We start from the raw sequence: 72089 nt of genomic DNA, 5'->3' as shown, positions 1-72089 counted from the left end.
ACAAAAAGAGCTGCATAATGAAAAAGAGAGCGTTAATGACACCCATTAACGCATCCTTTTTCAGACAAACTGACTCATTAATATCGACATTAATAAGAGGTCAACGATAAAAATTTTAATAAATGAGAAAGTTTCTTTTTTAACCTTACACCTAACGCGCATAAACGTGATAAAAAACATGAATATATTTAAAGATGAGCAATGGGTTAATAACTCTAGAGTTCTAGAAAAGTGCAATGACTTTTCAACACAAAACCTATGCCGGTTTCACTCCACAAGGGCGTGGAGTGAAACCGGCACTACCCTACTACCGAATTGCAAGAAAACAGCAGAATTCTGCACGAAATCATCAAAATTCTTAGAGAAAAAAGCATATTTCGATGCAAAACGACGATTTCTCGCCGATTTTCGTTGTTTTCTGGCTTGAATTCGCAAAGAAGAGCACGAAATCTACAAAATCATCACTTTTTACCAAGATTCAACGGCTGAATTGCAAGAAAACAGCAGAATTCTGCACGAAATCATCAAAATTCTCACAGAAAACCGCATATTTCGATGCAAAACGACGATTTCTCGCCGATTTCCGTTGTTTTCTGGCTTGAATTCGCAAAGAAGAGCACGAAATCAACAAAATCATCACTTTTTACTAAGATTCAACGGCTGAATTGCAAGAAAACAGCAGAATTCTGTACGAAATCATCAAAATTCTCACAGAAAACCGCATATTTCGATGCAAAACGACGATTTCTCGCCGATTTCCGTTGTTTTCTGGCTTGAATTCGCAAAGAAGAGCACGAAATCAACAAAATCATCACTTTTTACTAAGATTCAACGGCTGAATTGCAAGAAAACAGCAGAATTCTGTACGAAATCATCAAAATTCTCACAGAAAACCGCATATTTCGATGCAAAACGACGATTTCTCGCCGATTTCCGTTGTTTTCTGGCTTGAATTCGCAGAGAAGAGCACGAAATCTACAAAATCATCACTTTTTACCAAAATTCAACGGTTGAATTGCAAGAAAACAGCAGAATTCTGCACGAAATCATCAAAATTCTTAGAGAAAACCGCATATTTCGATGCAAGACGACGATTTCTCGCCGATTTTCGTTGTTTTCTGGCTTGAATTCGCAAGGAAGAGCACGAAATCTACAAAATCATCACTTTTTACCAAGATTCAACGGCTGAATTGCAAGAAAACTGCAGAATTCTGCACGAAATCATCAAAATTCTTAAAGAAAACCGCATATTTCGATGCAAAACGACGATTTCTCGCCGATTTTTGTTGTTTTCTGGCTTGAATTCGCAAAGAAGAGCACAAAATCCACAAAATCATCACTTTTTACCAAGATTCAACGGATGAATTGCAAGAAAACAGCAGAATTCTGCACGAAATCATCAAAATTCTCACAGAAAACCGCATATTTCGATGCAAAACGACGATTTCTGGCCGATTTCCGTTGTTTTCTGGCTTGAATTCGCAGAGAAGAGCAGGAAATCTACAAAATCATCACTTTTTACCAAGATTCAACGGTTGAATTGCAAGAAAACAGCAGAATTCTGCACGAAATCATCAAAATTCTTAGAGAAAACCGCATATTTCGATGCAAAACGACGATTTCTCGCCGATTTTCGTTGTTTTCTGCCTTGAATTCGCAAAGAAGAGCCCGAAATCTACAAAATCATCACTTTTTACCAAGATTCAACGGCTGAATTGCAAGAAAACAGCAGAATTCTGCACGAAATCATCAAAATTCTTAGAGAAAACCGCATATTTCGATGCAAAACGACGATTTCTCGCCGATTTTCGTTGTTTTCTGGTTTGAATTCGCAAAGAAGAGCACGAAATCTACAAAATCATCACTTTTTACCAAGATTCAACGGCTGAATTGCAAGAAAACTGCAGAATTCGAAACGAAATCATCAAAATTCTTAGAGAAAACCGCATATTTCGATGCAAAACAACGATTTCTCGCCGATTTCCGTTGTTTTCTGGCTTGAATTCGCAAAGAGGAGCACGAAATCTACAAAGACATCACTTTTTTCCAAAATTCAACTGCTGAATTGCAAGAAAACAGCAGAATTCTGCACGAAATCATCAAAATTCTTAGAGAAAAAAGCATATTTCGATGCAAAACGACGATTTCTCGCCGATTTTCGTTGTTTTCTGGCTTGAATTCGCAAAGAAGAGCACGAAATCTACAAAACCATCACTTTTTACCAAGATTCAACGGCTGAATTGCAAGAAAACAGCAGAATTCTGCACGAAATCATCAAAATTCTCACAGAAAACCGCATATTTCGATGCAAAACGACGATTTCTCGCCGATTTCCGTTGTTTTCTGGCTTGAATTCGCAAAGAAGAGCACGAAATCTACAAAATCATCACTTTTTACCAAGATTCAACGGCTGAATTGCAAGAAAACAGCAGAATTCTGCACGAAATCATCAAAATTCTCACAGAAAACCGCATATTTCGATGCAAAACGACGATTTCTCGCCGATTTCCGTTGTTTTCTGGCTTGGATTCGCAAAGAAGAGCACGAAATCAACAAAATCATCAGTTTTTACCAAAATTCAACGGCTGAATTGCAAGAAAACAGCAGAATTCTGCACGAAGTCATCAAAATTCTTAAAGAAAACCGCATATTTCGATGCAAAACGACGATTTGTCGCCGATTTTCGTTGTTTTCTGGCTTGAATTCGCAAAGAAGAGCACGAAATCTACAAAATGATCACTTTTTACTAAGATTCAACGGCTGAATTGTAAGAAAACAGCAGAATTCTGCACGAAATCATCAAAATTCTTAGAGAAAGCCGCATATTTCGATGCAAATCGACGATTTCTCGCCAGTAGTGAGAGAATGGGGAGGCAAATGAGGTCATCCCAAGGCCATTCTAAGGCCACCTCCCACCCTAGTTTTTTCCCAAGGTCAATTGCGGCAGTGTCCACCCGACCACCGACCAGGGACAGTCTCCCTTAACTCTCCATCTAAGACAGTCATGCGCTATTTCCGTTTTACGTGTACTGGTGGTAGTTTGTTTAGTGAAACTTGTTATTTCAATCAATTGGGCCATTTGGACTTGGATGGTAGTTCCCTGCAAAGATTTTTTACTTTGTCAGATTATTGCAAGTGTTGCTACGATAAAAGAAAAGAAGAAGCAAGTCGTGTGACGCCCCCATGTGAAACGTTTGATAGTACCGAATTTACCATCGACCTCATTTGTGATGAGAAGAAATTGAGGGAATGCATTCAAGAATATGGAAAACCGTGTAAGGATTGTAAGGAGATATTTTTCAAAGTGACTTCAGTGGAACCTTACAATACAACACCATTAGTGACAACATGGCAGTGATAACTTGTTACCAAAATAAAATTATTATCGACATTTACTCATATTTTTTATTTGAACCCGTATAACAGTTGACGCGCCACAGAATGGATTATTTGGCCTTGAATCCATTGCTCACCAGTCTCCCTTAGCTCTCCGTCTAGTCATTAAGTGATGAGTATTCGGCAGACCATGACCGAAGATATTATCGAATACCCGTTGAAACAAATGAAGTGTTTTGAAGATCGGTTGTTGACATTTCACGATTGGCCGCTAAAAGATGTTGATCCATTAAAATTAACCAACAACGGGTTTTACTACCTCAAGAAGTTCGATATTGTGCGCTGTTTTCATTGCAACATCGAGCTGGGATCATTTCGTTCAACGGATGTAATTTCCGAAGAACATCTCAAGTATTCAAAGGATTGTGGTTTTGCGAAACTCTGTGTTAGTAATAAAAAGTTTTATAGGATTGAATATATTGTGATCATCCTACTTATTATAAAAATTGTATGTATAATGTTGGCTTATAATAAATACTAAATGTTGTTGACCTTGCGGAGACGTTGACCGATGCGTGAATAATGCACACCTATGACTCGTCATTGCAGCCTGCAGCTCTACGGTTTTTTTTTAAGATCGATTCTCGATCTTCAGAAAAACCTTTCAGTTTTCCGTCAGTTTTAAGCAGTTGCTGCTTAAAAATGACGGAAAAGTTAAGCAAAGCTGACTGACCTTGAAAAAAGTGGCCTTGAAAGAAAATGTAACCTTGAAACTAAAAAAATGCTGTCGTGTATAAATTGAATGGTGTAATGGAATAGAGGGTTAGTTCAAGATGTGTTCCGAAGAAAATACCGTTGACTATGTGTGTCCTCCATATGCAAACCCCATGTTGGTGGGTGAGCGTATGTTCTTTTTAAACAAGAGCAAATCAAAGTATGTGAGTGTCGGTTTAGATGTGAACGTTCGTTTTACCCCAATTATCCATTTGGGTAAAATACTTGGTGTACCAACGGGTGTGGAGCTGACGAAGGAAGAATTTCTCACTTTTTTGCAACACAATGAGTGGATCTTCAGCGCTTTGGATGGAAAACAACCAATGAATATCATGAAGTCAACACCCACATTCACCCTCCGAGTAATCAAACAGCAATACAAGATGTTGTTGATCCAAAAGAACAATGGTATTGTGGTGAGCGCCTCAAATAAATAAACGATTTTAGGTACGATGTAGGAAAAAGAAGAAGTTACCGCGCTCGCGTTCAAATAAAAAATTGTACGAAACGAATTAAAATCTATGTACCCGGTATCGGAATGTAGGGTGAACACGGTTCCCACCGCCGACGCCACACGTGTTGGGGGAGGTGCGGGTCGAACACCATAAATTTGCCATCCACTTATTAACCGTGTTAAAGATTCCCGAGAACTGAGCCCTTGAAAGCGTTGCTACAGTGGCCCTTTTTAGTTGTGATAAATCGAGAAACAGCCCGCGTCTATTCAAACAAAGAAATTTAAATCGTTTTTGCCTGCGTCCCAGGAAATAAAGACAATCCGAGTAAAATTTGGTTACAGGAACGTTAGATGACGTAACCACAATTAGCTGACATCGAAATTAGGATCATTTAAAAGGGAAATTAAATTAATAAAACTAAATGTTTGGAACACGTAGTACTGGCAGCGCCGGGGGCCGCACAATCAAAATTAACCCGCGAAAATTCGTCCGGTACCGTTGGAAAAGTAACGTGATCAAAGTGCACCAATTAATTGGCCAACTTTAAAGAAGAAAAAGTCACACGCTTTGGCAAGCATAATCTAGGGGATAATGAGATAACCAGATAAGTGGTTAAGAGACCGCGCGGACAGAGCGAAACCACATGTGTTCGGGAGGTATCTGATTTCGGGGGCTACGTGACCAAAACCGTAATTTGTAAAATTCGCCAATTAAGATCACAATCAACCATTCATCGGGACAACGCGATTCCAACAAATCTCGCGAAGAGTTTCTCTACATTTTGATACCACCCTCGATATAGTTACTAACCCTTTTAGCAGCGGAAGTCAACCATAATTCAGCATAAATTGATTTAATTAGGAGATTTTAATTTTGTGCTAATTCTTTACAAGATTATTAGTTAGGGCCTTTGTTGCAAATGATTGTTTAGAATGATTAGTGAAGTTTAGATTTAAATCAAACAGGTAATAACTGTTCTATTCAAAATCTGGTTAAGCCTTTAGGAACCATTGTCCGAACTACCTTAGTCGACACCGCTAAATTTTACTAACATAGAACTAGAGCATGCCAATTTCAGGAAAATAGATCTGATAAAGGAAATTTAGAAAAAGGGATTTCCGATTTCACAAATCATCCCGAGAGTGCCATCTAGGTCGAAAGGGCCGAAACACTTATCTCAATTTCTTAATCAGAGTTAAATTAGGTTTACGCATAATTGTAATAATTGTAATAAACAAAACAGGGCCGAAGACCACGTTTGTTGTTGATTTGGTCAGGTATAAAATAATTAAATAATTTTCAACAAATTAACAAAAACATTTAACAGCAAACGGGTCAACTTCATCGTAGAACTTTCATTCTTTTTTTATATCGGTGATGCCTAGTTGAATACAACATAAAGGTGCCTTGCGATGGTTTCAATTACCGATATGAACGTAATAATTAAATAATGGGTAATTAATTTGCATATGTGCTAAGAGAGTGGGGGATGAGCGCGAACCGAAACCACCCTCAAGCGTCCAATAGGGAAACACAAGTCAAAATTAAAATGCGCGAGCAAATCCGGCTGAGCCGTTTCTTAAAAACCGAAGATTAGGGAAGAAGAGTCAGTCATTAGACGATCTTTGATTCCTGCAGTCGTACTTTCGGGTGACGATCTGTTTTATCGAAGTAATTCCGTGCTAGGGAATTTTCTTGTGCCGGGCACTTAAATTTAAATTGTTTCATTTAGATTTCTGTGTGTTTGTGCTGTATTAATCGTTTCTAGTTTTTTTGTAATTTTTTTTCTTTGTGCGTAACAAACTTTAAACGCGTTAACCTTACCGAGTGGTAAAGAGTGCAGTGGGTGTCCCCATCCCTTAGTCGGAGTTACCGGGTGCCCAGCGCCAAGGTAAGATTTTGATTACAAATTGCGCGGTCTTGAGGTGTGGGTTCGCGGTTAGGAAATAACGAAACTACTACATCGGTCGAGAGAAGTCGGGGAACCACGCTAAAATTCGAATATATACAGGATCGTGGATTTGACGAAATCCCCAACGTAATTAACGATTTAACGAATTTTACACTAAACAAAAAATATCGAAAAACAGAAAATTTGAAAAACCATAAAACCACCAGCAAAAGAATTTCGTTATTGTTCTTGAACGGGTTTAGCTAACGCAAACGTTGTTTGGAATAGGGGATACGGGGGGGGACCTGAAAGTGCAGTTCTGAGATGAAAAAACTTATTTATATGGGGGCTCGTGTCGTGAATCGTACGGGTCCTCGCTCTTACGAGAGCCACCTTTACTTTAACATCGTGGGAGGAAACAAGAACATTCAAGCAAAGAAACGGATCCCTCAGTTAGCTGTAATCCACTGGTCATTTGTTCGCAAATTCAGTTTGCATATTCCGAGCTTCGTTTGTCGTACATTCGGTGTATTTTGCTACGAGTCGAATTCTAGACTTTGCTCGCGTGTGGCGTTCTTGCCAATCTTAGACCGGACTTGGAACGTCTAGCTAGAGCGTAATCTAAAAACCCGCGATGTAAACCAACCGTTAACTAAACACTTATTGCCTAAAATCCGCGGCGCCCATGTCTAAGTACGGTGTAAGTTCGAAGTGTCATAATTTGTCTGGAAATCGAAGCGCATCAAGAGACCTGAAGTTAGGGGTAGTTGAAAAAGGTATTATTTTGGGAAATCTCTTCAAGGTGACCAGAACTCTGTTTAGTTAGCGGAAATCTCTTCTAGACTTCCGAAGAGGAAGTCCGCCAACGAATTTACTTGCGCCACCCCGCGTCGTGCAGGAGTTAACTTGGAAGCGTTGCTTGAGTTAGGCGACATAACCCCCTCTGCTTTGGCCCATATTATTATCATTTGTATTGTTTATGGTGCATGTTATTGTCTTCCGGATCTAGAATTTCGGACTTAAGATTTGGCCCTGTAAATTTAATTGATGTGTGTCAATAAACGCTTTGATATGTATTGCTGCGTTTAAATGGGTGAACCCCCTCCTTTGGTGTGTGGTGCTACTTTGCGGGAACGCTGAGGATCCTGAATTTCGACCCCGAGCATCTTTCGGAGTCGGGAATAAAAAGAGAAGGGGTAATTAGCTACCCCTAATCAAAATACACAACGTAGGGTAAGTGAAGGTTTGATTTACCTTCGGTGACGATCACGCGAGCGCATCCGCCAACACGGCGGGGACTAAAACGTACCCTTTTAGGGAACAACAACGGGAGAAAGGGGTTGTCTCACTACAGTATCGATCATTATTTATATTTTGGAAAAGAGTCACTACAAAAATTATTTCAACTGAAACCAGTACTCAATGATTATTTGGGGAAACTAGGACAACACCAATTTGAGGAATTCTTTGAAAACACCAAACGAAGGGTAATTTCTAAGCAGGGTGGCGACCCTCTTAAACATATAGAAGAGTTGACATTTGACAACACCCCTAACAACAACATATTGATGGAGTTGCGATACAGATATCCCGAGTTTATTATATCACAACTAAATGAGTTTTATAGATGTAAAATGCCATTTTGATGTATCAATAAACAAATGATTATATATATATTTATTTTATTAAAAAAAAACATTTAAGTAAGGATGTTTGATAGATTAATCCAAGAGTTGTGCTTATCATCCATTTGCCACCATTTCACATAAGCCTTTTTACCTTTCCTGCGAAGTATTTTTTCAACCAAGTGTACACCGTGTAATGAAGGTGGTACTAATTGTAATTCTTGCTCGTAAAAACTCCCGGCTATGTTTTCATTAAACATGTCGCGTAATGAATATGTACGTGGGTAGGTGTTGTTTACCTTATAAACGGTAAAGACCTCATTTGAATATTTTGGTAAGTAACCCTTTTGAAAAATCGACCTATATTTACTAATTCTAACGACATCATTCAGGTGAAAGCGAGGTGTTTTAGGGTCGACAGTTTTTAATTTATCGTATACATTATGTAAGATGTTTTTAGCATTTCTTTTATTAACTTTTCGGGGCTCCATTTGAATCGTTCTGTGTTTGGTAGCATTGTATTTTTCCACTATTGAATCTAAAATATCTATCCATTTATAGTTGCCTCTATAGCTGAATTCTTTCCATAATTTATTTTTTAATGTGCGGTTAACTCTTTCTACAATACTGGCTTTTAAATTTGAGAATGTACGATAGTGTTGTATTCCATGCTTTTCCATTAAAGTTTGAAAATGTGTATTTAAAAATTCTTTTCCATCATCAGATTGAATTTTTGAAACGGGATATTTTATTTTATGGTCAATTATCAATGGTACTCATCGCTTTTGTTACTTCAAGACCAGTTTTAGTTTTTAGGGGGATACAATCAACAGATTTTGAAAACACATTTATGTATACAAAAATGTAATTATATCCTTTATTGGTTTTTGAATAATCACGCATATCAATGAGATCAACTTGACCCAAATCTGTTAAGCCTTTAATTATTACATGTCTACGAGGATAATGGACCCTGGCTGGTTTGTGTAATAAATTAACCAGTTGTCTTTTGAGACTTGTTTTGTTGACCTCCTTTTTGCGCTGTTTTGGAGTGGGTTTCTTCATTTAAAAGTTCCAGTCGTATGAGTAGTTCGAAAAATAACGTAGTGTCCTGCGTGGCCGAAACTTGTCTGAACCAAATCAAATCTCCTTTTTTTTAAATTGATCCTTTCTTCAAATTTGCTTTTGTGTTGTGCACGACTTCAACTCCAGATGGTTTGCAAGTATAATTTATCACTGGCTTTATCGTAAGGAAAAATGTAATGTTGTGATTTATGCGGAAACAATTTATAAATAATTTCTGAGCCTTCACGGGTTGCATATAAATGTATGTGGGTTGTTGAATAAAGTTTTTCTGATGGTTGGAAAACTTTTGTAGAGTTTTTCTCAAACAATCGTTCAAACTGATGTTCCGAAATGTGATTGTAGAATTTATCTATCGTCATGGTAGCTGGTATACTAAACAATTTTCCATTACTGATCCATTAATATATTATTTTTGCTTCGCGTAACTCATCGATAATTTCATTAATCTCATTCGTGTGACTGGTATTTCCAGCTTTTTACGATGCCATCAAGAGTCGTAAGCGATTTACCAATTTGTTAGGGTTTTTCCACGGTACAAATTCGACATTTTTTTTCAAATCATCCAGACGCATTCCTTTACCTCTGCGTACCGGTGTTTCATGATATATCGTTGACACGCTACCACTACGGGGACGTGATTGAATAATATTTTTATACTTGTATCCAACATTGCCACTAATCTGTGATGTGGGATCGTAATTCTTTCTATTAGCATTTGTGGCCTGAACAATAGAGATGTAATGATTATGATCTAATATTGTGTATCCATGTGGAATCTTTTTAAACAATAATTCCATTAATCCAACTGTTTGTGGAAATTTGAGTCCCTTGACGTAAATCATAGTATCATCAAAATCAATCTCAGAGTCACCAATATAACATTTAGCCAATTCATGATCAAAGCGTACTCCATATTTATGATCAAACGCATCTTCAGTGTCTGTAATCATTTGTTCAATATAGTCTCTAGCTAGACCACCCCACTGATCTAAAAACTCTTGGAATTCCTTGGAATTTTGCAATGTTAGTACTTGGCTTTTAAATTCATCGATACTTGGGGATTCAGGTGAGTCAGGTTTAAATTCGGTCACTGGAATACTTTCTAAAAATTCCGGAATTTTAGATTTCGTTTGTTGTTGTTGTTTAATCGGTACGGCGGGTGTGGATGTAGTGAAAGATGTCGGTAATTCGGTTTTAACCATTGGTTTTTCTCGTTTGAGTTCAGTTAATAAACTGTGAATGGGGTCAGTAATTGGTTGATATTGACGTTGTATTTTAGACTGAGACATAACTATATCAGTATTAAGGGATCGTAACTTTTGTTTAACATTGCGTCTTGCTTTGTCTAACGCGAAAGCGGTATGTTTATCCATATTGCAACGACTCCACTGAGTTAAAAATGCTTTTCAGGGATTAATAAATGTATCAAACTTTTGTCTATAACGACCTTTCATCACATCACTTTCTTTATCAATCACAAGAAAACTAAACGGTTCGATCCAACACTTTTGCGCCATTCTTTTAAACTGAATAAACGATAAACCTGTTTGATTCCCGTGATCATTATATATATGTTTTAAATTTGTTTCATCTTGGGGGAAAATCACTAGAAAATTCGCATTATCTCGAATAATCTGTTTTGGAATTGCCGAATATGTTTGAGCTAAATAGAATGGATCCAAGTTATAATGTCTACCATATGCAAAGTAGTCGCGAATAATATTTTGATTACTTGTAAGAACATCATCAAATATAACAACACTATAAGGTTCAGCTTCTTGTGGTGGTATGATGTCTTTATGATTCTCGTACTCGATGTATCCAATTTCAGGAATTGCTTCAAAGACCTTTTTTAAAAACTGATACTTGGGTTGATTAATAGTCTTACTATATAAATAAATATTACGATAGCGTAGACCATTATTTTCTGTTAAAAGACTAATTAAAGCATTAGTCTTTCCTGAACCGGATTTTCCAATAATTAATCCTCTTTTGGAATTGGCACCAATTAGCGCACTATGTCGTATAAAAGAAGGAATATTACACACATAATCATGGTTAACAACTTTTAATTTTTCCTTTTGTTTTACAAGCTCCATTCTTACGACTAACTATATACAAAGTAAACATATTAATTTATGCAGATTTTAATGCTAATTCTAGAAAGGTGTCAAACCTAATTTGACGATCTATATCGAAATGACCCCAAGCGAGTGTTTTTGGTGATTTTTTTATTAAAAATCTTTTATCGTCCAAACCAGAAAGAGCGACCTTGTTTCGTAATTCAGAAAACATTTCGTGTAAATAAGATTTAAAAACAGACATACAACAAATAATTGTAGCATTTGTTTCAACAACTTTTACATAATCCAAAAGTTGTAATTTAGTTTCGGTGATGTGTTTACTAATACCTTTAGCTCTTTTAATTAGTTTATTTTCTAATTCAACACAATAAGCTTTTGCACCCGTTCCATAAAACGCTTTCACCGCCTGTTCACAAAATTCCACTTTAAAATTTCCTAGTTTTGATTTATTTGGGGTAATACCATAAGGGTTATTGCGTGGGGAATTTGATAAATCAAAGCGTTCACTGTTTGCTTGAATATCTTGGTAAACATCATCACAGAAAATCTCTAAAATGAATGAATCGGTGTCGGTGTATAGTAAATTTAGATTATTTCTATATTGGGGTTGTAAAAAGTCATAATAAAAACCATACATGACATACTTGGCCAATTCTAAAATACAAAATCCAACATAAACAGGTTTATCATACACGATTTTCACTCTATTCACTTGAATTGCAACCAGTTCTTCACAAAAAATTGTACAATTCTTAAAACTTGCTTTAGATATCCAAGTTTCAGCTCCAAATTGTTTCCCTCTCTTACCCCAGTGTGAAGCCAATTTTATATCAACACGTTTATCAACATTTTCTATACATTTACCATACACGCTATTAACGAGTAATTTAAATAAATCTTTTTCAAATTTTGTTTGTGCTTTATTGCGTAAATTTGTTTTCAAAGCAACATACTTTGAAGCCAATTGGATTGTTTAAATTTTAATATTCTATGAATTTTTATCAACTGTAAGCCATGTTTAAGACACTGCTTTAAATTTTTATAATGAATAATATAGTTAGTTTTGTTATATAAATTTGGAATTAATTTTGGATATTTACTATTGGGTGGTAATATGCTTTCGAGGCAAAACGGCATATCATTATGCAAATCATGTAAATCTTCGGAATACTGCAAATCAACTTCCAAAACGTATCCGATATCCGACTCATCTTCAAGTGTAAAAATATCGAAAAGCTGAATTTCTTCATCAGTTAAAAATTCGAACGCACCAAAGGGTGGTTTTTGTATCATTGAAAAGCCATAGAGATTAGTAGCGTCAAAATAAGTTATATAACTTGTTGGAAGCGAGTCATCATAATTTTTTAAATATTTATTATTGGCGGTGGCATATCGTTTGATACAAGAACTAACACCACCTCGAATACCTTTTTTAAAAAAATGAAGCATATCTATATCGGTTAAAAGTTCCAATTTTACTTTAGTAGATTTTAGCATTGCATCCCAACTAAGCGATGGAGCGGTTACATAATGAGCAGGATCTAATTTATAATGTTCCAAATAAACTTTGGATTATTTTGTATTTGATAATTTAAGGCATGATTGTAAGAAAAGAATAGCTGATGCATATGATGAATATTTGGTTCGAACTGAAATTAACCTGTCTAATGATCCAAAATCTTTCTGGAAATTTATACGAAATAAATCAGTTGATAATAGTTTTCCGCTACCTATGAATTTTAACAATACTGCGCTTCATGATACTGAGGCTGTTTCTGATAGTTTTATTAAATATTTTTCTAGTGTATACGTTACTGATAATAATGTCAAATGTGATTTTGTATATGACAATGTTATTAATATTGAAACAATTAATATCACTGCATCAGATGTTGACAATGCCTTACGAAAACTTAATGCCAACAAAGGACCCGGTCCTGATGGGTTACCATCTAAATTTTTTAAGAATCTTAAAGTATCCTTGGCACTACCACTTTATGTAATGTTTAATAAATCCTTACTAAGCAGCACGTTTCCATCAGTCTGGAAACATGCACATGTTATTCCTGTTTATAAATCTGGCCTACGATCTACGATTAAAAACTATAGACCTATTTCAATTCTTTCAGTACCGGCTAAACTATTTGAGTCCATCATTTTTAATAAATTATTTCCCATCTTCAAAAAATTAATCTCTAACAAACAGCATGGTTTTTTCGTTAAAAGGTCTACTATTACCAACTTCTTTCCTTATGTCAATTTTATTTGTGAATCTATGAGTGACGGTATGGAGGTGCGTTCTCTATATACTGACTTTGCCAAAGCTTTTGACAAAGTCAACCATTCTGTTTTAATACAAAAATTAGCTGCACTTGGAGTCACTGGCAAAATGCTAAAATGGTTTTAGAGTTATTTATGTTCACGATCGCAGCAAGTCAAAATTGGAGCTCAGTTTTCGGTTGTAGAGCGTGTACCTTCAGGTGTTCCTCAAGGTTCTATCCTTAGGCCTTTCTTATTTCTTCTGTTTGTTAATGATATAGGTTTAAATTTCAAATGCAACTATTGCTTATTTGCTGATGACTTGAAATTTTTTACCGTTGTTAAAAATCCAAATGATGTCAAACTTTTGCAAAAAGATCTTGATGCTTTAAATAATTGGTGCAAAGTCAATCATATGTTTCTAAATATTGATAAATGTTGTGTGATTAATTTCAGTAGTAAGATGGTCTCTACTTTACCTATTTATACATTAAATAAATGTCAAATTCAAATTAAGACAGTTGTTAAAGATCTTGGAATCTTTGAATGATGCAGATATTGATTTGTTTCGGTATAACTCAATTGAAATTTTTAAGTCTAAGTTAAAAACAATGTTGTAATGTTATGTTATGTTGTGTTCTTTCTGGTTATTTGTTAAATGTTAAATGTATGATTATGTAATGGCTATTAGTGGCGTCAATAAATTATTATTATTATAAATCTTAATACTTCTAAAATTTTCAAAAATATCAGCCAATAGTAACACATCAGTTTTTAAATAAATATCAGAGTAATCAGCCAAATTTGTACATTTAAAAACATTCCATACTTTTTGAGCTCTCTCATAATCCGAATCAGATATTGGTTGTTCTCTAAGGTTATCGAAAAATTCATCTTTTGTTGGTAAATTTGGATAATTTAATTTTGAAAAATCATCAATGAAGGAATAGGGGAAAACACCCTTTTGTCTAATCAAACAAAATTCCTCATCAATACTAAAATATTTGTTTACAATATTACACTGGTGTGATTCCAATGTATTTGCCAATTTTTCCAATAATGTAGCTAAAAATTGAAATGAATCTACGAATCGCAATTTTAAATATTTTGGTTGAATTTTGCCTGTTGCATCTGGATAGTTACCGACATGAACATACTTTCCAAAAGTTATATATTTTTCGGTAGTTTTACCAATTACATCCAACTTTTCTTCATGACAAGCTAATCTTTTGATGAATAAATGACAATCATAATTTGATAAGTTGTGAAATACTACTGGTATAAAATTTGGAATCTGATACTGCAAGTTACATGATTGGTGGGCTGTACCGTTAAAACTACCTGTAAAATGATTGTGATTGCGAACTTTTACATCATTTTGTTTAAAGGGTTGTTCACATAAATAGCATTCCGTTGCCATGAAATGTTGATATTGTTGTTCTGGAGTTAGAGGAATCATTGGTTTTATAACACTAAAATAATTTTCGTATAAAAGACGAACTTCAGCATCCAAAGCTGCTACAAAGTGATCAATACACTTTTCACCACGAAACAGTACAAATTTGGATAGAGAATTATTAAACGAACAGTGCAAGTAATATGCACAAGAGTATGGAATGTGTTTAAACGTTTTCATAGAAAATGATTCAGTTGGATTAGGTGAAACTGTACTTAAAGGTGTCAACATGGCTTCACAATCGCAATAGAAAATAAATGGGATCGGTAATTGACGTTGGATAGCAGTAAATTCTAAAATATTTTCCCGAACTGTTTTACCAAATTTATTAATAACTGGATCTTTTGAGGGTAATTTCGTAACAATGTGGTTGCAATCATTTTCTAAATGTCTATCAAGTAATTTTTGAGTAGTGAACGATTGTAAACAACCATCGCAGAAAAATATTTTAACCTTATGTCTTGACATTTGACTTCTAACAAGTTTAGGTAAATTTATTATTGTGGCATAATGTTGATTACCACAACCATCTTCCAATAATAAGAGATTGATATGAGTAGCTCTTTTATTTGTTGTATAGTATAAAGGTCCGACTATAAAATGAGTTCTCTCACCCTGGTTTGAACACGCTTCTAATCCATAAACATTTATAGAAATATTGTTTTGAGATTCAAAAATTTTTATCTGATCTAATTTAACCGGAAATTCAATATTACTAAAATCACATACGCTATTAAAGTCTTCGTAAGATGTTGTTAAGGTCTTTTTCCCATTCGGTTTTCTTAACGCAGCCACTATGGCCCAGGCGAAGCAAAATACATCTCTGTTGACTACGTTTAAAACTGCCTGCTTTTTCGCAATGTACGGTGGAAGTCTGATGTAAGAGGAAGCTCGTAGTGGGTTGTAATAGTTGATTTTAATATCGAGGTGTAATAATTTAATTAAAGACCATCCTAAAATAATAGAAAATTAATTCTACAAACATGATGTAATGCTTCTTACCAGATTGTCTCTCTGCAAACTCCAACATTTTTTCATGCAGTTGCTCCCTTTGATCATTTATATAGTCTGTTAAATCTAAACCAAAAGTGATAATCTTGTTTGGAGTCGTAAACGATTTGACCTCAAACTCATCCTCAGCATCCGACTGCTTTACGTAAAACCCAAACAATTCTAGATTCACTTTTAACGTTTTCATTTTCTGTAAATGTAACTTTAGTAACTGTTTGAATTTTGAATCAATGCTCGCAAAAAACTGTTTCAAATCTATATAATCCATATCGGGGTAAAGTCGGTAGGTCGCAATTCTACTTTTAAACGCACTTTGAATTAACGCTGCACCATCTTCTACTTTAAACAAACTTTTTTGTAGATGTTGAGCACTTTTGTAATGGTTGCAAAGAGATGTCTGAGGAATGGTGATTTGACAGCTTTCACAAAATGCTAAAAGTAAAAAATAAATTAATAATTATTAACAACTTGTTAATTACCGATTGATCTTTTTGAATTGGGTACTGAATCATTATCAACCGCTCTCTTCCTTTTCCCTTGACTACGCTGTAAGCGTCTGTTGCAAGCAGCTTCACTATACTTCAAACGGGTTTCTTTGGTTTTGAATAGAAAACCACATTTTTCACATGGGAACTTGATCTTTAATTAAAACCAATTAGTACCCATTATTTGATAAATATTATCACATACCTCCTTTGTAAAGAGAGTATCCTTTATAAACAATGAAAAAACATGATAATTTTGATTTATACTCCTCCAACATTAAACATAAAAACAAGACATAAAAGTGTCGATTAAAAAATATCTTTTTTACGCAATTTAATCAAACACTTTCTTTTTGATATGGCAGCTTTACGTTTTCTTTCAATTCTTTTAATAATTTTGTCATCTAATTCTTCATGTACTGGGGAAGGAATATTTGCATATAGGTCATCTTCCTCATCAGGAAAGGGATTAGGAGAAGGAGGAGGAGGAGGAGGAGTATTTATAAACATTGTTGGAGGTGTTAATAATTTTTCCAAATTAGAAGTGTTACTATCGAATAAGTTTGGTGAAAAAATAATTTCAGTATTCGATTTTGGGGTAGATGTTATAGAGGGACTAAAATCGAACGACTCATCGGAGGATTTTATGCATGGGGCTGCCTTTGCCCACGACTCGTTAAAGTCAGATTCATTAAATGAAAATGATAAAACACTCTCACTTTTCGACTTTACTGATGGATCTGAATATGAGCGACGTGAGATTATATATGTTTTTGAAAGTGGGGAAGGACTATCAACAGTTTCAAACAACGAATCTGATAAAACGGGTAACGATTTGTCAGGGGTGAAAGGGTTTGGAAAAAACGATTCAATTAGTTCTTGAGTTTCAAGGTTTAGCATTTTCGAAATATAATTTTGAATATCAGACTCATGTTTTATATCTAATATTGTAGGAGTCGTCACACTTCGTTTAATGTCTAAAGTGGTGGGTGGTTGCACCAAAATATTTTCATGAATAACTATTTTTTTGTAAGGGTTACAACCAGGTTCACCCTCCAGACATCTTTGTAAAAGCGTGGTACTTACGGGTTCTGATGAAGAATGCTGTGTTTCAACATGTGGAGTAGAGGGTGGATTCTCTACGTTCTGTTGTAAACACTTATGACACTCACGCCCTCTCGACGTAGAGGGTTGACTATACGGTTGAAAAGATTCTATAAATTTTTTCATAGTTTATGTTATAATGTTTACAGTGCTAACGAGAAAGCAAACTGAAATAGGACTGTACTCCTTAATCTTTTATATGCAACTGCAACCATGCAATTCTACAACCAACTCCCCCCCCCCCCCCTCTTTCCAGAAAATCACAAGGTTAACCTTGTTTTAAACATTATTTTGAACAAAAGAATAGTATATTTTAATACAAGTTTATAAGCAAGCCTTTAAAACACGCACGACGAGTTTAAGAGCACGACGCGTCAGCGGAGTGCTTTTAACGTCGTAAGTGTTTTAAAGGCGCCTATAAACGAGTGTTATACGCTATTTTTTATTATACCTATCCATTTTCAATCCTTAAGGAGCATTGAAAAATTGTGAATTTACCCAATAAAATTATCGAAGGTTGTTTGCGAATCGTTTTCGTAGAGACGGTTAGCAAGCAATTGTTTGTTTACGTTGTTAAGCACATTTTTTCACGTTTGTAAAAATCCGTTCAGGAAATGAGTGAAGATATTAAAAGGCTAGCAGAACATGCAGAACTGCGATTAATTCTATCCGACGCTGAGAAGTATACTGGTCATCCTTTCCGACGAACTTCATACGATTATGGCAAACAGTGGTGGCATCGTCAGGTGAGATGGAAATCTTCGAGTGTGGCTAGAGTGTGGCTATATTGAAGAATCCACTTTAAACAAAATAGTTGTTTCCAACCGCATTGCTGCTGTTCTGAACACATCGGTTGCTAAATCAACTTCATCAAGAGCTATGGACGTCCAACAGAAGAATGAAAATGAAAAAGCTTCTACTAGTTATGAATTAGAAGCAACAAACAACAGTAACCAGCTTCAAGCGGCCGGCTTTGAAATTTCAAACAATAGTAATTGTAATTTTCATGTTTATATTACAAATAAAAATTGGTCCTGACATTTCACTATTTCTTGTTACCTAGGGAGCAATTCTTGAAACCATGGGAATAATTTCCAATGGGAATTTCCAAAAAATTCCCACAGAAAATTAGAAATCGTATTCTTGAAATTTGTATGGGAATGTTTTCCCACGAATTTTGTGGGAAAATCTTCACATGCTATCTGCCCATGTGAAATTAGATTCCAATGACATTTTGACATAAATGTGCAAAAATGGACGAGTTTATGCTCCTTCAAATGCTCAAAAATTATTAATGCGTGTTGTGTTCTCCACAACATGTGTGTGGTTAATAATCTACCAGTTCCTGATCCAGAAGATAGGGACGATGAATTATATTTTGGAATGCTCATAAATGAACATGAAGTTTACGAAGAGGAAAATGGTAGAATACAAAACGTGGAATTAAATGATGGAAGAAGACTGTAACGAAAAATCATTAGAAATTATTTTGCTCGTTAATAATTTTATTTTTAAAACACATTTTAACACAATTTCACAATATTTACAACATTTGTACACAACACAACATTGAAATGCCTCTGAAAAATTCATATCAACCCAAGAAGATCTAAATTAACTTACTTCTTATCTAATAAAAAACATTTTATTTCTTTTAAACTATTTAAGATCTCTTCTTGGGTTGATATAAATTTTCAAAAAGGACCAATTTTTTCGAATAGTAATGTTTTTTTAATTCTAATTTCTGTTTTGCAATATCCGTAAATGACTGCACAGTTTCTGTGTACACTGCCCCTGGTTATTAAATCCACTTTTTGATTACTTTTTTCTGAATTGTTCTATTCTTGATTACTTTCTTGATTTTGATCAAGCAGTATTTCATCGAAATTCTAAAAAAATCTAGATTAATTTAGAAATTTTTGTCTTCAAAACAATTGCTTACAAAGCTTATTCTCTGGTCTTTGATTTAGAGGTCTCCTGTTATAGAATGTTCTGAAAGTAACCCCAGAACAAGTTCTTCCTCTTTGTTGAAGACAATTGGACATAACGGACCGCCTCCAGTTCCAGTGGAATGTCTTTTACAGTCTCCCTGTTTTTTTTGACATTTTTTTAATGTCTTGCCAGGACTACAAATTTATAAAATTTATAAGAGCATTAGTTACAAACTAACATTGTACTTACACGTCTCCAATGTTTCAATTATCTCCTCCCGAACCGTACCATTCTCGCTCCTTTTGCTCCGCTAGAAAAATCGACGAGTTTCCAAACTAACAAAGTGGCCGGTTTTCGTCCTTTTCGGCCGTTTGGTTTTCGTGAAATAAATTTTTAAAAATCGTTTTCGTTCGTCCGGCTTTGCTGACGTGGTAGATGTTTCAAAATGCTTTAATGTTCGTGGGGACAAAACCATGACCATTAAGTCGAGAGACTCAGTCATAAACATCTCAAAAGGGTCTGATTTTTTGTACACACAACATGAACGGTAGCGGTTTTTTTTTGTCTCGGCACTTATTTAAATCGGTCCGAGCAACGAAGGAAACATTAGCGGAGATTGATTTATTTAATCGAGTTCGACATCAAGGTGTGTTTTCCGTATGTATGCGTAACTTATACTTAAAAATCAGGAAGCGCGAATTCATTGTTCAATCACAGATCATCATTTGATGGACAAACATTTGTTGATACTCTGTATAAAAAATTTGCATAAATACCAAGTAACTAACAGGCCCTTTTTAGGGGTACTTATGCACAAATAGAACAGTTAAATAAAATGGACGCGACGAGTATCGAATTTTATTACGACTCGGTCGATTTTTAATCGTTCGGCGGCAGTGGATATTAGAGAGACAAAAAATGCAAGTGTGAAAGACTTAATTGCGGGAACTCATTACACAAAAGATGTAAACGATAAGAAAATTTAAAAATCTGCTACTTTACCGGTTTAATGCTTTTGTATAGTGAGTACTGCAATTAAGCCATAAAAACACTATTTGGTACCTGCTGCAACTGTAACTTGACAACGGAGCTTCAAATACTGCCCGAGTGTTATGACCAGTATTTTTTACGTCTCTTTTTGGGATCTGAAGTGGTATCTAAACAAACTACCCCTTCCGGGTGACGAAGACTTTATTACTTAAAGCATAATCAAAGAAACAAACGTGTAATCAATTTCGACTTTCTAAATTTTAATCCAATCCCGACCTACTACAACATTAGCGTTTCGAAACAATACGATTTTTCATTAATTTTTCGCATATTGGGATATTTCTCGAAACAGTTACCGATGGAAATTTTATTGCAAGCGTGTGATTTTGGTACTGGGAGAAGTTACAAAAAAAAACATATCTACAAATAAATCCTAACTTATTCTGTTCTGATGATATAAATAAAATATTCTAAAAAAAATATATTTAAGTCTTAATTCTAAATCGACGTCACCCCATTCCCCTTCACACAATTAAAAAAACGACCATCACACAGCAATAGTCGCGATAAACAAATATGAATTTGACTAAAACAATAAATTAACAAGGGATTAAGAAGTCCTGATGGTCGTTTTATTGTAGTTTAACAAAAAAAGAAAAACGAACCGTTCATCATAAATACCCCGAAACGTAAGTACCATTTACGACTCGGCCGACATTTAATCGTTCTAAAGCAGTAAATAATAGATATTAGAGAGACTAAAAATGCAAATGTGTATGATTTAATTAACGTACTTATTACACAAAAGGAGTACATTATCACAGCACTTGAGTTTTGTTATTTATGAGTATTTATAAGTACCGACATCCACTTCACACCCTTTCTCACCAGAAAAAAACCGACCATCAGACAGGGATAGTCGGGTGGCTCATTTTACCGATATTTTTCATCAATAACAAAATCTGCTATTTGGTAGTTTGGTACTATTGTGTAGTGAGTACTCCAATTAAGACTTAAAGTCACTGTTCAAGCAGAGATAAGGAGGAGGTATATAAGGATTTGTTAAAATAATGTTCACTATAAATGAACCGATAAATAAGTATGAATTCGAAGAAAACAATAAATTCACAAGGAATGAAGAATGCGAAATTTCTGAAGAATGGGACCGGACATCCTGATAATCGTTTTATTTTAATCTAACAAAAAAAAACAGAACCTTAAATACCCCAAAAAGTACGAGTATAATTAAACAATGTTTAAATACATAAAATATTGTATTCCTCGAGAGAAACGGCACTTATTAAAATCAGTCCGAGATGTGAAAAAAACATAATCTGACATTAATTAATTACGGATCCGTACTCTCAATTTACAAAAAAATACGATTTTTCACGCATGTTTCGTATACAAGTATTTGCTTTGAGTGAGCTATATGAGTTTTTTAGGCCCCTATTTCGGTAAAAAAAGAATGTTTTGAAAGGTAACTGGAGAATTTCATGAAAAATTATCATTAGTAATATCCCGAGTGCATGTCAAATTGTCGACAAATTAATTTTCTCGAGTGCACGAAGTGCACTCGAGAAAATTAGGAGGCAATTTGGCATGCACGAGGGGGTATTTTGGCAGACTATTTCCTGAGAAAAATTTCATCGATACTCTAAACAATTTTTTGGTTTAAAAATTGGTTTCTTTTAAATTTTTAAACGATTCTTGACTGTAATCACATTTTCATTGACCGGTATCCAAGGGCTTTGTTGTGACAACAATTTTGTGAAAAAATAATTTCAAGATGAGTTTGCGTTTTGGGCAGAATACAGAACAAATAATAAACGCTGCAGTGGACAAGTTAACTCCACAGAACACAAAAAAGTCAAGAGATTCTGCATGGAGACAGTTTGAACAATTTTGTGATGAAAGAAAATACACCATCGAACAGGAAACTTCTATGTCGCAACTGGCGCTAATTCTTAAAGACTTCGCTTTCAATATGAGGCGCACTAATGGAGAAGAATATAAAGAGGGTGTTGTGAAGACAATTTGGAATACAATAGCAAAACTGTTGCAACAAAAATATTATAATGAGTTTAACATTGTTTTTGATCCATTTAAAGACGTCACGTTTGAGTGTGCTCGAACTGCAAGAGATGCAAAGAGGAAAGAGTTGCAAAAGAATCCCGAAAAAAGAAAAATGAGTGCATCTAGCTTATCAGAACAAGAAATTGATCAAATGTGTACTATTTGGGACGAGACAACTCCGAATGGGCTGCAACGCAAATTTTTCCACATTGCCTCGTACGAACTAGCATGGAGAGGAGGAGAAGCATGCAACTGTCTGTTGAGTTACTTTGAAGAAGAATTTGACGACCGCGGAAATCCAACAGGTCGAATAGCGTATAACCCCGTATTTTCTAAAACAGCGCAAGGAGGGAGTCACAGATTGACAGAAACGAGATGGTTAGTGCAAAACACCACCGACCCGAGCAAATGTCCAATCAGGTATTTAAAATAGTGCACGATAACAAAATACTTATCATTCTAATTTTTCAGGCTTTTCAAATTATTAAAAGAAAAGAGAGGACCGCACATTACAGTCGAACGTCTCTTCTTAACCATAAATCCGTCGTGGAAAAAAGAAACTTCAAAAGGTTTTTTTAAAAACTGCCCTGTAGGACGAAATGAGATTTCAAAGTGGACAAGGCAAGCAGCAGAAGCTATAGGAATTGACACGAAAAGAGTAAAAGTATCAAATCACTCCAACCGTGCCGCAGCAATTACCCAACTTGCGAAGGTTGGTGTTTCAGAAAATTTAATTATGAAGGTTACAGGACACTCAAATCAAGCTTCGATAAAGAGTTACCTTCAAGTAAATAGTGAACATCACGAGGAAATCGTTAAAAAAATGCGAAATGATAACAGCGAAATAACAGGAATTGATGCAACCAGCAATGAAAACACATCGGTTCCAACATCAAAGAAAGTTTTATATTCAACCTGTGTTTTTAACAATTGTTCATTCTCTTAAAAGAAATAAAAATTTAAATTTAGTCTTTTTATTCATAAATGTCGGATCTGATAATATGCACTAATGCAAATTATCGATAATTGAAAATAAAAATAAAAAAATAAAAAATTGAAAATAAAACATTGCAGCTTTCTAATTGGCTTAAATTTTTCGAAGGAAATAGTCAACAGCATTTTTTCTTCTTAAACTGAGAATCTATTGTGTGATTGCATGAGTTCAAGAAAAAGCGCAAATAAACCTTTTTTGCAAACAGCGGGTATGCTTATCAATACTCGAGAATCACTAGAAAATCAGGGGCAGTTAGAGGAAATCACTAAAAATCAGGAGAAAATATTAGAACATCGGGGGCCAATCATTAGAAAATCAGAGAAAATCACTAGGAAATCAGGGAAAATTAGACGAAATCCCAAGAAAATCAGGGGAATTTGGACGAAATTACAAGAAAATCCGAGAATGTTAATCGAAAACACAAGGAAATCAAGGGAAGTTTGTCGTATGCCATTTTTGAAAAATATTAACTTCTAGGATTAATCTTCCTGAAAAATCAGTGTGTTAATTTTAGGAAATCACTATGAATCAGAGGAATTCATTACGAAATCAGGGAAGCTTTGACGAAATACAAAAAAACAAAGAAAGTTAGACGAAATCGATGGAAAATTATTAGAACATCAGGGGCATTCAATAGGAAACCAGGGATTGTCAGACGAAATCACAAGGAAATCAGGGAAGTTAGGCGAAATCAAAAGGAAATCAGGGGAAATTAGCGAGAAAATAAAAGGCAGTTAAGTGTGTGCCATTTTTGACAAGTCATCTTATCAATAAGAAATCACCAGACAGACAATATGGGAAAATCATTAAGATATTAATAGAAAATCAGGAGTTAGACGCGACATCAAAAAAAAATCAGGGAAAGTTAGACGAAATCACACGGAAATCAGAGGAAGTTAGACAAAATCACAAGACAATCAGCGACAAAATCAGGTGAACTCAGCCCCTGGTCAATACCAATTTATAAATGAATAAACTTAAACAAACAGGTCGTTTCCAAACAATGGATCCCAAAATATAAATTACTGTAACCCATTTATAATTATTGCTCACATCTCAAAATGTTCTAAAGTTTTTTGACTCGACCATTTTTCTGTATGTCCATTTTAAATATGTTAATTTTTATTATCGAGAATATTGAAATGCAATGTTTATTTGCGATTTAAGGGTCTACGAGCCTGCCCGAAAATTTCGGGTTTGAAAAGTATGCAACTTTAACAACACCTTTGATTGACAGCTGCCAAAAGGGATTACCGAGGATTTGGTAATGAGCGGATCATAAACTTTATGGAAACGGTCGCTTGACCTGCACATTTCCTAAGAAACCCAGCGGTTGGAACAATAAATTCGTGTTGGACCAAAGATGAGTTAAAATATCCGGATTTGAGTTTCTCTGCGTTTTGAGCTTGTGAAATTTCTGGTTCTAGTAGACAAAAATTTTACGGGTGTAATTTTTTTTCAATTAATGGAAAATGTATGTATAAAATCCCCAAATTTCCAGTTCCCATAGTACGTAATGGAAGAATGTTTTTTTAATTGAAAAATGTAATTTTCGTAAATGTGATCCAAAATTTTTCCTCACTGGTCGCCGGGGAAATTTTAAAATTACTTATTATTTTAATATTTTTATTTGAGAAAAACGCATTTAATTTTTTTTAACCAAACCTTTTACCTGACACATGAGTTTTTGGACCTTTTAGACTCTGTTGTTTTCTGTGATTTAAAAGTTAACTCTTCATAATAATACATCCCACTAATCAATAAAAATACTTCCCTAATTAATATTTTTTAAGCCAGAACCACTCAGGAAAAGCAAAATTGGCGTTTAATGTTATTATGCAAAAAAACTATTTTTTAAAAAATCTGAATCCACTTGTGTCTTTAATTGTACGAATTTTACACAATAATCCTCGTCTCTAATCTTACCTGCTACCGGTGGATTTTATAGGTTACCAATAAGACAATTAGCTTTCAAATATGTCGAAGCTAACACCATAATTTTCATTTCAAGAAAAGACTGTAAAACCCAAAACCTATAAATAAATACCTTGAAAAAATATTTAAATTCTTTCAATTTTTGGATACTTGTGTTTTTGACTGGGCTCGACTTGTAAATCAATGTACTTTTTTAAATTTCTAGAGTTTTATCGATTAAAGTTCAATGTTGTTTTTTGATGTTTTTGATGCTAGAAATACGGGTTTTTGTTGAAAAAAATGCATAGAAAATAGGAAAATGACTAAGAAAACTAGGCATAATAATCTGAGTTAGAATATATCATATATTTAACTACTTATTGTTTCAACATATAGTGTATTAACTTAAAAAAATGTATGTTTGAATAAAAAATAAGTACCTTCAACTTTTAACTTTTTTAAAAACAAGGGAAAGTCTGAAAAATATACTTGAAAAGGTAAAATCTCTAATTTTGAGTGTTTTTGAAAGGGAAATTCGCTTCGCTCATGGAGATTTTGTCCGAAATTTGTTTGAACGAAACCGTATTCATTTTTGTTCTGAAGTAGCCCAACAGAAAAAACAGGGTAAAAAGACGAATTTTAAGTATTTTTAAATGGTAACTTTTCTTGGCCGAAACCGTATTCACGTTTGATAAAACAAGATATATTTCTTAAAATTTTGACTTTTTTAAAAAGGGTGACTTCGAAAAACCGGGCGAATTCTTTAAAAATTTTAACTTTTTAAAAACTTTTGAAAACCAGACTAAAAGCATTAAAAACAAAGTGTTCTGAGAGGGCCTACTAGTACAAAATTCAAAACAGGGTAAAATCTTTGAAAACAGGACAAAAGACGAATTTTAAGTATATTTAAATTGTAACTTTTCTTGGCCGAAACCATATTCATATGTGTGCTGAAGTGGCTCCATAGAAAAACTGAGCAAAAAAGGCAAATTTTATCTTTTAATTAAGAAGACTGTTAAAATAGGACTAAACTGCTTAAAAAACAAAGTATTTCGAAAAACCGGGCAATTTCTTTAAAAAATTTAACTTTTTAAAAGCTACTTTGAAAACCAGGCCAAAACCGTATTCATTTTTGTTCTGAAGTAGCCCAACAGAAAAACAGGGTAAAAAGACGAATTTTAAGTGTTTTTGAAAGGAAATTTGTTTGGACCAAACCGTATTCTTGTTTGAAAAAACGGTGTATTTTCCTTAAAATGTTGACTTTTAAAAAAAAGGGTGACTTCGAAAAACCGGTCAAATTCTTTAAAAACTTTAACTTTTCAAGTTAGTTTGAAAACCAGGCTAAAAGCATTAAAAATGTGTTGTGTTCTGAGGGGGCCTACTAGTACAAAATTCAAAACAGGGTAAAATCTTTGAAAACAAGGTAAAATTCCTAATTTTAAATGTTTTTAAAAGGGAAATTTGTTTGTACGAAACCGTATTCACGTTTGATAAAACAGGATATACTTCTTAAAATTTTGACTTTTTTAAAAAAGAGTTCGAAAAACCGGACAAATTCTTTAAAAAATGTTAATTTTAAAATATGCCTTAAAAACGGGAGTCTTTTCACGATTTTTCTGCTTTTCTGTTAACCCTTGAAAATCGGGGTGTTTTCCTTAAAAAGTAGCTGTGTTCTCAAGGGGCCATCTTAGTAGTTTAATTATACGAATTTTAAAAGCAATTAAAAATGTATTTCGAAAACCTATAAATAAATATCTTGAAAAAATATTTAAATTCTTTCAATCTTTGGATACTTGTGTTTTTGACTGTGCTCGACTTGTAAATCAATGTACCTACTTTTTTAAATTTCTAGAGTTTTGTCGATTAAAGTTGGTCAGTTGCTTTTATCAAACTTGCACGTCAGCAGTTTTTGACAAAATTTGGTGTTTGGGAATAAATTGTGTTTTTGATAATTTTTATCAACACCAAGATTTGAGCCAACAATTTTATTAAAAAACGGTGATGAAAAATATTAGGAATAGTTCCGAAAGTAAAAATGTAATTAGCGGTTTTAAGTCAGAATTATCGGATAAAGTTTTTGAAATAGAAAATGTTCCCAATAATACACATTTTATAATTGCGGAAAAAAGGTCTTCTAATTTAAAACTGGAAAATACGAAATGTAAAATTAATGCGTAAATAACAAAATTTTGTGTGAAAAACAGTGAATTATACCGAGTCCGGCAACAGTAATAATCACCCTCAAAATCGTTTTTAGTTTCAAAAATAAATATTTGCAATTTTGCATTCGCTTTATCAAGCTTAACAATCTAAAGCAAAAATTTGCGATGCGTTAGAAGAGTAATTTTTAGCGATGTTTGAATTTTTGCGTAAATACTCGCGAATTGTTTTTTTAACATAACTGTGACCAGCTTCATCTTAAATTTAATGTAACTGAGCATAAATTGCTGTTTTAACAAGTTAGTTTTCAAAACTATGACGGACAGTGGCAAACTACATCAATTTTTTACAAGTCACTTCAATTTTGATTAACGTTGATTGTTGCACTTTTTGGATACTAAATAGAAATAGTTAATTATTTACATTGAAAAATAAGAACTTAGGGCCCGATTTTAAATCAGTGGCGTAAAATTGCGTTGTCGCAGTTGAAGATACCTTTGCTCCCTACCATCGCTAAAGAATTATTTACAATGTCAGGATTAATATGAAGGTTTACTGCCTTAATTACTTAAATATTTTTAACACATTTATATTAAAATATATATATATATATATATTGAATGGTTCCAAAAACCCTCACAAATAGATAAAAATTACACTTTTAAGGCGTCGCGACGCCAAAACTATCGGTGGTAAAGAACAAGTTTTTGCGTCATCTTCTAGAGCTTCTTCGATTATCCATTAGCGTATGTAAATTTTTAAAATTTTACCTCTATAAGACAATTTTGGGGGTGACCACAAATGTTGCCGGACCCTGTATCAGAGATAATAAAATATTACTTGTCAATACACTAGCTACAAGTACCTTCGATATTTGTTGCCGAGAGCGACCAGTTGGGTCTTTACCTGCTTTTACCCGATAGCAGTTTATTACAATTGGGCGGAACGTCAGTGACCCCCTAGTGAGCGGTCGTAAATCATGAGATTTGCATAAGATGATTTGCGTTAGTTGTACTGTTGGTTGCCTATTTTTGATTTGTTTTTTTATTAATAACTTCAAAATTATAGCATAATGACAAAAACAAAAATGTCACCTCCATAGAGGTTTTAATTCTCCACATGTTGGTATTTTTTTTAACTTCCTAGGTTGCTTCATATTCCTTAAAAACGAAAAATGGGAATTTCAGTTTTTAATTAATTAAAGTCAAATTTTTCACTTTTTCAAAATTCGAAGATGTCACCTCCATAGCTTTACCTGAGACGCATACATACAGAGGTCGAGCGATTTTTCAAAGTCCAAAATGCTCTTCAAAAACGAAAAATCGTAAGCCATATACGGGTATATGCGTAGCGTAGACCCTTAACAAATTTACAGGCGATTTCTGTTAAGTCATAAAATGGTTGGGACCCATGACAGATACCAGAGCTCCTCAAACGCAAAAGCGACCGTAAAAGATTGGACAAATTTTGTAACTTCAATCATCTCCGTTAACATCATGGCTACGTCAATATTCTATTTATTTATATTTTTTTTTATTTCTTTGATTAAATAGAAATTTAGTAAGAGAGCGAACTCTGTTATTCTTTATAATCTTTTTTGGACCAGTTTTGTAACTGCTGCTCTATTGTCGATGGTTTGTTGTTATCCTTTTCCACCCCTGTCATCAGATGTTTTGAACAAAGATCGAGAGTCGTACCGCATCACATTCACAAAAGAAAATCATAAATTGGGTAATTAGGAGATGATTATTACTGATTTACAACAGCCTCATTTTATGGCTAGAGGACACCAACTCAGAAATCGCCTGTATTCATAGAAACTCGCCAATTTATATAAATTTGCGAGATTCTGTTGTATATTTTTTTCTTGCTATGACGTGGTGCCCAAATGGGAGACTACACCGTGTGTCTTATATTTTATCTTCTTTTATTGTATGAGTAATAGAATTTGCAATAGACTCAGAAACCACGAAAGACGAAGCTTGTCTGATTTATGAATTTTCTGCGTAGTACTGTTAAATTTTTAATAGCGTAGCGCGTTGGTTTTAGAACCTTAAAACCTTTTATTCATTTTTTAATTCTAAAATTTTCAGGAAAATCTACATTTTGCCATGCGTAATTATTTCTATCAGAGTTTCAAAAAACGAAAACCACAAAATATGAAGTTATCTTAACACTTTCTTTGTTAAATGTTAAATGACAAAATGCTTTTATAATGTATTCACGATCTTTTTAGACCGCGGCAAGCCATGGAAATCTAGTAACTTGGTTGGTAGTCAACCCTTGTGAACTAAAGTTTCCTGAAAATAATTGACATTCGATCTGTCGATTGGAGTTGTCACCTTTTTTTGGTTATGAATTGTGCCTGGAACCTTTCCTCTGTTGCCAGTTTGAACCGAACATTCAGAACTTAATAATTTTATTGAATTTTTATCTATATTGAAATTATTTTTAAACAAATGCAATATTAATCATAATGGAAGACATTACTGCTGGTACATTCCACTGGCGAAAAGTTTACCACTCTCAAAAAGCACTTCTGCCAGGTCTTGATTCTAGTCATAAAACCTTAAAAAAGTTTATTTGATCGAATTAGCATTTGACCCAGGGTTTTATGTTATGGAATCTCACACTAAAAGGAAACTTTGGCGAATTTCGTTAACTAAAAAGTGCAGCAATTTAGAATTTGATTTGTTTTTGTTTGCATAAAGTCTTGTGATCGTTCACTTCTCTGTGTTTGTAACTCCTAGACTTAATAATTTTTAAAAGCGTTGTTCTCTCGGCATAAAATTCTAATTGTTGTCGCTTGTCAGCCAAAAGTTTTCATCTTTGGTGTCCAGAACTTTGGAAACGGTTGCACGCCGCACCTAAAAATATTTTGAAAACAAACGTCTACGGGACTTTGTACCTTACAAAGAATATATTTGTAACACCTCAGATTACTTGTTCCAGTCTTAAATCAGGCCGATCTTTTCAAAACTGCAAGAAGCACTTTTTAAAGGCAAATTTTGTTCGAAAACGATATCACTTTAATCATTTTATTGCAATATTTTGAAGATAATGGCTTTAAACTGTTACTTCCACGATTAAAAGGAAACACATGATTTTTCCGGTATCAGAAAAGTGGCAAACTTGCATGCATGAAAGACACATGTCAGATGTGACAGTAAAAAAATTACCTCTGTCAGTCATTGTAGCCAACAAAAAGAAAAAAAAACATGGCCTACTCTGGTCTAAAAAGATCGTGAATGCATTATAACTAGGTGGCCATCGGAATTCTTTAGAACTCGGTTTTTTAGTAAACCTAATTTTTCCGAGGCCATCTTTGTTTCATAGTATATCAAATAAACAATCTCAAATTAAAATCCAACGCCACGGAAAAGCGAGGTTCACGAAAAAAGAAATCTACAGAATTCCGAGGGCCACCTAGTTAATAATGTATAATGTGTGTCTTAGAACTCGCGCCCCAGAGAGCAAGGAAGAGTGCCGACAGCAATACAGACAGTAAATTTTTAAATAAAAATTGATTAAGTTTAATAGTATTCGAAAAAAAATAAAATTTAACAAGCAATCTCGAAAGCTTTTTCTAGACGTGAAGTAAAAGGCCATCCCAATTTCCAAGGCAACGACGGTGTATTGTTGATCTGACCAATAGATAATAGATGTGTTCATAGTTACCGATTTTCCTATTCTATTCAGCTTTGGGATTGGCTACCGTTTTTTGTCTTAACTTGATTACTCCTATTTTTAATCTAAAAAATTTTGTTTTTATTTAAACATTTTGGTTTATAATTGTTGCCTCTGGGGCGCGAGTTCTAGGCCAGTCTGTATAGAGAACAAAATAATAATAGTTGCACATTCAACATCTTTAATTTTAAACACTTTTTAAATTTAAATGCCATTTAAGGTGTTATAAAGTTTTTTGTTAACTTTTTCTGAAACGTCTTAATAAGATATTTAAATCTGACTACAATCGCATATAATCTTCTTTAGAGAACATAGAGTTTACCACTTTGAGATCGTCGGCATACACAAATATTAGACAACAATTAAATTAAAAAGTACATAATTAAAAAAAAATTAAAAATAACACAGAACCGGATGTCGCACCTTTGACTTCAACGCTGTCTACCGCCAGGTGATTGCATATATGGGGAGAAAACGAAGGGTTTCCGGCGTTATCGCGTTACATTAAATACTTGAAATTGCATTTTCCTGGTAGAGTTTTGTTGTACATGTTGGACAAAAAATTGTCAATTGTAGAATTTCTTCTGTGAACGTATTTGTGGTGTTTTTTATATAAAAGCAATTCGTTTTGAACCATCAGATTCAGAGGTATTTAAAAAAAATACTTCAATTTTTCTAGGTTATACTGCATAAATCCTTGTTTTTTAAGATGGAATAGTGCAATACTGTTTTAAAAAAACAATTAAATAAGTTTTACAACGAAATACCTACCTCAACACTAGGAACATTAAATTGCAAAATATTTTAAAACCCAAAGTTATTTTCCGAAATTCGTAAATGTTACTTTTAAACAAATTCCAGGCAGCGAGACTGGTTTTATTTTGAGTACAAAACTTAATCTTTTATCACTGATTTGTAGCACAACAAAAAATTCATCTTACACTTTTTTTTCTCTTTTTTTGTACAAATACATTGTCAAACTACAATATGTAATTGATATAAAGGAAAAAAAATGCTTCCTCTGTACCAAGATAAATGTCACACGACTATGATAATATAATATTATATACTGTACTGACATGTGCATAATCTGCCGACAAAAAATGTCAAAATTTATTACATATTTTTCTGCTAAAATTGTTAGCTCTAATCTTCTGTCTATAGACAATAATGTGTTTCCAGATCCTAACGAAATATTTTGGTACCCACTTAAAATGAGTGCTTCATGCCCATGTAATAGTCTTTTTAATCCTCCGAACTCCTGACTGACTGACTGGAAATTTAAACCAATTTATAGACGTGAGGATACATTTAATAGAGCTAATTACCGCGCCATTAGTAAAACATCAGTTGTGGTCAAAATTATAGAAACCATAATGCGATACGCTTTAATAAATCATGACATTGCTAACAATATAATTTCAACAGAACAGCATACATAATTAATTTTCCAAGAGATCAGTGGCCTTTAATCTTCTTTGTTTCATGGAAGACTACGCAAAAGCTCTTGATGCTGGCTATAATGTTGACGAGTTGTATTTGGATTTCAGTAAAGCCTTTGACAGAGTGTCGCATCCGTTGCTAAATCATAAACTTAGCGCATATGAAGTATAGTAAACCCAATTGACATATACCTAGTAAACATTTTATGGCTTAAGTCAAACCACCCTTAGAAATAAAACTGGGTGTTGTAAACTGCAGCCGACAAATGTCTAGGTAGAAGATTAACCGATGGTTGAATAGGCGTGCGTCTATTTTTATGGTTCCCAACCGCAAGGATTAGACTGCCCAGTCCTCTCGTAATGTGGCCATAAAATTAACTAGGTGTATGTCAACTGGGTTTACTTTTTAAGTGGGTAAATAATTTTCCATCAGACCGTGTTTTTAAATTTTAAATTAGTGTTATTTTGGGTCAGTCAACAAAGTGGTGACACACAAGGCTCCGTCTTAAGCCCTCTTTTGTTAATGCTATTTTCAAGCGACATACATAACATAATTTGATTATCATTTGACCTATACAAACATTATAAGCGATGATATTATCAATAGTAATACCATGAGTAGATAAATATTCGTGATAATTTATACGATTTATTGGCTAAACGGGTGGTATTTTCTAAGAGCAACATAAATTGAGTTAATAAAAGTCTAAATTATCACAGAATATTCGTTCTACGAATTGTATTTTGCACGACTATTCCAAGCATACAGTAGTAATAATAATAATAATTTTGTCAGCAGAATGATTAGAAAACGACTCATTTTTAAACGTCAAAAAATTAATTTGCATTTGTAACCATGGTTGACAACACAGAAAATGAGCGAGAAAAAAATCTGATAATTTGGTATTGTAATTTTCGTCATTTTAATATTTGACCCAATAATAGATTGGACATTATGTCGGAATATTCCATAAAAATTAAAGCTATATGAAAAGTTAAAAAAACAGTTTCTCAAAATTTCCATACAGAAAAACAGTTAATTCTTATCGCCAAAACAATTTTTAATCAAAAATATATAATTAAAAATAACAAAAAATCAGAAACGTGTTTCAGGAAATCGCGTAAACACAATCAAAAACTGTCACTTTATACAGCCCCGAACCAGAATGGCTGCTATCGCTTCTTCGGTTTTAGATCACATTTCGTCATCAAGAAGGTGACCCCTTAACAGGTGAAAATTTGGGGCTATCCGGATCAACACAAAGAATGAAAGTAATTGTAAAGAGTAAACGAAGCAAACGGTAAGTAAACAGATAGAAAATCATTCAAAAAATCAACCGTTGACCATAATGCACAAGATGGACAAAAGAACAGATCGCAAAAAGAAAGAATAGCAAAGAGTTAAAAAGAAGAACTGAACCAATACACGCTCAACACCAACCAGACTAACGTTGGTTGTGAAAAAACCCCTCGCAATACCTCTGGCCATCGTCGGTTTAGCGATCGTAATTGGCTCCCGTATTTTCGTCTTAACACGATTATCTTTTGCCCTAAAAATTTTTGGTTTTCAAATTTTGATTTCGTACGGCTGTCTGCATGTGTCTGTTTTTTCTGGGTCACGAGTTCTGGGACACGCTGTATAATGACGATTACTTAATTTAAAACAAGACAATTGTGGCTGGCGACTAAACTCAGAAAAAAAGACTGGATTTGCAGGCGCCACAACTTATTAATGTTGAAGCAAAGAGAAGTTTTGAAACTTTTTAGCATTAAATGTTTAATAACAAGTGAAATTTTCTGAATACAATAACTACAAAAATGCAATTAAAATTAATGTTAGATAACATGTCATTGCTCCGCTCTGTCAAAATAGAGCTGTCATCCAAAGGTGTTTATAACTATGCAAACAATTAAAGACACTAACGATCTCAAGGAAACTGCAGTTGTTATATACTACCGAGTTGTTTGATGAAATGGTACAAGAGATGAATTGAAGAAAAGCTACGTACGATTTCTAAGTTAGAAACGAACAAACAAAGACGATAAAAATTACGTAGAACAGAGGGCATTAAAAACCAAAATTAGATATGCCCAAGATCAATACTTGCACTTGTGGCAACAAGAATAAGAAGGGTTGCTACCTAAAATCCTTATGGGCAATGCAATGTAAAATTTTCCTATCATAACTCGAAAACCATTTGACATAGAGAATTGAAATTTTGAATATATGGTGTCCTTACAATTGTGCACAGATTTTCCATTGGATTTGTTGATATGAGTTCTCTAACATTGCACCAATTTGGGGTGAAAACTGTAACTTCGGCTTAGGTTGTTGAAATGAAATTGTAATCGAATTAATTGTAGAATAAATTGTTCTGAATACAATCGTCCAAATTTTAACAAAATATTCTTATAAATAAGGAAGTAATTGTAGAAAAACGATTTAGAGTTTAAATCTACGCTGAAATTTTATAATTTACCACCAGCAATTGCCGGCAAACCACAGAAATTAGGACTTGTCCGCAAATATAAAATTTATGGTAGGGTCAGGTAGTTTGACGAAACCAATAGGTCCAGATGTTTGTGAAATACTAGCTCTTTCTTAGAAATAACAATAGGAAAATATAGCAAGCACAGTTGACATACACCTAGTAAACATTTTATGGCTTAAGTCAAACCACCCATAGAAATAAAACTGGGTCTTGTCTTGTAAACTGAAGCCGACAAATTTCTAGGTAGAGGGTTGATTGAAGGTAGAACAGGCCCGGACGCATTTCGTGCAACATTTCGATAAACTTCTCCCAATTAACTTGTTATAAGTTTAAATAACGACAGTTCCAAATCAGATGACAGTTTGATTTAAATTTCAAAATGGTCAAGTGTGTATATGTAAATATATTGTAGTGTCCCACTTCAAATTCAAATTTCAAACTTTTCGCGCCACAACGACCGCAGACATTTTTGCGTTAAGAAGTTGGTGGACTTGGTAGTTCACCGCCGCCACAGCGGAGGAGGCGGGAGACGCCGGAGGCAATCATTCTTGGTACGACTTCGGAACTACCAAGGTGCTGTGTTATCGAGTGCGTTTCGCCAAATTTTTCCAAGTGTTAATTTTAATTCCTATTTTGTTTTAATTTTTCATTTTGTGTTTTGTTCATTGGTAGTTTGTCAAAATCTTGTAAATAATTTTCTTTTTTTTTAAAACCCATTGACTTTGACGGGAGTGTAGTGACTCTTTTAGGGCTTCTTGTCGAGGCGCTTGTGTGTTGTCACCTTTTGGTATGTAATAATTTTTGTCATTTGTTGTTTTAATAAGGAAGTCACTCCGGATTCATGTAAAGTAGTTATTTTCTGTACAATTCTAAAGTAACGCGTTTTTCCGCTGACGTAAGCGTCTGGATTCAATCAGTGTTCGCCCACCGTCCGATAAGACACGTGCAGAAGTAGTTTAGATTCGTGGAAACCCGATACTTTTGGGAACTTGAATTTTATTCGATTCTGTTCAAGGAATTTTTACTGTTGAGTTCAAAGGATTAAAAATAGAATAGGATTTTAAAGAAATTGTGAAATACATCAAATTGACAGGGAATGTCTTTTTGAATCGCTCTGTGTCATTCGTGAGCAAAAACGAGTACATTTTTCCTAAAGTCCACGACTTTCTCTTCCATTGTATTTTATTGAAACTGAAACTGAAAATTTATATGTTTATGTATTTTATGTATGTCCCTTGTTTTCTTAGCTGCTCTGTACTTGTCCGAACCCAATTCTCCTTTCTAGATTTTCTTCGTCACAAAAGACTCAACATAACAAACAGCCTCTCGCGTTAATGTTAGCATGTTCCTTTTTTTTGAGTGTGATCAATTCAAAATTAAACTTTGATTTTTGACTTTCGAAAACCCTCCAGTGCTGGAAGCTTGTTACGTGGGACTCGCGGGGTAGTCAGGGTTCACCTAACTAGCGGGTCTTCCGCGGGTGAGATGTTGGTTACTCTTAATCTGGCCATAATTTGTTAGTACTCTCGATAAGACACCGCCTGTACTATGCTTGCGGAATAGGAAAGATTGTCTTCGGGTCTTCCGAAAACATAATCTCGTCCTGTTTCTGTGTGTCGCCTTTGAAAATAATTATCATTTTATTATTGATGTTTATTGATAAATTGTTTATATATGTTTACTTGGTAAATTGTGTGTTGTTTTTCATTGTTATTTTGTTTTCAATAATTTTTGTAGTTTGATCACACTCACAACAGAGGGAATGGGAGATTTTTGTAGTTCTTTTGATGTAATTCACTTTTCGTTAATTTGTTTATTGCATTTTTGTACCGAAACGTTTCTTTGTAAAGTGACTTCTTTTGACATTAAAGATTATTAAGAATTTTGTAACATGATCAGTTCGTCTGTTCAAATCCTTGTAATTCTTGAAAAATTAGCTGTAAAATTTAAATCAAAACCATTCAAACTTTTAAAGTCTGAATAAAACAAGTTAAACCACATTTGGTCTGGTGTATTTTTATTTCTTTGTATTGGTACGCTCTTCCCAAAAGACGATGCACTGCTTTGTATCCAACGAACATCCGCCTTCACAACACAACGTAGGTCCTAGCCGTTTCAGACGATCACGATTTTCGGCCATTTTATTTATTTTAAATTCCGCGGTTCGCGAGTTTGGCGGTTCTTTTGAATTTTGGCGGAATTGGGTTGCAGATCATTACAATATGTTTGTTTATTATATTCGATTCAATTTTATCTTAAATACGACCCTGCTTAAGTACCAACCGTTCACGGCGTGCGCCTATTTTTATGGTTCCCAACCGCAAAGATCAGTACTGCTCGATTTTCTCATAACTAGGCCATAAAATTTACAAGGTATATGTCATCTGAGTTGACAGTAATAGAACTGTATTTTCATCTTTGCATTGCATTATTAGACTAAGCCATAGACCACAGAAAAAAAATTAAAAAAATCCTATATTAATAAGCATTTCTGTACTAGGGACAACTACCTATTTCACGTTTCTATGCATTTGTTATATAGGAGGCAAAAATTTGTTTTTTATCACCAATAATTTTGTCGTCGCAACGCTTTAAAATTGTAATCTGTAAATTTTACCCAATTTTGAGGCATAGTGGAACCAAACGCTAATTAATTTTTTTAATACATATAAACGATCCTTTAGTTCTTTTTAGATTGTAACAAAAGCTCTACGATATCAAATGCCTTTAGACAAATAAATGAAATGATTTGTGAAATTTGAAATAAATGTAGTTTGCAAGTGTTTCGTCATGATATTGAAAACTGACGTTTTATCTCAAATTTAAACCACAATTTGCATAAAATTTAAAATAAAAACAAAAACTTTTTTATCACAGTTTGGTTAAAAAAAATTTGCGAGTGTTTCCACTAAAACTCTAAATTTCACTTCTTGGGCGTCGCGACGCCAACCTAACAGTGATAAAAAAGCGTTATATTTTAGAACATAATCAACCATAAGCCGTAAGCGTTTGAACAAAAAGCGCATATTTGTTTTCCAACTATTTTTTTTAATTTAAAAAATATAAATTAGGCAATTTTGTGCTTTCATGTTACTTCAATTAATTAGTCCCGATTTTGATCACTTTTTCCAAGATTAAATATATAATATACCTCAACATACAATACGATACCTATATATATATATATAACAAAACTCCAGAAAAAAAATGCATATTTATAAAAAATTCCGGAATTTTTAAATGCTAAAGAAACAAATAAGAAAGTGCATCTCTAGGTTCTACAATTTGCTTTGAAAAATTATCATAAGGGATTTCGATTAAGAGGTCTAACAAAACGCATCGGTAAAAACGTTGAAAGGTCCAATCAGCCCTTCTAGGCTGATAGAAATACGAATAGTATGAATTCATCACTGAGGCTGTCAAATGCTTGCATTTCGGCCTCTTCCATCGGTTGCAGGTGCAATCCAAATTTATTTGACAAAGTCAAACTTATTGCTACAAACCTGGAGTAACCTGCAATCATAGATACTGTCTGCATTTTTGAGTTTTTTACGCCAGGGTAAAAATTAAAGGGTTGCTCACATTTTTTGCAGTTACAAAAGAAACCACAATTTTAATTATTAAAAAAAAATATTTATTTTCAATGACGAAGTTAAAACATGAAAGTGCCAATGACACCCTTGAAATTAACTTTCTAAGTCTCTATTTCATTATTTTTTCTCGTTTTTAGATAGTAAAGTTGGCATTTTTGTTATAAGTAATAAAAAGCGCTCGTTGACATAAAAACATTTTTGCTGCCTAGGTAGAAAAAGTAAGTTTTGTGACAGATACTATTTGAGACTTACATTTTGTATAGGAATTTTAAACAACTTATCATTGAAATTTCGTACCCTCTAAAACAGTCTTTACTCACTCATAACTAAACTCTTAATTTTTGGCATATTAATCAAAGTGACATGAGTGATAAGACGAGCTAGGTGCCAAATTTTTCTCATTTTACATTGAACAAATTGTGGTTTAAACCTTGCTTTGTTGCTACAATTACTTTTTTTTAATGTCAGATAATAATCGTTTAAAATTCCGTGTGCCAAGCTGTATGGCACTGGCACGATCTTAACTTTAAAACTCTTTGAAACCAATATTTTTTACAGTAAATGTCATCATTGACAACTACATGCATAGCCATCCATGTTTATAGTTCAATTTGCGTTCATTCATTGTCGGTCGTGGAACTGAATCTAATGTTTGGAGAAAAAGTAGTATTTGTTATTTGGCCAAAAAGTGACTTTGCTGTCTGGCTACGCTTCGTCTTGCTCGACAAAAAGTACCACTTTTCCACCGTATAACAAAATCTACTATTTTAGCACTAGGAAAAACTGAACTAATCAAAGAATGTTATAAAAATGCATGTCAGAGATATCACAAATTTTTGTTAAGCAACTTAAACCAGCATAAAAATTAAATTAAATTTTGCTATACTTTTCACTTTAGCAACTTTATTCTTAAATCAATAATACCCATAATAAATAAAACAGGTCGACAAAAAAAAGTTTTTGTGTCCTTCTGTTTTAATGTATAAATTCTGATGCTAGGTATCAAAAAACACTAAAATATACATTCTTAGCTTCTAAAGTTTGCTTGTGTGTGTTTTACGTCAATAAGTAAGTTTTAAAGACTTTAATTGATTTTACGAGCAGCAAGTGGTAGCACATTGATCAAAACGGTATTAAATTGCATATTACTCGTATAGAGCACAGTAGTGAGTGTTTACTTGGCTATCACAGCTGTAACATCCGTTCTTGGGTATTACTCAGTTAAAAATTGGTGTCAAAACAGTGTTAACGAAATATTGAGCTTTTTTCGCAGTGATTTTATTAAAGTAAGAAGCAAACATTTTTTGGCAACAAATTTTAAACTTTGTGAAGCTTATAAAATCTGTTGAAATCTGTGAATCCAAAATCAAGATAAAAAATAGGTACCTCACTTTGCATGCGTCAACTGCAAAAAAGCTTTAAAACGTATTAATAATTTTGTAACTTGAATGCTCAATAACTGTTATTATTATACGGAAAAATTTATTATGTTGAACCCCAATTGATCTTAATTCTCATATTTTTTAAAATTAACAATATACGTTTTATGGGATAATACATTTGGGGTTAATACAAAAAAATCCATACAAGTATAAAGAAATCACTAAGAATATACATTTTTAAACTTGATTTTTTATTATTTAGCATTTGTATGCTATTACTAATCAGTATTCTTAAATTAAAAAGACTCCGATGTTCAGCAAAAAATTTTGATTGTATTTTATAATAAAATCATGGAAAATTAATCCTTTTTTAATTTTGAAAAATTGACCTGATTCCTACAAAAGCAAACTTTGATCAAAAATATTTTTTTCTTTTATTAGTAACTTAGAAGCAACCAAAGTTTGACATTAGAAACCAAATACAAAAATCGTGTCGATTGGTATAATCACATACAGTCATTTCGAAAACCACTCACTGGGAACGAAAACTTGACAACAAATGCGGCCTCTCTGCCTGATTCTCATACTTGTAGATACTTGGTTTTAGTATTGTAATAATACGATTTTGCAACCGCAAAGTGTTGCATTTAATACGTGTTTCACATCTGAATACAGAGACCAAACCTTTTTTGTTTGCATTTCATTTAACCCTTCAGAAAGCAAGTAAGATTGAGAAAAACTTTTGCTTCCAGCCAAGTGTTAAAATATTCCATAAAACAATATCGATATTGGTAGTAGCATATTTAAACTATTACTTAAATAATTTATTAAAACATGAATATTAAGATGTATCTAATACGTTTTGTATGGTCACATGTTAAGTACATCATATTAATAATGAAACAAATAATTCAAAATAACATAGTTACCATCAATTCATAATATTCAATAGATTTACGTTAATGAAAGCAACCTCTATAATACCAATATCTGAAGCAAATCAAGCCAGTATCCTAACTAAAATAAGTGCAAAACTAGCAATGTTACTGTGGCTTTGAATACTGGAAATTTAAATTATTGGGAGAAGAGTTCAGCAGTGTTGCAATTTTTCTAATTTTCTGTTGGTCCTCCTGCGAAAACAGAGTCAGGAATTTTTTAAAATTTTTTGGTACTCTGGGTGACCACCTAATTACCCCCTTTTAAGGTAGTACGCCACTTTCCGGACACTCTGTATGTATGCATCCAATAATTTTAAAACTATCTTATTGTTGTTTAGATCAATATTCAAAAAATGATTGTTTTGTTATTTGTTGCATATTGTAAATATGCCTATTAAGTAACTTGAGATTTTGCGGATTAAGCACATTTTATTTCAATATTGCAAACGGACTGTATTAATCAATCAAAAAATGCTTTGAGAGCATTTTTCTTCCAATCCTAGTGCTAACTTCAAATTGTTTCCGCGTTTTCTCTTAACAATCAATGCCAAACCAAATAGACTTAAAACGTATTTTTGATAATTAATCAATTATTCATCAATGTGATGACGACTCAATCGAATTGTCGTTAATGTAATGTCCCATTAAACCTATTTTATTTACACGACACAATCGCGGGCTGATCGTTAGTCAGCATTTTTTATTATCCATGCGATTTCGTCTCAGAAAATGTCCGCTTCTAGAGCTCCAAAAGTCGTATACTTCTCCAAACAAGGTACAAAAACACAGAAATAGCCCAAACTTGACTACTTTTTTTTAAGATGATCATCTTTGGGTCCTGCGCTTGTTCTACATCGACCTTTTCCAAAATGTCTACATAAATAGGTTAACAAGAATCATCACTATCACCGTCACTCTGCTAATGCTGTTTCAAACTTTTCTATTTTTGCAAAAGTCAGAATTATCGTACTTTAGCAAGTACTTTCCAAGTTTCGGATGCTATATTTTTGTAAGTGCCAACTCAAACAACTTTTTTTAACATTTTTCTAGATCCTCGCTACCATTTCTACCATCCCACTGTTGTCAAAACTGTTTCAAGACACAATTACCAAGTTTGAGTTTTGGGATATAAACATGGCCAGTTTTTCAACAAAAAAGAGAATTCGACTGGAAGCTCTATATTTTAACACTTACACTGTGATAATTATAGCAATATGTGTTTTTTGTGGCGTTGCATTCATGCATCCAGTGAACCATGAGGCCGACTTTTGGTTTACTTTTGCTGTCATTGAAAAGTTTTTTCCAAAATGGAAGAAAGTTTTATCGTGGTGTTTCAGATTAGAACATATTTTGACATCTTTCATGACAACTGCGGTATTCTGCATGAGTTACTACGTCTTGGGGCGTTTACGATTTGAGATCTATTTACTGATTGATTTTTTGAAAGAGATTGAAGATGGTTTTTCTGATAACGAAATGTTGTTTTATGACAAAGAGTATCAAGAAACTGTTCAGCAAAAATTGAAAATTGCGATTCAGAGACACATTGATCTACATTTTATAACAGATGTCCTTCGAAAAAATACTCCTCTAATCGTTCTCTACAGCGTCACCGGTGCCATTTTAGGCATTAGTATTTTAATTTTGGTCTACACTGTAAGTCCCGGTTTATTGTTTAAACCAATATACAGGGTGAACCCCAATAAAATGCAAAGATTTTAACCACAATACACATTTTAAAAATTGAGTATAGCAAAAAATTAATTTGTTTGAAATAAATGGGACCCTCAAAAAAGCCAATCTTTATTTCGACTGGTTCGTATAATGATTTCGTATGTCAAACAGCGTTGTCTGATATTGGGGTTAAAAGCATTACACTTTATTCAGGTTCACCCTATATACTTAGTCTATAAACAATTTAAAATTCGTAAAAACATTTTTTTTAAATCCCAGGTTTCTTCGCAAGGACAACGCGCTAGACTCTATTCCTTGTCTTTGGCAGCTTTATTGACATTCATTCACATTATTTTGTCTGGACAAATGGTGGAAAATGTGGTAAGATTTTGGTTCCATTCCCTTCTTTTTTTAGGACTTTTTGTAGTCCAACGAGTTGAATTCCGTTCTGCTAACTACAAATTGGTACAATTGGAGTGCAGAAACAAAAAAGATTTATTTAATATTTTTGGTAAATGCTCAGAAAACCTTGCAGCTAACGTTTTGCAAAACTCTGACATTAAATTATAATTTGGGTTTTTCGGTGAGTACTTGTACCAAGAAAATTAAACTAAGAATTTTTTTTAGATTACGAGAACGATATATTCTGTGGTTTCTGTACTGAGTCAAGTTTAGCGCGGAAAAGGGCTAAGAAAAAACTAGTTTTAAACAAATAAAATTGATCTACCAATACCAGTCAGTATTTGGATCGACTATTGCAAATAGTGTTGAATGTATTAACTACGATATTATACATCACATTCATTAATACTCATACATCATTTGTAAAAAAATTTTGACCTAAAGTTAAGCATTTTCTTCATTGTTCTATAATAGTATATTATGAAACGTGTTTCATAATGAACATTTTGCCGCACGCACGTTTTTAAGGCACGACGAGCGCAGCGAGGAGTGTCATAAAGTAGTAAGTGCGGCAAAATGCATTATGAACAAGTATCATACGCTATTTTTTCTATTTCGCCTTACTTTAAATAAAAAAACTTGATTTCGAAATCTAGGGAATTTTAGGATAATTGGCATCTGCAAAATGTTCAGGAAAAAAAATCGAAGTAGCCAAATCCAATTTCAGTCAGTTTGACAGGTGTGACGTTTTGAGGTTATCGGAGCGCAAAGGAGCCAAGAGAGCAACGATGTTGATCGTGATCATGATGATTCTCTTGCATCCAAAGAGTTTTTCTCCCATGAATGATTAAGCCAAGTACAACAAGAAATAATCGTGTATTAATCGAATTATCATGATTTATCAAAACCAAAATCTAGATTGTCAACGTTGACGCCAGGTTGACGGTTTGTCTGCTGCAAACATAAGAAAAATATATGTTCCTGGAAATATTGGCACGGGATTGGTCCATTTCGATACCGAAATACGCTCAAACGCGTATCGAAATATCTTGATTATGAACGCGAAATAGAAAAACAATATTTTTAAATCACATTGTCTTAGCATCTATAAATAAAAGTAAGCACACTTCAAATATTTTCTGTAAACATAAAACTGCTAAAAAAAAGTTCAAAATCCTCCGTTTTTGAAAAATCCTCGCCAGTGTCGAAAAAAGTGATGAAATATTTAATATTTTCAAAAGAAAATTTTACGCAATTTTGATGGTAGAAATTGCAAGAAAAAAAATAAACCCAAAAAAATACTCATTTTGAATGAATTGCCAACAGAATCGCCAAACTACTGCAAGAAAAGTTGCACAAAGAATTTAGAATAACTTTCCACCTATTTAAAGGTAATTAATTATAGCTATTATTGTTCAAATGCTAATTTAAAATGAAACGTCAAAAAATTCACTCAAAGCACTTGTGCAAATACTCGAATATGATATTCTTTGTAGATTATTTTTGCCAAATTCTGTAATGTGATTGATTGAAATTTTTTGAGGGAACAAGTCAGAGATATAAAACATGTTGTTACACTACATTGGTTGTTTTCCAATGGCAATTCTTGAAAAAAATAAAATTTGTACAATGATGGATCTATGTGGGAATGAAAATTCGAAGATAATTAAGAATTATCGTAGTTTTCTTACATGAAAAATAAAAAAAGACATCAAAAAAGTTTTTGGTTTTGTTTAGCTAGTTACTACATAATTTCATTCGTTAAATGTCAAGTTGTGTAACGACGAGAACTTTGTCTTTATGTAGTCGCGAGTTACCTAATAGGTGTAATAAACAGTAATTTTCGAAATTGCTACAAAGTTTTTATGAATAGATTACATTACTCATAACATTACATTACTCATTAGAGTAATTTTTGTATGTTAAAAGTTGTCATTTTGAACGATTTTTAGTATTTTTTAAACAACTACAAATGAGACTTTTAGCTTTAGAGGTAAAATGTCACTAAATCCGTTTTTTCAGACCTGAAAGTCGCTTGATCGTTACGTCCGCTTCGGACTTTTCCCCACCGCGTAAGAAACGCTGCTTTTGAGTTTGAGTTGTTTTTTGTTTTATTTTAATTTTACGGCCCGACCCGCTTGACATATATTATAGATCAATTTAGTTGCCTAGACTACCATCAAAATGTCAACTTTTAGCACGTTCCAACAAAAAATAGATTGTGAAATAAGTGATATAACTTACACCACTTTAACACAGTTTATAGAATACTGAAGTCAGAACGAGTGTGCTCTCGCAACTTTACACACAATAAAATGCTCCTCAAACTTTTACTAATAATAAACTGTTTCAATTTATTTGAAGCAAACTTTTGCGATAAAAGTTCTACAATTAAATACACTGTCTCATCAAAAAATGTAAAGAAAAGAATTCGTTCGTCAACACCACTTAGCACTTCAATTAAATCTCCCGAGTTCAACATCACCAATCAAAAACTATCAACCTTATGCTGCAATGTAATTAATCGAAAGCAGCATATGTTTCGTATTTATTTCGATAATTGTGAAATACAACAATTGGAAGACTGTGTTTCAGAACAATTTCAATCAGTCGAATACACTTTGGGAATCATACATAACAAATTGCAGATTATTAAAAGTGGTACTTTCGAAAACTTGATGTTAACCGAAATAAATCTGGACCACAATTTAATTACAGTCCTGGAAGACGGAGCTTTTGATAATTTAACAGAGTTGGGACGAATTTGTTTAAATGATAATCGTTTAAGTGTTCTTAATCCAGGTGCTTTTATCAATAACAATTCTCTTAGTTCCATTGAGTTAAAATCAAACAACATAACTTTTCTACTAGAAAAGAATTTTATGTTTTTTGTCAGTTTGATAGCAACGGTAGATTTATCTTGTAATAACATTTCATGGTTTAAAAGTAATGTTTTTGACGGTTCTCAAGCAAAAAAACCGTTTAATTTGCGCATAACTAACAACAACATTGAAGAATTACCAGAAGGAATGTTTGATAATCAGAGCTTTCTCTACGTTGATTTACAAGGCAATCAATTAAAAAATATCTCCGAAAAGTTTTGTTCCAAAGGATGTTCTATAGCATTTCTCAATATCGAATGCGAATATTTAGAATTCGAGAGTTTTTATTTTATCATGGAATGGGTGAAACAAAATGGAGTTATATTGCAAACGGGAAAGTGTCCCAAATATAATATAACCGAAGGCAATATGTCTTCTCCAATTTTTTGTGCAGGAAATCGAGTTCAGAGTTACGACAATTCTTCGATAAATATTGTATGTTTGTATATGGTTTGGCTGTATTTTTATATATTATTGTAAAAATTTATTGTGAAAAATCTATCAGAACTAACACGAACAATAGCATAATATTATAAAGCGCGTATTAAAACACAAGTTCTGGAAAGATCGAGTGCTAAAATAGTATATTAAAGAACGTGTTTTATAATGGCCAATTTGGTGAACGAGTTCCCGGTGTACAAAACGAGCTGTATGCGAGTTTTGTATGGGACGAGTGCACCAATGCCATTATAAAACAAGTCCTTTATATTATTTTTTGCATTTGCACCTATTTTTTAATAAAAAATGTCATCAAAACGAGTTGAATAATATGAAATCAATACAAAATGTCAAGGATTTGACTTGTACAAAGAAAATTTATTGGATCAACTCTTGGTGTATTATCAAAAGTACAATTTATTCCCCAAACACCAAATTTGACAAAAAATGCTGACGCGCGTTTCAATAGCAATGCTATCATCATCAGAGCTATGATTAAACTGAAGTTTAGTTTAGTTGACAAAGCTCTAGAAACTGACGCAAAAATTTGTTTTTTATCACAGTTTGGTTGGCGTCGCGACGCCTAAGAAGTATAATTTTTAGCGATTTTTGGGTTTTTGCAGAAATATTCGCGAATTCAATTTTTTTTCAACATAACTGTGATACAAATATCTGAGTTTTTATCTTAAATCTAATGCAAATTGTGTTTAAAATTTGCGAAAAAAACGTTGTTTTATCAAGTTAGTTAAAATTATGACAACGCAGCGGCAAACTACGTTTACACCAAAATTTCACAAGTCACTTCATTCACTCTTATAAAGATTAATTTTGATTAACACGGGCATGTTGCACTTTATGGACACCAGAAATCGTTAATTAACATCGACAAAGCGACAATTTCACCAAGTAAGACTTTTGTTACAATCTAAAACGAGCCAAAGGGTAAATGTCATTAGTGACACAAGATCTTGACAGATGGGTGTAAACGTAGTTCCCAATTTTGACGTAATGAAATTGGAAACTAACTTGATAAAACAGCATTTTTTTCTCAAATTTTGAAGGCAATTTGCATTAAATCTAAAATAACAACTGAGATATTTTTAACACATTTATATTGAAAAAAATTAAATTAGAGGTTGATGTCACAAACCCTCACAATTAACTAAAAATTACATTTTTAAGGCGTCGCGACGCCAAAACTATCGGTGCTAAAAAACAAATTTTTGCGTCAGCTTTTAGAGCTTTGTCAACTGTGAGCGTATGCAAATTTTCAAAATTTTATCTTTAAAATTTAAAATTAATGACAATTTTGGGGGTGGACACAAGTGTTGGCGGACCCTGTATAGAATTAGCAAATTGTTAAGCGCTTTGTAATAGTCATAAGTAAATTTTCGTTTAATGCAGACAGAAAAAGAAAACTGGCAAAAGACCAGTAGATGTGGATGATTTCTTAACAAAATAAACTCGAGAAACAAATTAAACAGCCATAAACTGTGATAATAATAATTTAAACGTTTGTAAGACGATAAAAATGTGGTATTTGTAATAATGATGATGACGTAACTGGGAGTCATTAATGTTGTAATTAAGAGCCCTTGGATTGGCTCAGTAACTTATGCGCACCCTCAGTAGGGAGAGACGACGCCAGAATGTGTGGCTTAAGTCAGTAAGGATTGGGCGGTGAAAGTGAAGGGTAGAATGAGTGTCGTGCGTGAAGGTGTTCTGGATGGGAACAATTTCCAGAACACCGGTGTGTTTGCCTGGATGGGCGTGATTTCCAGGTAGCGTTCTGGATGGGCACAATTTCCAGAACGCTGGTGTAATAACTTGGATGGGTACAATTTCCAAGTGGCGCTCTGGATGGGCACAATTTCCAGAGCGTTGGTGTATTGACTTGGATGGGCACAATTTCCAAGTAGCGTTCTAGATGGGTACAATTTCTAGGACGCTGGTATGGTGACTTGGATGGGGATAATTTCCAAGTTGCGTTCTGGATGGGGATAATTTCCAGAACGCGGGTATTATTGCTTGGATGGGTACAATTTCCAACTAGCGTCTGGACGGGCACAATTTCCAGTACGCGGGTGGGTACGGTGATGGTAGATTTCACCGTACTCGAAGAAAGAAGAAGATGCCGAGATGCTGCCAAGACGTGGGTGCCGACCAGCCGTTCGAGTAACTCTCCAGGGTCGGAGTAAGGACATGGGTGTCCTACCGTTGCAGAAAATGGGGTCAGTGCCAGTAATCCGAGCCGCTATCCAGCGATGGGGCAGGGGGCGAAACTCCCCCGGTAAGTTAATCCATTATAAATTATTAAGGCCGATAAGGCAGGTGCCAATATGTTTTGTTGCGAAAATTCCGTGACTTCCCAGTTGAGCTAAGCCCGGACCTGACTAAATAAGGGTGTTCCGGAAAGGGGTGAGTCAAGTAGCATTGTGTTGGTAGCTAGAAGTACCCTTTCAAGGAAAGAAAATGAGTACAACCCTGTAATGAGGGTTGGTTTCGTAAATTCAGCATTTAAGCGTAAAAAATCGAATTACACGTTTAGTAATACAGTCGCAAAATTTCGCACCAACAGCATAAACTAACGCTCTATCTTTTCTTGTCTTATTTTTGTATCATTTTGTAGTAACCTTTCTACAAATCAACAGTTTTACGCTACAAAATTAAATATTCAAATCTGCATACATTCAGAGGCATACATGCCCGTCGATGTCTCAAGAAACAATCAGCTCCTCTTAAAAATTCAAGACTTTCTAAAGTTGCAATCCGAGATGACAAAACTCCACGTCAATTACAACATCTTTATCAACTTCGTGAAGAACTTGCTCATCGCATTAATCAAGGCGAAAACAACATAACTATAAAATATATAAATCACGTGCCACAAATTGTTGATAAATCAAAAAACTAACTGTTGTTAATTACAATATTTCGGATTTTTACACAAACATCTGTTCGCTATGTTCAAAGTTTAATGATTTGGTTTTAAAAATAAACAATACATTACCTGGAATTATCGCATTATCCGAATCTTGGTTAACAAATAATATTTCAGACTCGTTAATTAATATCGATGGTTATTTATTATTTCGAGACGATCGTGAATGACACAGAGGCGGTGGCGTCAGTATTTATTTAAGAAAAACTCTTTTTGATGAACACTTTGTTATGTCCAAACTCGATATTTCAACTAAACCATACGACTCCTTGTGGATCAAGTTTGAAAATACCAATTTTAGCTTTGTTTTTGGTTGTATCTACCGTCCACCTGTCAATACGCAGTTAAATAATGATATTAATGACGAACATTTTATTGCCGAATTAAAATCTGCTTTAGAAAAATATTCTAACGTAATTATTGTTGGAGATTTTAATTATTCAAACATAAATTGGTCAAAAAATGTTTCAAATGCATTCTCAAAAAGTGGACAAATATTTCTTGATTTTGTTGTTGAAAATAAGCTAACTCAACTAATCTTTGATTCTACAAGACATAGAGCTGGTGAACGATCATCGTTATTAGACTTGGTGCTAACAACTGACTCGAACTTGCTTAATTCAATTGAAATTTTAAATCCTGTAGGAATATCAGATCACTCAGTCATCAAGTTTGACGTTCAAATGCTTCTTTACTCGGCTAGTAAATTTAAAGAATTTAACTATACAACAATCAATTATGATAAAGTCAACAAAGAAATTCAGAATTATGATTGGAACGTCTTAAACGGCCTCTCAGTTCAAAATCAATGGACTCAGTTTTCATTAACTGACATTTTGGTCGAAACATTTGCTAAAACATATAACTCACAAACCTTTAATAATCACATTAATTCCTTACCTTTATGGAAAGCTACATATTTGTTACAAGTTGATTTTACGGCAGAAGTTGTAAAGCCATGTCTAAACGAACTTTCTGAAGACACTGCGCCCGATCCAGATCAAAATATTTCAGCAAAACTCTTGAAACACTGCGCTTCATCGTTGTCTAAGCCACTGTCTGTTATAATGACATCATCAATGGTCGAAGGTATTTTGCCCGATCAATGGCTTCAAGCGACAGTTACTCCGTTGTACAAATCAGGAGATAAGCTGGATTCAAATAATTACAGACCTGTAAGTCTTACTTTAGTAAGCTGTAAGGTTATGGAAAAAATAATAGTTAAGAAATTACTTATGCACATGGAAAAGAACAATTTAATATCAAAACATCAACATGGATTTTTACCAGGCAGATCAGTTGTGACAAATTTATTGGTTTCTACAAACATTTGGTCCAAAATAATTGATAGTGGTCAATTAATTGACATAATTTACCTAGATTTTAGCAAAGTTTTCGACAAGGTGCCGCACAAATTATGAATACAAAAAAATGTATAGCTATGGTGTCGAGGGTTACTTGCTAAGATGGATTGAAGCCTTTTTAACAAATCGAAAATTCTGTGTTAAAGTTAGAAAAAGTTTTTCTACTTACAAATCTGTCTTGAGTGGTGTTCCGCAGGGTTCCGTTTTAGGACCGATTTTGTTTATATTTTACACTAGAGACTTCTTCATTGAGCTTGATGAATGTTATTCGGCTTATGCAGATGACATTAAGTTATTTGCAAATCCACTGAAAGTTAAATTGCAAAATAAATTGTCTCTTATTGAAAACTGGTGTCAAATTTGGAAAATCCCATTAAATTTGTCAAAATGCTGTGTTCTACATTGTGGCAACCGTAACCCTAAAATAAAATATATAATTAACAAAACACCATTGGAAGTCAAGGCATGTCAAAAAGACCTAGGTATAATTATCACAGACACATTGAGTTGGAGCAACCAATGTTTGACCGCTGTAGGCAGAGCCAGGAGAATATTGTTTATGCTTAAACATGTCTTCACAAATCCATCCACTCAGCTGGTTTCTGCGCTATACAAAACATATATTTGTCCACATTTGGAGTTTGCGATTTCGGTTTGGCGTCCACATCTGGTTAAAGATAAGAAATTATTAGAGCGCGTCCAACATGAAGTTACACGATGGCCGAAGCAAACAAGACATTTAAATTACCAAGATTGGATAGAGTTGACCTCATTCAAATGCTTAGAATTACGCACGATTTATGTCCAGTCAAATCTAATGAATTTCTTGAATTTGCTTTATACACTAGATTGCGTGGACATTCATTTAAATTGCACAAAGAAAAATTTAATTCTTCCTTACGTCAAAATTTTTTCACTAACAGAACCTTCTCTTTATGGAATGGAATTTCTGATAACATAGTTTCAGCTGATACAGTGTATAAATGTAAAAAACAATTTGATCAATCAAACTCGCGGTAAAAAATTAGACAAATTTGCGATATAGGTTTCCTTCGCAATTAATCACCTTTAATAATAATAATAATACCCTAAAGAAGTTTACTCTTTATCAGTTATTAATATGTATATTCCATCAACTAATTCCGTCGATACTATAAAAATCGAAAATCAAAACATCCCAGAACTATATTGCAAAATTTTAAATTTCCCTCGTGAATTCAGCACTTTTATTTTATTAGATTGAGGAGTTCTGACATTTGAGAAACATTGTTTTTTCGGAAAACTCCGAAGTATTACAGAAATGTTTATCATGAACTACAGCAGATTAAAAATAAAAGAATTGTACTTTAATGGAGATGTCATTTGGAAGCTCAAACAACGACGCTTTTGTTAATTTGAAAAATTTAACACTTCTATCTCTTGCTTTAAACTATCTATCGACTTTAAATCCCGCCGCAAAAAGTGAGGAAAGCCTGAGTGATACTGATAAGAAATACAGGTGTATCCGAATAAAATGCAAAGATTTTAACCCCAATATAAGACCACGCAGTTTGCCATAGAAGCAAAATCTCGCGTTCCAAAACGTCACCGTTTCCGAAAAAAATAATTAAAGTTTGATGCAGAAAAGACAGGGGGCCACTGCATTTGGATCCGATCCAATGTCAACTTCAGTCCAGGCCATCGACAACTTGGAAATAAAAGCGCTATTAAGAAAGTGGCAAAATAGTTATTTATGTATTATGGGCATAATGTGAATACATAAACATCAAGTTATGCTCGTGGTACATACAACGTTTTATGTCTTACCAATAAATTTAGATTTTTCAAAAATAAATAATTTCTCCAAAAATACAAATTTCTGTTTTTGAATCTACATAAAGACTTTATAAAAATTACTTCACATGTCGTTTTGTGTTAGTTTAAAGATTTAATCATTTTAATTACTAATTTCTAATTTAATCACTAACTTCAAAAAAACACGCGCGCACAGTGGAGCATGGCTAGCTATGCAACGCAGCGAACCACACCTTTTGAATTTGGCTGATTGGTGATAATTAAGTTTAAATGCAATTTGAATGTAGCGGGCAAAAAGAACAAATCGATTCGTAGCCAGTCGCTGTTTGTTGTGAGGTTGCTATGACACCTTAATGCCCTAGGGCGTAATTTTACCTCTAACGTACCGCAAATCCGAGCCATAAAAAGCAAATAATTAAACCGTAAGACATAAATGTTTTTATCGAAAGTTCCCGCTAGTTGAACAAAGATCGTGGTAGAGAAATGTGGGTTTTATAGTGCCAAATTGTCTTAATGAGGATTATTTTGAGTTAGATTTTTTTTTTTTATTCTTTGCCAGTGATTTTTCAAAAGTGTTGTTTGGAGGCTAAAGTTTTAAAAAGTGTTTTCTTTACGAATGAAACTAAATGGAATTGTCCAATTGAGAGCATTTGATCATTTTTTGTAATAGCTACAGGTAACTTTTTTATTATTTTATCCAGTTTTATCTACAAACCAATCGAAATAAAAATTGGCGGTTTTGAAGGCCTAATTTATCTCAAACAACTTAATTTTTCGCAAAAGCCACATTTGAAAATGATGTTTTTAAAACCAGTAATTAAGTGAAAGTTAAACAAATACCTATGATAGATAAGACCGAGCGTAATCGTTTTTTGTTCGAACGGTTGTTATAGTCTTTGGGAAATAGTTATTGAATTCAGTGCCATAAGCGTCGAATAACAGGTAATCCAAGGGGGTTTTGCCCCATTCGAATTTCGAATTTTTTTTTTTGCAGAATCATAATCACAGGGGTGTTTAATATTGAGGTTAAAATCTCTTTATTCGGGTACACCCTGTAGATAGGTGTGCCAGAACTCTTGACGCATAGAGCAAGGGAGGGTGCCGACAACAATACAGATGGTAAATTTCAAAACAAAAATTGATTAAGTTTAATAGTTCTCGAGAAAGGATAAAAGTTAACAACCAATCCTGGAAGCTTATTCAACAGATGGAGTAAAAGTTTCTAGGCAACGAGAGTGTAATGTTCATCTAACCAACGAATGATAGTATGTGTCGATTATTTTTGAGATAAAATATGTTTGTCGAAATTTTGGTTCAGAATTGTTGCCTCTATAAGCCTTTTTTCTCCAAGTCACAAGTTTTAGAACACCTGTATACATAGAACAAAAGCAAAAAACAACAAAAAAGCATCTAAAACTATAACAAAACAAATTTCAAAAATATAAAAGTAAATTCAAGTGGATGAAAAGAAAAAACTTGAAATTTGAAAAAGCAAAATACTTCAAAAGGTATTTGGAGGAGTCAAGACACAAAACGGAAATGAAGAAGAACCAAGCGAAAACTCATAGACCTGGAGTGTGATTCTCGAAATCACACTAAATTTTTAGTACTTGAAAATCAGTGTGGTATCAAGAGTAGTGTATTCTCCATCATCAAACTAAAAAGTGCACTCATATTTTAGTGCGGTCTAAATATTATCTTGGCAACATCGCTAAAACAGTTTGTCAGGTTGACTGATCTCAAAAAAATAACCTCTCCAGTTAAATGTTCAACAAAAATAAATGCAGCATTAAAGTCCCCCACAAGAAATCACAGCAAAATGAACACATTTTATAGTTTTTACTACTTTTTGATACGATTTTTGACTCGTGAAACCATAATAATCTCATGAGAATATCTCATCGTGGATCCAAACTTTTAGCACAGGGAAAAAAGTATAACTTGCGTGTTATTGAGAAGCAAAAGAAATCATCTAAACTTTCTGAACAACTTTTAGTTTTTGTACAAGACAAGTTTATGTCTATCTGTACATGAAAAAATGCCCAATAACTTTGGAGAAAAGAAAAAACATAAAAATACATCAGTCGTGGCAAAACTTAGCTCAAAATTCAAAATAAGTCATAATTAAACACCAACAGACAACAGATCGAAATGATCCAGTCAAACAGAATGTGTTAGATTTTAAAGAAATAGTATTTTTCCAATCAGTGGTGTTGCAGAAGAAAAATATCATGATAACACTAAAAACCACCGCAATTTTTGGAGTAGGATTTGCAAGGTTTTGAAATTAAATGTGTCTTCAGTAAATCGAAAAGTTTTACGGAGTTTTCTATCTTCCGCATTTTTAAGGAATTTTCTATATATGTATTTTGGTTTCATGTAAATTTGCTGCTACTACATCTAAGTTAAGACCTTCGTCTTGATTCTTCTTCTAATTTCATTGCTTTATCAAAAATTTTGCCAATCTAAATAAATTAGCATTCAATTTAGTCTACTATTGACCACACTAATAATTTCATACTGAAAGTTCAGTACACTAAATGTTCACAGAACGTCGAGAATACACTTTTTGATTTTTCACACTAAATATGGATATTTAGTGCACTAAATCAAATCAGCACATTTCGAGAATCGCACCCCTGTTCAAAAAAAAAAGATTACACTCTCGTTGTCTAGGAAATTGAGTGGCCTTTTACTCCACCTCTAGAATAGGCTTTTAAAATTAGTTGTTAATTTTTTTTTCTTCTCAAATACTATTAAACTTAATCAATTTTTGTTTTAAAATTTACTATCTGTATTGCGGTCGACACCTCTCCTTGTTCTCTGGGTCATGAGTTTTGGGACACCTGTATATGATTCCTACATTCAATTTTATTAATAACATATCTTTTTTTAAAAACACTATTGTCGCCATCGCCAATAATTTTTTGCATGTTAAATTAATTGTGCGGTATTAGAGACATTTTAAACCCTTCCTTGCCTTAAAGCAGCTTTCATTAAGGTGGACGTTTGTTCACAAATTAAAAAAAATTAGGTCATTTTCTTTTGTTGATCTTATAAATGCCTACAAAATGCACATTGGAGAGGAAACATTTAAAAAAAATTCCACATTATGATAACGACTCAATCAAATTGTCGTTAATGTAATGTTGTCCCATCAAAACCTGTTTTATTTATATGACACAATTGGGGAGCGATCGTTAGTCAGCTTCCAATTACAGTAACCATAACAACTGTAACAACAGCATTTATTATTATTCCTACATGTGATTCCGTCGTATCAGAAAATGTCCGCTTCTAAAGTTCTAAAACTCGTATGCTTCTTTAAAAAAGGTACAATGACACAGAAATAACTTAAATTTAACCACTGCCTTTTCAAGATGATCATCTTTGGATCCTTCGCCTGTTCTATATCGACCTTTTCCAGAATACCTACATAAAAAGGTTAACAAGAATCATCACTATCACCATCACGTTGCTAATGCTTTTACAGACTTTTCTGTTCTTGCAAAAGTCCGATTTATCATACTTTAGCAAGTATTTTCCAAGTTTCGGATGCTATATTTTTGTAAGTAAAAACTCAATCTATTTTTTTATATCTCTTTTCTAGTTTCTCGCTACTATTTTTAACATCCCACCGTTAGCCGAATTTTATCAAGACACAATTACCAAATTAGAGTTTTGGGATATAAACATGGCCAGTTTTTCAACAAAAAACACAATTCGCTTGGAAGCGCTATATTTTAACACTTACACTGTAATAAACATAGCTTCATGTGTTTTTTGTGGCTTTGCATTTATGCATCCAGAAGACCATGAGGCTGACCTTTGGTTTCCTTTTTCTGTCTTTGAAGAGCTTTTTCCAAAGTGGGAGAAAGTATTATCGTGGTGTTTTAGATTAGGATATGTTCCAACATCCTTCATGACAACTGCTGTATTCTACATGACTTCCTACGTCTTGGGGCATTTACGATTTGAGATGTATTTACTGATTGATTTTTTGAAGAGGATTGAAGATGACTTTTCCGATAACAAAACGTTGTTTTATGAGAAAAATTATCAAGAAGCTGTTCGCCGAAAATTGAAAATTGCCATTCAGAGACACATCGATCTTCGTTTCACTACAGATATTCTACGAAAACAAACTCCACTGATCGTTCTGTACAGCGTCACCGGTGCAATTATGGGCATTGGTATTTTAATTTTGGTTTACACTGTAAGTACAGGCTGGTAATATAGCTTATGGGCTTTCAAAAGTCAAATTAAATCTTTAATTTGGATTAATTACTTACTTATAATACAGAATGATTCTTATTAATATTAATCATAGACGGCTTTGCAAATTTTGACGTAGGGTGTTACACATAAGCGTAGAATTGACGGAGGTTAGGGTGCATGTAATAATTAATTATTTTTCGGCAATATTAAACATTGAACTACTGCTACTTGTTATGCACCATTAATGCGAACTAAAATGATGCAAATCTAGTGTAGTCAAAGCACATTTTGGACTATTAAAATAAATTTTTTTTACCGCGAAATGTCACCAAATTTGCTGTCACTGATCTGTCATCTGTCAAGTCAGGTGTAAGTGTTAGATTTTCGGATTGTGGTTGGTACAAGACAGATGAACACTTTTTATTAGCTTGCATTTTTTTCTAACTTGAGCAAAATCTTATGGTGTAAGAAAACACATGTCCAAAAAATGTCAACGCACCCTTTGATTAATATTAAAAAAAAATCACCCTGTATTATAATGCATAAACTTATTATGTGATTTCTGCCCAGAAATCAAATGTCAACAATCGATACTAAAGGATGTCCCAGAACTCGCTTCCCAGAGAAAAAAGGCTTATGGAGGCAACAATTTTGAACCAAAATTTCGAAATTATAATTTTTTGACTCAAAATATAACCGAGATAAGACAAAAAAACTGTAGCCAATCCTGAAGCTGAACAGAATTTGAAAATTGGTAACTATGGACACATATACTATCATCTATTCGTTGGGAGAACATTAGACTCTCGTGCCTAGAAAATTGGGATGGCCTTTTACTCCATTTCTCGAATAAGCTTTCGGGATTGGTTGTTAACTTTTTATCAGTTCTTAAATACTATTAAACTTAGTCAATTTTTCTTTTAAAATTTACCATCTGTATTGCTGTCGGCACCCTCTCTTGCTCTATGGGGCGCGAGTTCTGGGACACCATGTATAAATTGCAAGATTAACTTAGTTTCAATTAACTTATTGAGTAAACCTGCCCTATAATATTAAAAAATGTGTTGTCGTTAAAAACGTTTTTTTTATTTCAGGTTGCTTTGCAAGGACAACGTGCTAGAATCTATTCTTTGTTTTTGACAGCATTATTGACATTTGCTCAGATTATTTTGGTAGGACAAATGGTGGAAGATGTTGTAAGATTTTGGTTCTTTTTATTATTTTTTTTGAATGCTTTTTGTAGTCCAACAAGCTAAATTCAATCTTGCTAACTACAAATTGGTACAACTGGAGTGCAGACAATAAGAAAATTTATTTTATATTTGTGATGAATACTCAGAAAACTTTGCAATTAACGTTTTGTAAAACTCTGACATTAAATTATGATTTGGGTCTTTCGGTAAGTACGTGTACCAAGAAGATCAAACTAACAAATTTTTCCAGATTTTGAGAACGATATATTCTGTTATTTCTGTATTAAGTCAAGTTCATCGCATGAGTGGGCCAAAGAAACACTAAAAAATTAATATTGATTTACCAATCCTGGTCGGTATATACAGGGTCCGGCAACACTTGTGTTCACCCTCAAAGTCGTCTTTCATTTTACAGACAAAATTTTGAAAATTTGCATACGCTCATAGTTGACAAAGCTTTATTTTTTATCACCGATAGTTTTGGCGCCACGGCGCTTTAAAACTGTAATTTTTAGCTAATTGTGAGAGTTTTTGAAATCTTCCCCTAATTTAAAAAAAAAAAAATCTCTAAAGAATAGTTTAAAAACAATTTAAACGGAAAAAGGTCTAGATAAATCATCTTAATGTTCTAATGATACTAATGTTACTCATTCATTTACAAACTTTCAACAACTATTTACATCAACTTATAAAATATTCAGCACCTCATCAACGCAAAATACCTTGTATAACTCATAAACTCTATTCTTTTAATATTATTATTTTCATTACTGTAATATTTATTCTGTAGTTTCTTAATAATTACTCTGTGATCAATAAAAGTTTAAGGACTGATAGTAAACGTCAGGTCAGGTCAGGTCAGGTCAGGTCAGATCATTTTATTAATTATGATATTATTAATTTTTTTAGTTTAGACTTTGTGTCTAATGCACTCTTTCGACTCTCATGTAGTCCGACTGTTTATTTAATGTATTTAGCAAAATTTGTTGTTTTAATAAAGCAAATTTCTTTCATTATTAGTATAGTTTGTCAAAATTTATCAACTATATTTAAATTTACTGCTTACAGTAATATATTATATATATATATATATAATATAAAAATTAATCATGTAACAAGTTCGTAAAGTGAGTTTACAGTAAACGAGTCGAGCGAGCAAAGTGTGCGAGGCAAGTAGCTGACTTCAAACGTCAACTGTTGCTGTGCGTTACTAAGTGCCACACAGTCAACTTTGATTGTCTTAAACTGCAGGGAACTACGTCTATTTTTAACTAGTTGGCACAATAGGATTAAAAAATAAAGCACATATTTTTAATTTCCTACAACTTTGGTTTATTTAGTTCGTTTAGAACAATTTAGTTTTCGAATCGTCTGAAGTTTTAATATGGCCATTCGACTCTAAATTAGCCTTAACTTGCCAAGACTTAGTTAATTAAATCTAATTTAGTCGGAGACAAAAACGCAATTGTAAGAGTTTGTCTTCAATAAATCATTTTATTTGAATATTTATAGACCATTTTATAAAAACGCTTTATCCTTCTATTCTCTTCTTAAAAATGTTTAGTCCTAAAACATGTCTTATTTTAAAAAAAATTTAAAAAGTCATTCTCTTCTAACCTTTCTTTAAGTATTACTTATGTAAAAAAATTTCTACAACATCGATTAACTAACAACTAATAACTTTAAATTAATTTGTATAATAATCTAAAGGATCGAGTGACTAATCACAGAAACAATGGAATATACAAGGTGTCCCAGAACTCATGGCTAGCTGAAAACCGGGGATATCGGGAAAAGCTGCGAATGTGTAAATTGCTGAAAACTAAGTTCCAACTCCAACAGAAACTGAGAATAAACATGACAAAGTTGACAAATCACAAGGTTTTCCCCTTTGAATTTCGTATAAACAATCTAGTCCACTATAAATTTGATTGACGTTTGAATGACAGGCTTCAATAAATCTAACTCACATTGAACTTAGTGTGCAGAAACAGCTCAGCGTAATTTAGGAATTGACTAGAGGGTTGAAGACTACTGGTTGACGAGCGTTGAATGGCAGGAGACACGACGGAGGAACAACTGACACATTGAAAAGCCAAGTGGAGTGTGAAACGGCATTTCTCTTGGTTTCTCTCGCTTTCCGATTTCCTAGTTGGTGTTTGGTGTTAACATGTTACGTGATTTGTAACAACAAAATGGTGCGGCTAGGCTCAGGGAGACGGGCTGGGTTCAGTAGACGCAAGTGGCAACTACAATGGGCGCCACCAGTTTCTACGACAGCAGTAAAGAGAGAAACTGGAAGCTCTTTACTTTAAGCGTTTAATAACAAGATGAAAAGTTACAAAAGTTAAATTATACTACGTTAAGACTAAAATGAGTTAAATGATACTGAGTTAAACATGGGTAACGATAAATTTGCTAGGTTGCAATGTTAGTAAGTTACGAAAAGAAACTTAGCCTTGCTGGTCTAGGTGCTACCGACGAGAATCGATCGACGTGACTTGGTGAACCTCGCTGGTGGTGCTAGTCCTTTAGAACTCGATCTGGGTAAAAGGGATCGACGAGCTTGGAGTCGAAAGTCGAAAGTCGAAAGGCGAAAGTTGAAAGTCAAAAGGCGAAAGTCGAAAGTCGAAAGGCGTCGATGAGATTCAACGATGTGGCAGGGTTGGTCCCACACAACAGGAAAACCCTACGTGGTCAAGACAAATTAGCGGATGGCCCACGTGGAACGAAAATACGAAAAGGGTAGCTAGTTACCTTTAAAAGGGTTTCTCCGGCTTAGGACGTCGAGGGTGTCGCAGTCAACGTGGCGCACAAAAGGGTTTCTGTCCCCAACCTTCGAAAGGGGCTAACGATGGGGCAGAACGACGAAGACCACGTTGGATGGTGAACGATTTCGATTTATGTGTTCAACACCACACTCGTCATGGGCACAGCTACGAGACGACTAACATGGCTCCCGGAAGACGACGAAAAGACGAAAAAAACTAAGAGAGCCAATAGAAAGAGTGCGCGAAGAAAATCAATAATGAAAAACCTAACCGTTTGAATCTCGCGCGCATAGTACCAACTGCAGTACCTCCGCTCTGTCAAAAGAGAGCTGTCATTCAAATGAGGTTAAGTCGATGTAAACAATGGAAGGTACTAACGATTTCCACAAAACTGCAATTGTTACTAGCGAGTTGTTCAGCACGATGGTATGAGAAACTAATAAAGAAAGACTAAGTTCGAATTACAGGTTAGAAGCGAAACGAAGACGAGCACAAGGTACAAATCGAAGAGGGCACTAAAAGCCAATATTAGATCTGCCCAGGATCAATATCTGCACTACGGCGTGGCAACGAAATAAAGAACGATGACGATGACTAACGAAACGAAGGAATTAACGAGAAGACGAAGGAACGTGAGCTTAACGCTACGATGCCTAGCGCTCACCTAGACATCGGTAAGGGCGTTGAAACGACCTATCAGCCCGCCCTTCTAGGCTGATAGGAAACCGAACGAATGACAAAAATTAACGTAACAAACAAAACGATTATTCGTGTTATTTCTAGGGCTGGACACACTGATCAGTTATTAACAGATCGTCGCGAAGTTGGTGGAGCACCGAGACAGGCCAGAACAGTTGAAAATGAAGAAGCTGTTTTGAAAGCGGTTGATGAACACTCCACGCAAAGTATCCGAACTGTGGCACGCCAGTTAGAAATCGGAAGATCTTCTGCACAAAAAATTCTCGCGACAGATCACCGCCACCGAACCACTATACCAGGGGTCAACGTTTACTCCCTGAGGATTATCCGGTCAGAGAGGTTTTCGCAAATGGTTTTCATTGCAAGGCGCTAGACTTCTTCCTCTGGGGTCACTTCAAAAGTGTCATTTATGTGGTGCCGCTAAATACTGAAGCAGAGCTCAGACAACACATTCAGGAAACTGTGGATGGCATCACATAGGACATGATTCAAAATGCATGTCAAAGTTTGTTAGAAGAGCTCATCTGTGTGTTTAAAATAATGGTGGTTTGTTCAAACATTTGATTTAACAATTAGACCATGTGCCTTGTTCTGTTCCTTGTTGTAAGAAAAAGGTTCTTTTTAGAACCGCCATTGTGTGGTTTTCAACTGGCAAATTGACATTATATGTCCAAACCAACCAAAGAATATCGCCCAATACATACAGCTAACCACTTCCGTACCTCCTCTTGATACTCCTCGTTATAAAACAGCGTCTTTTTGTCTTTGAGCTGTAAACCATCATCAATATTCTTAAAGAAATCGATCAACAAAACGGAGTCAGTCATTAATCGAAGAACTGTGAAAATCGTCATGTAGAAAAGTGCCGGCATCATCAGACTAATGGGAATGCATCTAACCCAAAAACACCAATCCAGGAAGGGCGCCATTGTAGGAAAAAATTCTTCAAGAAGAGGAAGAAGTAAAAAGAATGTCTTCGTCGCCAACCAGTGGAATTATAATAGAAGACGCCGCAAATCAGAGCTAGAATTGTGTTGATCACTGTTTAGGCTTGGAAATAAAGGCCCTCTTTCTTGAGACTCTTCTTCGTTGAAACAGCCGTTTTGGTATCGTCCTAATACATCCAATAGTTGAGTGTCTCAAGGCAAATACAGGACACTTTCGAGATCAGACCAACTACAAAACTACAAAACTTACAAAAGAAAATCACCGTAAACTGGGAGGTATTTAAATTTGAACAAGTATAGACCAGTCTGGAAAAGCGTCAGAACAACTAAACCAAGAAAGATGAGCCATGTCAACGTCTGGACGCAGACGTTTCGAAAGGGGTTGAGATAAATCCAAACGTGGTTCTCTAAAAAAAATTTACTATATACAGGGTCCGGCAACACTTGTGTCCACCCCCAAAATCGTCTTTAATTTTAAATTAGAAAATTTTGAAAATTTGCATACGCTCACAGTTGACAAAGCTCTAGAACCTAACGCAAACATTTGTTTTTTATCACTCATAGTTTTGGCGTCGCGACGCCTTAAAAATCTAATTTTTAGGTAATTGTGAGGTTTTGTGATATCAACCCCTAATTTAATTTTTTTTTTCAATATAAATGTGTTAAAAATATCTCAGTTGTTATTTTAAATTTTATGCAAATTGTCTTCAAAATTTGAGAAAAAAATGCTGTTTTATCAAGTTAGTTTCCAATTTCATTACGTCAAAATTGGGAACTACATTTACACCGGTCTGTCAACATCTTGTGTCACAAATGATATCTATCCTTTGGCTCGCTTTAGATTGTAACAAAAGTCTTACTTGGTGAAATTGTGGCTTTATCAATGTTAATTAATGATTTCTGGTGTCCATAAAGTGCAACATGCCCATGTTAATCAAAATTAACTTTTATAAGAGTGAATGAAGTGACTTGTGAAATTTTGGTGTAAACGTAGTTTGCCGCTGCGCTGTCATAATTTTGAAAACTAACTTGATAAAGCGTTTTTTTCGCAAATTTTAAACACAATTTGCATTAGATTTAAAATAAAAACTGTTTGTATCACAGTTATGTTGAGAAAAAATTGAATTCGCGAATATTTCCGCAAAAACTCAAAAATTGCTAAAAATTATACTTCTTAGGCGTCGCGACGCCAACCAAACTGTAATAAAAAATAAACCTTTGATGGAGGGCGGCTTCAAAGTGGGTGAAACGTGGTGTTCCCAAAATCACAAAACCCAAGATTGGGCCGCAGAAATCACAACCGGCTTGTGCCGCAAGTGAGCCTCCGTATAACAATTTCCAAAAACCACGAGGATGGCTCACATAACCACCGATTTCTGCACCAACAATCACCACCGTCTCACTTGTTAGAGTACCAAAACTAAGATGACTGCCGATCCGGTACTCATTTCGCGCCCTCCGAAAACCTCTAAAAAAAAGGGGAAGTACGTCACGACGGACGGTACTACCAACCTTTTATAGCCGAAAGAACTAGTTGACTCAGATGACAGTAGTCAAAAGTAAGGTTATAGGGTTTGTTTACAACGCGAAAACACGACACCACTAAGGGATAACCGGAAATAAACACTAAACGAAACCAAAAGAACAACCAAAACATGGACACTAAAACTGAGGTGACTGGTGTCCAAGCAGCCACCCCTGGAGCGGATAACAGAGGAATGTGGTGGTTGCTTGGCTCCAACAAACAACTTCCCCAACTAAGCCAGAACTAAACGCATTGTTTCAGCGCTGGAGGATTCCTGTATGATGCTGGACCTCTAAAAGTAGTGTTACTTTGGGAGACTTCTACTCCCGCCAGAGTTTAGCGTCGGCGCATTCTCCAGCCCCGCCAACAGAGCTTAACCACCCTAAACTTAAAATGACGCTAAAAATCCCTTACACAAATTCGTACCGTTACAAACACTTAGAAAACTGCATTATTAACGTTACAGTTGGTGAGAAGCTGAAAACAGAAAAGAATGGTGAATAATTACACTAGGCGACATGATTTTTCTAACATTAATAAACCCTGGCGGTATAATTCATTTATTGCATTCTAATTACGAATATGAATATAAAATATTTCCAACACGTCACACTTTAAAAATTTGATTTTTTTTTGTAAATTTTCAAATAGTTTAGTAATATTTCGCTTTATTTTCATTTTTAAAATTTTTATTTCAATTATTATTTTTTTGCATAGTAAGCCGTGATCAATTATTGTAATGTCAAAGCAATTGCCGATTTCATTCTCTAAAATCGGCGATGCAAATGTTCGAGAAGGAATTTTTGTTGGGCCGCAAATCAGGAAACTGATTAAAGATGAAATTTTCGACCAAAAACTTAAGCAACAAGAGCAAGCTGCCTGGAATTCATTAAAAAGCGTTATAGCGCGATTTCTTGGGAATAACAAGCACCCAGAGTACAGAACATTAATTGAAACTTTATTGGAGAATTATAGAAAATTGTTAAGCCGTATGTCACTAAAAGTTTACTTTCTCCATTCCCACCTGGATTTTTTGCCAGAAAACCTCGAAGCTGTTAGTGATGAACAAAGAGAGCGTTTCCACCAAGACATTGGTGCTATGGAGAGGCACTATCAAAGCAGATAGGATCCTGCAATGCTTGGAGATTTCTGTTGGAGCCTCTAGAGACAAGATAATAGTCCTCATAAGAGAAAAAAAATAGTCTCTACATTAATTTTTCTATGTTCAAATTTTTTGTTTCTTGTTTTTTATGTTGAATAATTGTTGTAATTAGAAAAAAATAAAAAATAAAAAATAACTAATAAAATAAAATAATAATACATTTTTAACTGATTTTCTACCATTACAGTAAATTACTTTATTTATACATATCCAATTTTGTTAAGTTCTATAACAAAAAAACTGTACGTCATGAAAAAATTTGGTTGTCATATCTGATCTCTATTAACATTATTTGACTGCGCATAGCTTATTCAGTTAATGTTAGAGACCAAAAATTTTAAAATGTCGGCTAGTGTTATTAATACTTATATCTTATTGTCAGATTTATGCTAGGTAATTTGGTCCTCGTTGTATGATGTTACTTTTTTGATTTCCTTTTGTTTTAATTGTACCTGTAACAAATCAAAAAGCAGTGTTGTAAAGATTTTTTTTACGTTACTAGTGTTGTTAAATGAGCCTTAACGCAATTCGTTGCTAACGTGTTATTGTTACTATTACAATTGAGGATAAAATAAAAAATTTAAAGCACTTTAACAATAAAAAAATAAAAAAACAAATACAGTGAAACTTCTCCAAACGACCACCTCTAATAAGCGGACAGTTTTGAATTCCACGGTATAGTTCCATGAGTTTTAGTATTTTCAACTTCTTATAAGCGGACACGGACACCATTTATCCCGAAAAAGACTCTATTAAGCGGGCAGTCAGAATTAAAACATACAATAATACAGATTTGTTCTTGTTTACTTTGCACCATTCATACAAGAAGAATAGTTTTCAAAGAAACTCCCGATTCACATAATAATAATAATGTTTCCTATGATGTTAACGGTATTCTACTTCCAAATCCAGTTAGAAAAAGAAATTGAAGCAGATTTTTTTTTAAAAGTTAAATTACACTTTTGTTTTTCTTTTTAATGTTTTATTGTTATGTCTGTTGTTTATGATTAATGTTTAAATAAAATGTAATAATTTACACAAAATGAATTGATGTACTTGTTTTTCTCTACTCTTTTGTTGTAAATAAATTGTTGGTTTGAAGAAATTTCGCTTCATTTATTAAGTACAGATTTTTGATATAATATCGTTTTTTAAAAATTTGTGTGCTCTCTATTAATCGGACACTTCCCTTAAGCGGACAAAATCTTGACCCCCACTGGTGTCCGCTTGAGTGAAGTTTCATTGTACTCCTAATTATGTAGGAACTGTAAAGAAACTCTTTTTAGAACGAGTTGAGATATGTATTTCCATGAGAGTCGGCAAGTGAAATTAAAGCGAGGAATTACACAAGAACACACCAGTGTACATACAAATATCCAAATTTTCCGATTAATTTAACTACTGTATTGTTACAAGCTTAAATTAATGGTAGAGTGGTTAATATAAATATTGTATACGTGAAACTTAACTAACAATAGAATAGAATCGAGCACTAACCGTCTAAATTAAACATAAAATAAAAACTAATTTTGTCCCCTGAAGTGAAAGTCTAGTAAGAAAATGTGGTCTTTTACTTTCAAACAAAACTTAATTTTAATGTACATTTAGCGATTAAGAACTTAAAACTAACACTTTGATTACAATTTGCAAATAGTAGATAAAGAAGAAGATTAAAGTCGTACTTTTAAATTATTGAATTTTAACAATACCCGGTAAAGTCACTATGACGTGTGTAGGCCAATCAGCGCGTTCCAAAGTCGGCGCAAGTCAGTATGACGTAGTTGGTTCAAAAGTTCAAAAGCAGATTTAGTGGTTGGATGACTGATTTCCAGGATGCCTGGATGGTTGATTTCCAGTTCATAAGTTATGGATGATTTCGCTATAACTTCAAGAAAAATAAAAATGCCGAGAAGCTACCAGAACAGAGGTCTAGACCAACCTTTCGAGTGACTCTCCAGGGTCAAAGTAAAACGGTGCAACTTATCCTGGCAACTTTACTGACACTTAAAGCTACCTAAAGTTGGAAACGCACTAAAAATTTTGGTCAATTTTATACCTGGATTTTAAAATTTCTTATTATACTTCTTCAATATTATTTGTAATGACATTAATTGAAAACTTAAAGAAATTTAACAAATAATATTGAAACTTTTCTAGAACTAATGTTTGCTTGGATCACTATTATACTGAACTTGGCTCAGCACAGAAACCACAGAATATATCTTTTTGACAATCTAAAAAAAACCTATCAGCATGACTCTATTGGTTTCAATACCCACCGAAAGGCCTAAATTGTAATTCAGCGACAAAGTTTCAGAGAACGTCAGTTGAAGGCTCTTCTGAGCATTTGTCATAAATATTAAATAATTCATTTTATTTTTGGCATTCCAATTGTACCAATTCGTATCTAGCAGAACTGAGCTCAACTCATTCGACTGCAAAAACAATTCAAAACGAAAAAAAAAATTAAACTAAAGTCCTACGACGTTTTCCATCATTTGTCCTGTCAATATAATATGGATGAAAGTCAATGTTGCTGCTAAAGATAAAAACATGATTCTCGCTTGGTGTCCTTCCAAAGAAATCTAAGTATTTAAAAAATATCACAAAATTGTTAATTTAACAAGGTAGATTAAGTAATGATTAACTTACAGTGTAAATAAAAATTAAGATGCTGATGCCTAAAATTATACCTGTGACGCTGTACAGAACTATAAGTGGATTAACTTTACGTAAAACATTTATAGTTGTACTAAAAAACAGCAATAAAAAAAACAAGAACAAAATAGAAACACATACAAATAAATATCGACATGTCTTTCAATAGCGATTTTCAGTTTTTGACCAACAGCTTCCTGGTACGCTTTCTGATCAAACACCGTTTTTCCATCGTCATAAGAAAACTCATTTTCAATTCGTCTCAAAAAGTCAATCAGTAAATAGAATTCAAAACGTAAACGCCCAACAATGAAGTAAGTCATATAAAACACAGTCCCAGTCATCAAACCGGCCGGAATATATCCCAATCTAAATAACCACGATAACCCTCTCTTCCATTGTGGAAAAAACTCTTCAAAGACAGCAAAAGGAAAAAAAACGTCAGGGTCACTGTCCACCGGCCACATAAATGCAAATCCACAAATGATAATCACTGCTGTGATCATTGCACTCAATGTATTGAAATAGAGAGCTTCCAAACGAATTCTTTTTTTGGTGGCAATACTGGCTGTGCTCTCATTCCAGTACTTAAAGTTGATAATTGTGTCTTGGTACAGTGTTGCCAATGGTGGAATTGAAATAATAGCTCCAAGAATCTACAAAAATTTAAAAAAAATCTTTTCTTTGGGATGTACTTACAAAAAGAAAGCCTCCATAAGTTGGAAAATATTTGATAAAGTACCAAAACTCAAACTTTTGCAAAAATAGAACAGTCTGTAGAAACAAAAGCAAAGTGATGCTGATAGTGATAATTTTTGCTAACATTTTCGTATAGCTGTTTTGGAAAGAATCGAGATAAAGACGGCGAAGAAGCCAGAGATGATCATCTGGCAAATATTAAAGTTAGATTTAGACTATTTGTAGTGTTTTTTACTTTTTTTAGAGAAGCTAACGACTGTTGGTGCTTCAGTGACAACCATGTTATCAAACAGCGGAATCTTTTTTACAATCGTTATATTGACAATTCAGAATTAAGTATTGTTGTTACAACTGTTGTTATGGCTACTAATATACGTATAGAAGTAATAGGAGGCTGACTAACGATTAAATAATCAATTCGTAATTATTTTGAATAAGGAAAACAGACATAAACTTTAGTAAATTTTGTTATAAAAACTATTTATTATTATTAAGTCCTCAATCGGAACTATAAGTACTCGTAGGAACTACATGGACAAAAGTAATCTCGATTCAAATAGTGGAAAAGACACAGACTTATAGTCCGAGATCTCATAACATAAAAACCTGGGTCATAAGTTAATTCAATCAAACAAACTTTTTTGAAGATTTTATGATGAGTAGATTCAAGACCTTTCGGTGAGCCTAATTGCAGCTAGACAGAAGTGTTCCTTAAAGATACTAATTAACACTAGGATATGTAGTATCATGAAGAAATTGGTATTAAATGAAAGAGCAGAAGCTGTAATGTCATAAAAGTTTTGTGTGCCTCACCATTTCCTGGGAGAAGTACCCGACAGACTGCTTCAAAGCACGCGTGACCTTGAGAGCATTCCAGGTGTTTTCTAACACTACAGCTTCCGATCTTTTATTTGATACCAATTTTATCTTCTTAGTAATTACCCAACTGTTAATTACCATCTTCAAGAAGTACTTCGGTCAAACTGCGATTAGGTACACTAAAAGATGTCGTTGAAGTTAGCTTGGGATTGGCTTTTTGGTTGCGCCGTAACATAGGCAACACAACGAGCACTCGGCTTTTTTTACAGTAGACCAGACAAATTCTGGAATTTCGTGGGTATTTTCATGTTTTCGCTACTTTTCTTTCAAATTTATGGCAATTTGACTTTGGAATAATAACCTCCCATTGTAACAATCAATACTTTGGTGTAAAATATACAGAAAAGGGATAATCAAAGGGGGTTGTGCTGCCGCCTTTTTCATCACCGTTATCGTAAAAATCCAGCATCTACCCCGGTCGCAGTGATCCCAAAAAATAGAGAAAAATTCACTGATAAATCTCCCATATCAAGTTTGTCCCCACCAGCCGTCAGAGGGTTGTAATCTCGCCCCATTTATATTCACCCTCTAAAAATGTGAAAAGTCGAAAATGTACCCCAATGGCATTAGACCCAAAAAATAGAGAAAAATTCACTGATAAATCCCCCATATCAAGTTTGTCTCCACCAGCCGTCAGAGGGTTGTAATCTCGCCCCATTTATATTCACCCTCTAAAAATGTAAAAAGTCGAAAATGTACCCCAACGGCATTAGACCCAAAAAATAGAGAAAAATTCACTGATAAATCCCCCATATCAAGTTTGTCTCCACCAGCCGTCAGAGGGTTGTAATCTCGCCCCATTTATATTCACCCTCTAAAAATGTAAAAAGTCGAAAATGTACCCCAACGGCATTAGACCCAAAAAATAGAGAAAAATTCACTGATAAATCTCCCATATCAAGTTTGTCTCCACCAGCCGTCAGAGGGTTGTAATCTCGCCCCGTTTAAATTCACCCTGTAAAAATGTAAAAAATCGAAAATGTACCCCAACGGCATTAGACCCAAAAAATAGAGAAAAATTCACTGATAAATCTCCCATATCAAGTTTGTCTCCACCAGCCGTCAGAGGGTTGTAATCTCGCCCCGTTTAAATTCACCCTGTAAAAATGTAAAAAATCGAAAATGTACCCTAACGGCATTAGACCCAAAAAATAGAGAAAAATTCACTGATAAATCTCCCATATCAAGTTTGTCCCCACCAGCCGTCAGAGGGTTGTAATCTCGCCCCATTTATATTCACCCTCTAAAAATGTGAAAAGTCGAAAATGTACCCCAACGGCATTAGACCCAAAAAATAGAGAAAAATTCACTGATAAATCTCCCATATCAAGTTTGTCTCCACCAGCCGTCAGAGGGTTGTAATCTCGCCCCGTTTAAATTCACCCTGTAAAAATGTAAAAAATCGAAAATGTACCCCAACGGCATTAGACCCAAAAAATAGAGAAAAATTCACTGATAAATCTCCCATATCAAGTTTGTCTCCACCAGCCGTCAGAGGGTTGTAATCTCGCCCCATTTTAATTCACCCTCTAAAAATGTAAAAAGTCGAAAATGTACCCCAATGGCATTAGACCCAAAAAATAGAGAAAAATTCACTGATAAATCTCCCATATCAAGTTTGTCTCCACCAGCCGTCAGAGGGTTGTAATCTCGCCCCGTTTAAATTCACCCTGTAAAAATGTAAAAAATCGAAAATGTACCCCAACGGCATTAGACCCAAAAAATAGAGAAAAATTCACTGATAAATCTCCCATATCAAGTTTGTCTCCACCAGCCGTCAGAGGGTTGTAATCTCGCCCCATTTATATTCACCCTCTAAAAATGTGAAAAGTCGAAAATGTACCCCAACGGCATTAGACCCAAAAAATAGAGAAAAATTCACTGATAAATCTCCCATATCAAGTTTGTCTCCACCAGCCGTCAGAGGGTTGTAATCTCGCCCCATTTTAATTCACCCTCTAAAAATATGAAAAATCGAAAATGTACCCCAACGGCATTAGACCCAAAAAATAGAGAAAAATTCACTGATAAATCTCCCATATCAAGTTTGTCTCCACCAGCCGCCCCATTTTAATTCACCCTCTAAAAATATGAAAAATCGAAAATGTACCTAAATGGCATTAGACCCAAAAAATAGAGAAAAATTCACTGATGAATCTCCCATATCAAGTTTGTCTCCACCAGCCGTCAGAGGGTTGTAATCTCGCCCCGTTTAAATTCACCCTGTAAAAATGTAAAAAATCGAAAATGTACCCCAATGGCATTCGACCCAAAAAATAGAGAAAAATTCACTGATAAAGCTCCCATATCAAGTTTCCCTCCACCAGCCGTCAGAGGATTGTAATTTCGCCCCATTTTAATTCACCCTCTAAAATTGTAAAAAATCGAAAATGTTCCCCAATGGAATTAATGTTAGAAAATAGAAAAAAAAAATCCTAATTAATTCCATTAATCACATTTGCTTCCAAAAACTATCAGATTGTAATGTTTAATTATTTTACCTTTAAAACAAAAGAGAGAGTGTTTTTCTGGCAACCCAGAATACACCTTTCTTTGTAATAAGTTGCAGTGTCATTTTTTTTAAGTTTGAATTTACCGGCAAATTGTTTTTTCTTCAGGATAGAGTAACACCAATTTATCAGAAAAATTACATATTTGGTTAAAAACTTTAAAAAAA

The 72089-nt window shown here is 33.9% G+C and overlaps 3 protein-coding genes and 1 long non-coding RNA gene across 4 annotated transcripts; 3 read left to right on the top strand and 1 right to left on the bottom strand.

The window, feature by feature from the left end:
- Positions 1 to 21841: 21841 nt before the first annotated feature.
- LOC148176855 (uncharacterized) lies at positions 21842 to 23519 on the top strand. Its single transcript, XM_088033206.1, has 3 exons — positions 21842 to 22984; positions 23036 to 23465; positions 23514 to 23519. Exons 1-3 carry the CDS (start codon positions 22278 to 22280, stop codon positions 23517 to 23519), a joined length of 1143 nt encoding a protein of 380 aa, XP_087889332.1. The 5' UTR covers positions 21842 to 22277.
- A 24970-nt stretch (positions 23520 to 48489) lies between these two features.
- LOC148176854 (uncharacterized) lies at positions 48490 to 50924 on the top strand. The gene is made up of 7 exons (XM_088033205.1): positions 48490 to 48513; positions 48574 to 48598; positions 48666 to 48756; positions 49119 to 49187; positions 49257 to 49455; positions 49536 to 49624; positions 49679 to 50924. The coding sequence occupies exons 1-7, from the start codon at positions 48490 to 48492 to the stop codon at positions 50922 to 50924; spliced, it is 1743 nt and encodes a 580-aa protein (XP_087889331.1).
- A 10-nt stretch (positions 50925 to 50934) lies between these two features.
- LOC148176853 (uncharacterized) lies at positions 50935 to 51828 on the top strand. Its single transcript, XM_088033204.1, has 2 exons — positions 50935 to 51012; positions 51064 to 51828. The coding sequence occupies exons 1-2, from the start codon at positions 50935 to 50937 to the stop codon at positions 51826 to 51828; spliced, it is 843 nt and encodes a 280-aa protein (XP_087889330.1).
- Positions 51829 to 65735: 13907 nt separating this feature from the next.
- LOC148176852 (uncharacterized) lies at positions 65736 to 67134 on the bottom strand. Its single transcript, XR_015769780.1, has 2 exons — positions 67116 to 67134; positions 65736 to 67061 (listed from the first exon to the last, which is right to left on the bottom strand). It is a non-coding gene; the product is annotated as an uncharacterized LOC148176852 (long non-coding RNA).
- Between the last annotated feature and the right edge of the window lie 4955 nt (positions 67135 to 72089).

Source organism: Gnatocerus cornutus, chromosome 3 (genome assembly GCF_029298725.1).
Source record: "Gnatocerus cornutus isolate USDA-ARS CGAHR chromosome 3, icGnaCorn1.1, whole genome shotgun sequence".
Lineage (NCBI taxonomy): Eukaryota > Metazoa > Arthropoda > Insecta > Coleoptera > Tenebrionidae > Gnatocerus > Gnatocerus cornutus.
Note: the sequence above shows the minus strand (reverse complement) of the source record. Positions and strands in the feature narration are given on the sequence as shown.

What these genes read in the sequence shown, in the direction of transcription:
- LOC148176855 (XM_088033206.1), top strand. Translation starts at nt 22,278, where the DNA reads ATGAGTTTGCGTTTTGGGCAGAATACAGAACAAATAATAAACGCTGCA. An exon ending in CCGAGCAAATGTCCAATCAG is followed by an intron (nt 22,985 to 23,035) that starts GTATTTAAAATA and finishes CTAATTTTTCAG; the next exon opens with GCTTTTCAAATTATTAAAAG.
- LOC148176854 (XM_088033205.1), top strand. Translation starts at nt 48,490, where the DNA reads ATGGGTACAATTTCTAGGACGCTG. An exon ending in AGTAACTCTCCAGGGTCGGA is followed by an intron (nt 48,757 to 49,118) that starts GTAAGGACATGG and finishes TTAGTAATACAG; the next exon opens with TCGCAAAATTTCGCACCAAC. An exon ending in TCTTATTTTTGTATCATTTT is followed by an intron (nt 49,188 to 49,256) that starts GTAGTAACCTTT and finishes GCATACATTCAG; the next exon opens with AGGCATACATGCCCGTCGAT.
- LOC148176853 (XM_088033204.1), top strand. Translation starts at nt 50,935, where the DNA reads ATGTATAGCTATGGTGTCGAGGGTTACTTGCTAAGATGGATTGAAGCC. An exon ending in ATCGAAAATTCTGTGTTAAA is followed by an intron (nt 51,013 to 51,063) that starts GTTAGAAAAAGT and finishes GGTGTTCCGCAG; the next exon opens with GGTTCCGTTTTAGGACCGAT.